Genomic DNA, 61,218 nt, shown 5'->3' on the forward strand with positions numbered 1-61,218 from the left:
TACTGATGATCAACGATCTGTTTGATCAGTTGCAAGGAGCTAAAGTGTTTTCGAAGGTCGATTTGCGATCGGGGTATCATCAGTTGAAGATATGAGAGAAGGATATACCGAAGACAGCGTTCACAACACGATATGGATTATACGAGTAGACAGTCATGTCATTTGGACTGACTAACGCCCCCGCCTATTTCATGAGCATGATGAACAAGGTGTTCATGGAGTATTTGGAGAAGTTTGTTGTGGTGTTTATTGATGATATTATAGTATACTCTAAGAACGAGGAGGAGCACAAGGAGCATTTGCGCTTAGTTCTCGAGAAACTCAGGGAACACCAGTTGTATGCTAAGTTTAGCAAATGCGAATTTTGGTTGAAGGAAGTCGGGTTCCTTGGACATGTTATATCGGGAGAAGGTATCGCAGTAGACCCTAGCAAAGTTCAGTCAGTCACTGAATGGTTGGCACCCACCTCAGTTAGCGAGATCCGCAGCTTTCTTGGACTCGCAGGATACTACCGGAGATTCATCGAGAATTTTTCCAAGATTGCAAAGCCAATGACTGAACTGTTGAAGAAGGATACTAAGTTTAAATGGACAGAAGATTGCGAGGCAAGTTTCCAGGAGTTGAAGAAACGTTCAACTACAGCGCCAGTGCTAACACTGCTAGATATACATAAGGAGTTCCAAGTGTACTGCGATGCCTCACGCTTAGGACTTGGATTTGTGCTTATGCAGGACAGGAGAGTTGTTTCATATGCCTCACGACAACTAAAACCTCATGAGTTGAACTATGCCACGCATGATTTGGAGTTAGCAGCCGTAGTGCATGCATTGAAGACCTGGAGACATTACCTTATTGGAAACCATTGTGATGTGTACACGGACCATAAGAGTTTGAAGTACATTTTCACCCAGAAGGAGCTGAACCTTCTACAGAGGAGATGGTTGGAGCTTATAAAGGATTATGACATGAAGCTACACTATCATCTAGGAAAGGCTAATGTCGTAGCAGACGCTTTGAGCCGAAAGAGTTATGCTAATATCCTTGAAAGTAAGGGACTGCCGAGGGAATTAGCAGAGGACATCATGGAACTTCGGTTGGAGATTGTTCCTAGAGGATTCATTGCAACAATGGAAGTCCAGTCGACATTGCTAGACAAGATTCAGGAAGCTCAGAAGGATGACAAAGAGATTGCCGAGATAAAGGAGAAGATGGGCAAAGGAAAGGCCAAAGGTTTTCATGAGGATGAGCATGATACCTTAGGGTTTGAGGACCGAATCTATGTGCCCAATAACCAGGAGATCAGGAAGTTAATACTTCAAGAGGCCCATGACTCACCATACTCGATACACCCCGGACACACCAAGATGTATTTGGATTTGAAGGAACATTTCTGGTGGACCGGTATGAAGAAGGATATTGCCGAGTATGTAGCCGTATGTGATGTATGTCAGCGCGTGAAGGCAGAGCATCAGAAGCCAGCAAGACTGTTACAGCCTATGCCAATACCCAAATGGAAGTGGGATAAACTGGGCATGGACTTTATCACCGGATTGCCCAGGACCAAAGTGGGATATGATTCCATATGGGTAGTAGTTGATCGCTTGACCAAAGTAGCTCACTTCATCCCAGTGAAAACCACCTATACAAGTGCAAAGTTGGACAAGATATATATGTCCAGGATCGTATGTCTGCATGGAGTTCCGAGGAGCATCGTATCAGATCGAGGAACACAGTTTACCTCAAAGTTTTGGCACCAGTTGCACCAGTCTTTGGGAACGAGATTGGAATTTAGTATAGCATTTCACCCGCAGATGGATGGACAAACAAAGAGAGTCAACCAAATTCTGGAGGACATGTTAAGATCCTGTGCACTAGATTATGGATCTAGTTGGGATGAAAATTTGCCATACGTAGAGTTTTCATACAACAATAGCTATCAAGCCAGTTTGAAGATGGCACCGTTTGAAGCCCTGTATGGACGAAGGTGCAGAACACCGTTAATGTGGGATGAGGTAGGAGACCGACAGTTGTTTGGACCAGACTTGATCAAGGAGTTTGAGGAGAAGGTTAAATTGATTCGTGACAGACTGAAGATTGCTCAGTCTAGGCAGAAGAGTTATGCAGACTCAAAATGCAAGGAGGTAACCTATGAAATTGGAGACCAAGCATATATGCAAGTATCACCCTTGCGAGGAGTGAAACGTTTTGGAGTTAAGGGAAAGTTAGCCCCGAGATTTGTAGAACCGTATCGTATTTTGGAACGGATGGGAGAAGTTGCCTACAAGTTGGAGTTACCCGAGGGATTGTCAGGAGTTCATGAAGTGTGACGGTGTCCTGGACTAGGGGGTTCTCACCATGTCATCTCTCGATCTGTTAGATTGGGTCAAGGACCCCCCGTATACTCATGGGCCAGTTCGGACAGTTGCCGCATACATGGAAGATTCCACAAGACTTGGTGATCAAGACAAGGACTCCTCCCCACCGGCGTATTCGGCTAGGACTCTTGTTATCCTAGGCCCCTGGTGCATTATATAAACCGAGGCCAGGCTACTCGATAGATCATATACAACAATCATTCCATAGGCTAGCTTCTAGGGTTTAGCCTCTACGATCTCATGGTAGATCAACTCTTGTAATACCCATATCATCAAGAATAAATCAAGCAGGACGTAGGGTTTTACCTCCATCAAGAGGGCCCGAACCTGGGTAAAATATCGTGTCCCCTGCCTCTTGTTACCATCCTCCTTAGACGCACAGTTCGGGACCCCCTCCCCGAGATCCGCCGATTTTGACACCGACATTGGTGCTTTCATTGAGAGTTCCGCTGTGTTATCGGCAAAAGGATCGATGGCTCGTCTGCAGGTCAACTGCGATGCCGGCATCTTCGTCGTCGGCTCGTCTGGTCACCTTGGCTCGACCGAGGATCATGCTCCATCTCCGATCGTCATGTTCGGACGAGGGCCTTCATCAACATCAACTCCGATCTCTATCAAGATCATGGAGGAATCATCCATGGAGCTCGGGGGCTTAACGTCAACATTGCCCTCGGGCGACCGTGCTGTTTTTCCGAACAGCAAACTTGTATCCGCTGCCACCACCTCTTAGAGCATCGCCTTGACGATCCCTTTGGTGTAATTGTGTGGAATTGAGTCTACAACAACCCTGGAAAATTTCGTCGAGTTCCGATGGAGGAATCTCCGACAATCTACGATATACCGGAGCCCTGTCAAATCTGGACGAGAATCTGGACGAGTGTAGGGCGTGGTCTCCAGAGCCCAGCTCGGAGGTCCTTTGGAAGATCCAACCATTCATCTACTGCGGAAATCGCATATCTACCACCCCTCCAAATTTCAGCTCGATCCAACAGTTCAAACTCCGGGAAACTTCCGATGAGTGGACCAATTTTCGGATCTGTTTTCTGTGCGAATACGGATCCGACCCGAATTCATGTTTCTTTATGAACGTGATATTGGACAACCTTTTTAAAAAAAATCTTTTATGGTATTGTGCGTTGTTTTTAAACACATACCCATAAAATTTTAAGCCGCCTTCGAGGTAATCTCACCATCACGCTGGTGTCAAACCAGTCCGGCGGTATTGCTCCATGGCTGCCGACCTGCGCTACACACGTCGCCGCGTTATTGAGCTAAACTCAATCCCTTCGATCATCATCTCGGCAAGCCGAACAAGAGTTTGGCATCGTGAAGGATAAATCATCACCAACACCGCCGCCCCACGGATTACACGGAGCGGGAACACAGGCATCGCCGCATGGTCACTTAATGAAACCGGCATTGTCCGCGTCACAAGTTACGACCTGCGTCGGCATGGCCGCACTGTTGCTTCTTCAAGCCGATATTCATCACGCCGAACTGCTTCAACACCTCGGCTGACACGGCAGCTGCAACGTCTCCTTACCGACCTGCTCCGTCTCCTTGGCTGGACCATCTCTTCATCAACTTACTTCGGAGACTTCGGCGTCACCAGCCGACCAGCTTCATCGCATTAGCCGAACCACGGGCTTTTCCTCGGCGAGCAAACATTTGCTAGCATCGCCAGGCCATCGCTTTATCACACATCAGGCAATGGGTGTGCGGATCGATTCCCGATTTTGGGAGTCGCTTTTCTTCGGATTGCTACAACAAATAAACCAGGTGCTATTAATCCTAGTATTTTTCGCTTGTTTGGGTTTATTTTTCCCAAGGAATTATTACTCTCGTTTGTCCATCATCTGCACACAGGTCTATCAAATGATGGCCGCATTAACGACGGTCGCATGGTGGTTCGGTCAGTTTCCGTACATAGTCCGGCGAACGCCGCATCCGGAACCCGGACCGACCTGTGAATTCAGGCTTTGCCGCGCCTTTACCGCATCACGCCGACGCCCTGCATCGACATTGACTTCGGAGCCAGGCCATATTTCTTTTATTACTCACTTTGCATAAATTATTTATTATGCAATGATTTTTTTTAATAATTATTATTACTATTATCTCCGGTTTGCATTACTTTTTGTGCATAGGAAAATGATCCGGGGACTTCGGCATCACTCTGCCGGTCTGCATTGACCGTGCTATGTCACCACTTCGGCGTGTCGAGATCTCCGCTCCGCCACCTCGGGACCGGCTTGAGGGATGGAACCTTGTCCCGCATCAAGCTCGGACTGCGTCATCAATGCCGAACACATTAACCAGCTAAGTCGCTTTCATGCTCAAAGTTTTAATTTTTAACTTGTGTTCGGTTTGACCAAGCATTATACTTTTTTTGGGAAAAAGTTGCTTGTAAAAAATTTCCTTGTCCAAACTTTGTTTGTGACACACATATTTCAAATACCCCGTTTATTTGGGGGCTTCCTTTATGAAGCTTTTCTTCTTGCATATGATTATACTTGTACGGCTTCGTTCCTTGTTTGTGTATTACGACACAATATGCACCATATTAACTTAAGCGATTTGCAAGCTGGGTTGCCTGGCTCCTGTGCTTACCCCTACGTTCCCGATTGTTCGACTAGGGAGTAATGGGAGCACATCTACGATTGTCATGACCGGGTCCTCCGAGCTCTGACCTCAGACTGGGTGAAGCCGAAAGCTAGCGCTCTTATTGTTTTCAATCATGGTCGGCACACAACGGAACTCATGAGTACAAAAAATCTATTGCACAAGTCTCATAGTATAATGAGCACCGAAGAAAGGTATCGATGGGGGTACTATTTTCTTTGAAGATGCTTCTTACACTTCGTCTGTAATATAGCATAAGTTCCCTGAGCGCGCTTTGTCTGTTGCAGCCTTATGGCCTGGTAGCCTGGTTATCGGAAACACTGTCGATATTCTCGACAGGTGGAGTACATAACACTTTTCGGTCCTTGACCGAAGAGGCAGAAGTCGACGGTCGGTTAAGACGCGTTTAAAGTTCAGTTGAACAAAGATATGATATTAGTACTTCGGTACATACAATCATTATACATAAAATTCTTACCCAAGTCACTTGGGGGCTCTTAAAATTTATATATAAGCTGTAAATGTGTTTTCTTCTTGGTCGTTGTCAAAACACAACAGAAGCACAATTTTTTTCTTTCTCTTCCAATTTTCGGATTGGCACCAAACACTTGATCTTGTTCGGACGTCAAGTTTTTACTGACGTTTTTGGTTTTCCAAGCTTATGGCACTTTTAAACTATTTGTGTGTTTCCAGCACAAGTCTCACAGTGCAATGCCGGACACCTTTAGGGATTCGACAAAAACATTCTCGGATATTGATATATATGCATCGGTGTCGAATTGTGTCTTCGGTCAATAGTTGGGTTGCCCGGCTCCTGCGCTTGCCTCCTACGTTCCGCTCTGCTCGGCTAGGTGTGCAAAGGGAGAACCACTGTGATTGTGCTTCCAGCTCACTTGGTTAAGCACCTCAGTGGAGAAAGCCAAAAACTGACTATCACAATAAACATAAACTGGTCGGCGATCCGATGACTGTGTTAAATGACGGGCCATTCATAACAATGGTCGAAGTGTTTACGGCTTGACCTCGACTATCGCCGAACACTACCGGGGGCTATTAACTGGCCTCCCAAACTAAATCCTCGATATTTTGCTCTTACATTGGAGCTGAGGTTTCATGATCATGCTTAGCATGACAATCCAAAGAAAGGAACCGATAGCGGGACTATTTTCTTTGGAAGACATTTCTTATGTTAAACAGTAATATAACATATCTCTCTGCGTACCTTTGTTTATAAAACCGTATTGCCAGATTGCCTAGTTTGTCATAAATCTTTGCCCTCATAAAGGCTTTATAAAGTAGGACAAACACTCCTCGGCTATTGGCCGAGGAGGTGGAAGCCGATGGTCGGTCAACAAAGTTTTGCACAATGTGGATCCGAGCATTAATGACGTAAAGTACTTGGATACATAGAGTCATTACACATAATTTGTGATTTTACTATGGATATTGATCCTTAATTCGGCCACCCGTGCCTGTATTAAGGCTCGGGGGCTACTGGGCTTCGGGCTTATTATTTACAAATATTAAAGGGGCACGTCGATCCCCTGATCTGGTGTTGCCACCCGACTAGTGTCTCAGGGGCTATTGCATTGCTTATCCAATGCAGAAAATTTTAAGTGCAATACAGTTTCCGAGGTTTGATCCTCAGGTTGGTCGGCCGCACCCAACCTGAGTCTCGAGGACTGAGCACGCCGCCTTTTGTGTCCCGAAGTATCCTGCCGAGCTAGGACTTGATCCTCAGGCCGATTTTACAAATCAACCTGAGTCTCAGCGGCTACTAGGATCAATGGTCTTACGTCATCCTTCAGGTGCATCTCGGGTTTTAAACCGATACACACCTTGAGGGCTACTGGCTATATATCTCGGCGGAGAATAAATTGCACCAATAAAAAATATTGACAAAAAATCGGCCCACAGTCGGGGTGGTGCACCACCTCGGAAGCAGTCCGGCATAAAGCTCGGGCGCTAGCGGCTGGCTCCATAGAGGGCATTTCTGGCATTAAGCTCGGCTAAACTCCTTCAACCTTTTTGAACCAAGCTGATTTATGATAGTCCGGCGTTGGAGCTTGGACATAGTCCGGCGTTGGAGCTCGGATACAGTCCGGCGTTGGAGCTCGGATAGATTACGGCGTTGGAGCTCGGAAAGCGGTCCAGCATTGGTGCTCGGCTGCAAAAGATACCTCGAATGCAGTCCGGCGTTGGAGCTCGGACGCAAGAGGACGCTGCCGCCCGGGAACAACTTCAAACCCGAGGTGTGGCATAAAAATAACAAGGCATTGATAAAGGCCGGAAACTTAAAGGGGCTCCTTGGATACCCGACGTGTAAACACGCCGAATGCATTTCGGCGATCCTCAAGATCGAAGATGAGAAGATTTGTTGAACCAGTTTTCAAGATCGACAACCGAAGATGAAGAACAGTTCAGAAGAATCAAGGAGCGTCCCTAACTTGAAGACCGGTTTAGGGGGCTACTGACGGTGTCCTGGACTAGGGGGTTCTCACCACGTCATCTCCCGATCTGTTAGATTGGGCCGAGGACCCCCATGGCCGTATACTCATGGGCCAGTTCGTACAGTTGTCACATACATGGAAGATTCCACAAGACTTGGTGATCAAGACAAGGACTCCTCCCCACCGGCGTATTCGGCTAGGACTCTTGTTATCCTAGGCCTCTGGTGCATTATATAAACCGAGGACAGACTACTCGATAGATCATATACAACAATCATTCCATAGGCTAGCTTCTAGGGTTTAGCCTCTACGATCCGTGGTAGATCAACTCTTGTAATACCCATATCATCAAGAATAAATCAAGCAGGATGTAGGGTTTTACCTCCATCAAGAGGGCCGAACCTGGGTAAAACATCGTGTCCCCTGCCTCCTGTTACCATCCTTCTTAGACGCACAGTTCGGGACCCCCTACCCGAGATCCGCCGGTTTTGACACCGACAACGTGTTTCACGTTTCACAACTGAAGAAGTGTCATGCAGAGATGGCAGATATACCGCTAAGAGATACAGTACCCCTGGAGGCGATTCAGTTGGACAGTGATTTGACTTATGAGGAGAAACCAATTAAGATTCTTGAGTTTGCCAGCAGAGTCACCCGCAGTAAGGTTATCAAGTTCTGCAAAGTTCAGTGGAGCCACCATACCGAGGATGAAGCCACCTGGGAACGAGCGGATGATCTCCGCAAAGACCACCCGCACCTATTTTCTAGCCAGCCCGAATCTCGAGGGCGAGATTCAACTTAAGGGGGGTAGGTTTGTAACATCCCAAATTTTCAATTTGGAATGTTATACATTAGATCATCATTGCATATCATGTTTTATTGCTTTTTCGTTCAGTAATCCTCAAAATCCTAAGCAACTCAAGGACCCTCGGAGAGAGTTGGGGATTTCCCGGTTTTCATATTTGATTCTTTTATCAAATAATGAAACGAGGATTTGATTTTAAATATTTCTCTTTGAAAAATATTTCACATTAAAAATTAAAGAGAGGAGGTAATATGACTTCTCCAAAATAAATGAAATATTGGAGGAAAAATATTAAAATCATTAAATTTATTTTTATTTTGATTTTATTCGGATTTTATTTGCATTAGAAAAAAATTGCATGTTTTCAAAATTGCATTTTAGGGCCAAGAAAATGTTCATCTTGTTCTAAATATTTTATTTAGACGGTGAAAATTTGTTTTGGCACTTTTAGATTTTTATTTATTTTTCTAGAATTTTATTTCTGTTGGCGGAATTATTATTTTTTTAAGTTTCGCGCCATACTGGGCCTAAGGCCCAACCGCCTCCTGCGCGCGCGCGCCGCCGCCGCCGCCACTTGGACCGGAGTCCGAGTTGGACACCGCCTCCACCGCGCCTTGCCCCCTCCTCCAAGTCGCCGCCCCCGCCCCCTTTATATATGCCGCCGCCCCCGCCCCCTTTATATACGCCGCCGCCCCGAGCCCCAACACCACCACCACCGCCGCCAACCCCGCCGCCGCTTGCCGCCGCCGCCGCCAAGCCCCGCCGCCCCGCACCCCGCCTTGCCGGACCTCTCGCCGGAGGTATCCGCCGGATCTGAGACGTCGGTTTTTTTTAAAAAAACCATTCGATTTTTTTTCGAAACCCTAGTTTTCATTTTTTTTAATAGATCGGTTTTTCTCCGATTTATTTATTTAGCGAGTGTTCGCTTGTTCATTCGTTTTAACGAACACGTTCTTCGTTTAGATCCAGATAACGAATGTCCATTCGTTAATCTGTTCGTCGTTTTTTTTTTTATCAGATTTATTCGCGATTTCTGATCCGATCTTAGTTTCTATTTATCTATTCGCTCGTTTATCGGAATCAGGCGATTCAAGCGCCTGGTGTTTCATCTTAAAACCCTTTTTCCGTTTACCCAACTCAAACAAGTTTTTGCTACTGTAAAATTTGACCTAGTTTCAGATTAGTAAATGAAGCTTCTTTGTTTCGCTGTTTGAGTTTCGTTGCTCCATTTGATTTGATTCTTTTTGCGAACCGGAGTTCTTAAGTTGAACTTTCTGGTCAACCTCTTTTATTTGAGTTTTGCTTGTGCATCATTGCTTGTTACTTATGTATGCTTTTGTTTGCTTGCGATAGAATTTCCGGAGTGCGAAGCGTGTTACTACGAGTCTCTAGGATTCGCGGATCGTCAGCAAGGCAAGTAACACTTTGATCATACCCCTTTATCACCCAGTTTTTATGCATTAGTTCCAATCCTCAAACATTGCATGATTAGGATGTCATTAACTTGTGGGTTGTGAAGTAGTTGATGAGGTAGAACCAATTGCCCTGTTATATTCAAACCCTTGGGAGTTACTTCTATGCTTGCTTATATTACTATGCTATGTTATGCTCGTAGACGTGGTTTGGGTTTGAGTGAAATCCATGACAAATGTGAGTTTGTTAATTAATGATTCAACTTAAGGTGGCAACTTAATCAAACATCTGGGTGGATTGAGGCACCTGGAGTACCAAGTGTTGCCTGTATTTTTGGAAATCCCGGAGTACCCGTGTGATCTTCCTATGGACCGCCACCTAGGCTCAAAGGGAACTGAGATGATTCAGGATAGAAACTTCCGTGTGCAGCCACAAGCTATTATGGGCTCTAGCATAGTTGAGTAAGTTACGTGAAGCTCTTGAAGAGGCGGATCAGCAGGTAGTGGGGTGTAGGTTTGGTATGGTCTGACCGGAGTAGAGAGTTAATGTTTTTGAAAGACTGTCTCGGTCATCCGTTTCTCAAACACCCTGTAGTGCGAGAAATCCAACGGAGGCGATCGATTCTTGTGGGGAAAAGTGCACAAACCTCTGCAGAGTGTACAATCTAATCATGGTTAGCCGTGTCCCCGGTTATGGACAATTCTTGAGTATCTAGTACTTGGGTTATCACATGTATCTCATCATGTTTAATTAATATTGTTGGGTTGTTAATCATTTTAATTGGGATTCAGTTGGAGGAACCTTCTCAATGTTGTTCAACCACAATGATAGTTAAATTAAAATCTATTCCTTTGTTGTAGGGAAAAATTGGGTTTTCGCAAAATTGTAACCATAGAGCTTTCCACCAGCCATATATGCATGTAGTGATAGCATTATTCTATTCTTGCTCTACTGTGTTATATTGCCAGCATATTCCATGTGCTGACCTGTTTTCGGGCTGCAACGTATTATGTTGCAGACTTTTCAGACGAGGAGTAAGGTTCATTAGGCCATTGCCGTGCAGCTTAGCTATGTCGTTGGAGTTGATGGACTCACTTTATCTTCCAAACCTTCCGCTGTTATCGTATTAGATGGCCTTAAGCCATATTATTGTAATAAGTTCTCTCTTGAGACGTTCGATGTAATAAGTGTGTGATTGCTACTCTATTATAAATCCTTCAAGTATTGTGTGCGTCAGCATTACCGATCCAGGGATGACACTGAAGCACAAAGACTTGACCATCTGAGGTCGGGTTTCTACAATCTCACCTTGGGTAGTTGTAACGTATCACAAACCAAAAGGAACAACATTTGATAATTACAGGTTCACTTGAATATTCGTTCATGTGGTTATATGGGTCAATATGGCTATCCACGGTTCCGCTATTGATCATTGATCTGAGAGAGTTCTAGTCATGTTTATACTTCACTAAACCTACTGAATCACAGGGTCATCTATATGCTAAATAATAGAGATGGAGTCCAAGAGAAAGTTACTGGAAAAATTTCGAAGACAACAAGAATGTTTTGGAGTGACCAAGAATGTTCCAAATATAAAATCATCATACCAAAAAACTTTCATAACGCGTCCAATATTATTTTAGGGGGTGCGGAAGTGTTTCTGGACCTTCGCGATTTTTTGCAAATTAAACGGTCGCGGAAAAATCTTTTCCCAGTATGAGGGAACAAGATCCATGATTTGTGGGATGATGCGGGCAACACTATTGCCATGTTTGATGGCTTTTTTGTGCATGTTTGGGGTGGGTGGGGCCCCATGAGGAAGCCCAAACCGTCCATGGTGTGGGGGAGGGGCACCCAAGGGGCTTCCTGCCACTTTTGCTGGCTTTGGGGTGAAAACTATCCAAGGTCTTTTTGGTATTTTCCCCTTAGCCCTATCCTTTGCTCCCACTATAAATAGAGGTGGAAGAGGGACTGTCGGAGGGAGAACATCATCGCAGTTGGGAGGTCGTAAAATCCTAGCTGCGGAAATTTGCACTGACGATCTCCATCGACTCTCCTTCCACTATGCCACGAGTCAGTAATGATCAGATCAAACCTTGTATGCATCTTCATAGTGGACCTGGGCGTGTTTGTATTACGGAAAAAATGTTTTCTGCTGCGTTACCCAACGTTTGCATGGATACGAGGGTTGACATATGAGGAGCGTGGTTGTCTTGGAAGGACAAATGAGGACCCATTCCGCTGTCTGCAGGCATACCCGGGCGAGTCCGTGGACGTATAGGGGGCGGATTTCTAACACTCTTCCTAGTCCACTAGATAATATGCATGCATTCCTTATGGACTTAGGTGGAGTAAAACCAAGCTACAACACCCTAAAAGAATCTACAACCACACGTAACAAGAGTGAGCCCAAAATGTTGGCGGACGCATTCGGTTATGTCCGTGGGAAGCGCCAGATGACCCCCATATTTCACACTGCACAACCACACTCATTTGACGATCCATATTTTCATACAGCGTCATGCAACATTCATGATCCACATACATCAAACATAATAGGATCTAGCAAACTACCAAACTAACAACTACACTACTCTCATTGGATATGTGGATGACGTTCGTGTTGCAGCAGCCAGCCTCATGGTCATTGGCGTCCGGGCAAAACGCCAACGCCTCCTCAGAGGCGAAGTCCTCCTCAAGCTAAATGTCTACCTTGTGGAAGAAGCAGCGGTTCACCTCCACCTCTACCTTAGACTGGATGTAGTCGAGGATGGCCTGCTGCTCGGCCGCCTCCTCCACTTGGGTGAGCTTCAACTTTGCGAGTCCATCCTCCATCTTGAATCCGACCTCTCGAGTGCTGGTGTGTCCTGCTCATCTGACGACGGATCCTCCTTCTCCTGCTCCGACTCTTCTATCTTTGCCGCCACCTCCTCTTGCTCTAACTTACTTGTCCGGGCTGTCAGGAGGCATCCCGGCTGCAATGTGTGCGGCGCGGGCGTGGATCACCGCCTGGTGTGCTCCAGGATCAGAAGCTTGTAGTGGGTGATATTTTGCTGCGGACCATGGCGGTGTCGGCGTCACTGGACCTCAGATTTGTAGTGGAATAGGGAAGGAGGGGGCACTGCAGCACGGGCGGGAGGGATGGGAATGGGACGGGGCTAGGGTTGCGTCCCTGCCCGACTTAAATAACCGGACTTGGTCCCTCGGACAACGCGCCAGAGCACGGGCATAAATGCGTACTCACCTAAACCAAAGGAGATGCCCGCTGAACCGATGTATTCTATGGGCCCATCTGCCAGTCTAACGTGAGGATGTGTTCGGGCATCCCTATATCCGCCCCATTGAGTATGGGGGTGCCTATCAGCCTGGATGTTCTGGCTGCGCTTGCTGGGAGCAGATACTAGAGGTACTTAATTAGAACGGAACAACTCAACACACTAGTAGAAAACAAGACTTAGGTCCAGGCCTGAAAAGCCCATTAATCTCGGTTCGCTCACGAACTGGGACCCATAGGGGCATCGGTCCCGGTTCATGAGGCCAGGGCACCGGCCGGACCTCGTGAGCGGCTTTTCGTAAGAAAACGTGGATGAATACTTACTGTTTTCTAGATTTTTGATCGGATTTTTTGGCGGCATGGCCAAGCGGTAAGGCAGGGGACTGCAAATCCTTTATCCCCGGTTCAAATCTGGGTGCCGCCTGATCAATAAAATACTTAGGTTTTTTTTATAGTGCTGATAGAATTCGATAAATTTTTACTTCGCATAAGTTCGGGCAAGAGAGTAACTGGGCCTGCCAATACTGCATTGGTCCTCCTGCCTGGGCGCCCCGCAACAGCCACATGGAGCCCTTTTGTCCCGGTTCGTAAGCGAACCGGGACTAAAGGTTTTGGGCTTTAGTCCCGGTTCCTGAACCGGGGCTAATGGGCCTCTGAAACCGGGACAAATGGGCTGTTTTCTACTAGTGGCACCTTAACCATCATATCAGATCGGATGATTACGTGATGTTATTCCTATAGCCACGGACTGGTATGATGGGAAGCAAGAGATCAGTAGTCTGATCCCTAGCGGTTTCCTTTATACAAACTCACTCATCCTCCCTACATAAGGTCGAAAATGCTTAGTTTGGTTGTTATTTGGCAGACATTTATTGAGTGTGTTAGAATCTTTACGGTGGTATGCGTAGGTTCTATAAACATGTTGAATGTGTTTGCGACGACTATGTTTTACAATCACAAGATTAGAGAATTCAAAAGAATGTGGCCTATGGTGAAGCAGGTGCTCCTAGCACTCACTATTCCTATGTTGCCTTACACTATTTTGCATGGTTGCCTATTCACATGATGTCGTCTACAAAACAGCTTGGATTAATATGCTTGCAATCTGTATGTTGGTTGAGTTGTGCTACATTATTGTCCTCCACTTCCTCTGCAGTTACTTTCTTACCCAGACGCATAAGAATATCATCTATGCAACCTCGATCATTGTGACCGGCGTTTTACTGTCGCTCTAATTTAGGATGTTTAAGCTTCGTGTAAGTAGTTATAGCTTAGTGCATTCATGCATTTATAGGGTTTTATCTGTACTAATGCAAGTGGCATCATTATTATTGTTTCAGGATCTTTGACAATGTATTTTGAAGGAGCAGAATGTCGTGGAGAAGAAGCAACAAAGAAGAAAGGTAAAAATTGTGGATCACACGGTAGTAGAATAATGTCAGCAAGTACTATATATGAGAGAGGGGATATGGTTAGTTGGGCTAGTAGTAGAATAATGGATAGGCTAATGGGGTGGGTGATCTAGTGGTAAACAAATTATCCATCAACCTCTAGTAGGGCTATTCGGCTACTGTTCATAAATGAAATAAGGGCCCGGCGCGATACAAAATAATTGTTTTTTTATATTAAACTTTTATACTTATCATAAACTAATTTTACAATATTACAATTTTAATTAATATAAGTTTTCTACTACTCGACCGCATAATAGTATTTCCAAATAATAGTTATACAATTCATTTTTATATAATTTTAATATATATCATTGAAAATTATGATTTTGTAAAATTTAAATTGTATAGTGTCCCAAAATTATCTTTCTTGTTAAAAAAATTTCTAACTAATTTTCTAATATTGCATAAATTATATAGTGTACATGTATATTTGCATTTCTTTTTGTGTGTTCATATATCTTTTAGTATTATTGAATAACATGGTAGATATTTCTAAATCATATACACTAACATATATTTTAATAGTTTTTTCTAGTGTATATTAGGTAACCATATTGATAGAAACTTCTAGGGCATAGTAAATGTGACGGCTCAAGTTAAGTTCGGTAACAGAATCATCGAAGAACAAAAAAAATGTCGTTGATTGTACATTTGCGCATGATTCAATTATCTGACATGCTCATCTAGATTCACTTGGTTTGATTTGGTGCAAATGAGATCTCATACCTGCTTCTCAAATGAACATTGTGAATTGGTTTAAACAATGCAATCTTGCTCTCATAAATTTCATATATGAACATCTAGGATTGGCATACTCAAACTTTACTTCACCAGTCGGATTGGTCTGCCTCCGCGTGGTATAAACTAGGGATAATTAATTTTACTAGACCACTCGTTGCGTCAATTGGCGCAGAGACCAACTCCAACCTGCCAGTTAAGAAAACTATATAAAACTTAAAATGAAAGTCAAGTGAACTATTTCAAGAGACCAAGAAAAGAAGCAACTAATATAACCGAAAATTTAGGTGAATTGTTTGATGGATGTTTGTCTCTACATCGCCCATGCTCGTCTCTTATGTAAAATAGATGACCCGTTGTCACAAAGATGCTTTCTCAAAGTGATTAAGTTTGTATTTCATTTGTATCCACCCTGTAAATTTACCAATAGTAGAAGCACATCTCCTTCCATCGACCAGAGAAACCCAACATCACGGTCCATAGAAGAAGCGACCACACCCCCACGACACATGACCCTAGCCAGCTGGTGGCCTATGGTGCTCATCTCCTTCTTTCGCCGGCCAGAGGAACCCAGCAACCGGGTCCATAGAAGTGCCAAGCACACCATGACACACGATTGCAGTGGTGCCCGGCCGGTTAGAGTGATCTCGGTACCTTCCAAGCTCGCGCGCGGGGCCAGACGCATTGTGCTGGTGCGAGCCAGTCTGAGAGAGCCAGACGACTAGGGTAGTTCCAGCAACAACAGTATGGGTAGTTCTCGCACTGGTGAGACTCCCATGAGGTACTATGAACAGCCAAGAACCAGAGACATACCAACCAAGAGGAACCTACAATCTGAATTCTTATGCACGGCAGACGCTCGCACTGGCGACAGCCTACAGGTCCGGGCAGTGTAGGGGCGAGGTGAACATCCCAAAGAAAGACAAATATAGGCAAGAGGATTCACGAGGACAGGATATGAGAGAGAGTCTAGAGAAGAGACGGGAGCAGGATATGAGGAGGAAACTAATGGAAAATGGCCAGCAGAGATTGAGGGACGGGCAGAGGGAGACGAATGGGGAATGGAGGGGAAAGGAAAAAGAATCTATTCCTGCAATCTACCATGCAGCGGATGCGGGTCAGAATAACCCACTGGGGGAACCCGACATGCATGGTACCCGTAACAGGAGGAAGGGCCACTACGTGAGGAGACCCAGGCATAATTATGAGGAGTGGCAGAGGACGAACTATCATGCTTGGCGTGAGGAGGAAGGCGGGAAGAGGAGACCTAAACAGATGTGGATAGCAAAGGGAGACAAGCTCAGATTGGGAGAAGATGAGGGCTTTGTCCGTGATACAAGGCAAAAGACAACTTATGTGTTTGATCGTATCCAGGAAAACAATGAAAGAGCGGTGGACCCTGGTGCCCAGGGCCGCCGAGATCAATGAATCTGCTGGCCTGGAACTGTCGAGGCTTGGGGTTGGACTTGACAGTCGGGGAATTATGAGACCTGGTACGGTCCTACAACCCAGTGGTGGTGTTTCTTAGTGAGACAAAAAAGAAGGCTAGTGCTATGGAGAGGTTGAGATGGAGTTTGGGTTTTCAGAGTGGTGTAGCAGTGGATTGCAAGGGGAGGAGTGGAGGGCTAGCTCTATGGTGGAGAGAGCACATCCAGGTTACCGTTCGACCGTGGTGCCAATATTTTCTGGATGCGGAGGTTGTTTGCGAGGGGGAAACCTGTAGGGTCACTGGATTCTATGGGGAACCCCGAAAGGAGCTTCGTTAAAAGTCATGGGATGCTATCAGGTACCTCCGGGCACAAGATGATCTCCCGTGGATTTGTGTAGGTGATTTCAACGAAGCCCTCTTCCAAACTGACCAGATTGGTGGTAACTCGAGAAGCTTTGCACAAATGGAGGATTTCTGTGATTGTCTAGCCGACTGTGGCTTGGCGGATCTGGGGTTCTCAGGATATCCTTATACATGGGACAACAAAAGGGAGGGGCAGGAAAATATACAAGTACGACTTGACCGAGCTGTTGGGGAACGTAGTAATTTCAAAAAAATTCCTACGCACACGCAGGATCATGGTGATGCATAGCAACGAGAGGGAAGAGTGTCGTCCACGTACCCTCGTAGACCGTTAAGAGGAAGCGTTATGACAACGCGGTTGATGTAGTCGTACATCTTCACGATCGACCGATCCTCAGTACCAAACGTATGGCACTCCGCGTTCAGCACACGTTCAGCTCGGTGACGTCCCGCGAACTCACGATCCAGTAGAGCTCGGGGAAGAGTTTCTTCAGCACAACAGCGTGGTGACGATGTTGATGAAGCTACCGCAGCAGGGCTTCGCCTAAACACCGCTACAGTATGACTGAGGTGGATTATGGTCGAGGGGGGCACCGCACACGGCCGGGAGAGATCTTTGTGATCAACTTGTGTGTCTAGAGGTGCCCCCTGCCCCTGTATATAAAGGAGCAAGGGGGAGGCCGGCCGGCCCTTGTTGGCACGCCTAGAGGAGGAATCCTCCTCCTAGTAGGAGTAGGATTCCTCCCTTTCCTACTCCTACTAGGAGGAGGAAAGGCCGGGAGAGAAAGAGAATGAAAGGGGGGCGCCGCCCCCCTTGTCCTAGTCCAATTCGGACAGGAGGAAGGGGCACGCTGCCTGCCCTTGGCCGGCCCCTCTCTCTTTCCCTTATGGCCCAGCAAGGCCCATTAGCCCCCGGGAGGTTCCGGTAACCCCTCCGGTACTCTGGTAAAATCCCGATTTCACCCGGAACTATTCCGATGTCCAAATGTAGGCTTCCAATATATCAATCTTTATGTCTCGACCATTTCGAGACTCCTCGTCATGTCCGTGATCTTATCTGGAACTCCGAACTACCTTCGGTACATCAAAACATATAAACTCATAAAACCGATCGTCACAGAACTTTAAGCGTGCGGACCCTACGGGTTCGAGAACTATGTAGACATGACCGAGATACATCTTCGGTCAATAACCAATAGCGGAAGCTGGATGCTCATATTGGCTCCTACATATTCTACGAAGATCTTTATCGGTCAAACCGCACAACACTATACGTTGTTCTCTTTGTCATCGGTATGTTACTTGCCCGAGATTTGATCGTCGGTATCCAATATCTAGTTCAATCTCGTTACCGGCAAGTCTCTTTACTCGTTCCGTAATACATCATCCCGTAACTAACTCATTAGTTATCATACTTGCAAGGCTTATAGTGATGTGTATTACCGAGAGGGCCCAGAGATACCTCTCCGACAATCGGAGTGACAAATCCTAATCTTGATCTATGCCAACTCAACAAGTACCATTGGAGACACCTGTAGAGCACCTTTATAATCACCCAGTTACGTTGTGACGTTTGGTAGCACACAAAGTGTTCCTCCAGTATTCAGGAGTTGCATAATCTCATAGTCATAAGAACATGTATAAGTCATGAAGAAAGCAATAGCAGTAAACAAACGATCAAGTGCTAAGCTAACGGAATGGGTCAAGTCAATCACATCATTCTCCTAATGATGTGATCCCATTGATCAAATAACAACTCATGTCTATGGTTAGGAAACATAACCATCTTTGATCAATGAGCTAGTCAAGTATAGAGGCATACTAGTGACACTATATTTGTCTATGTATTCACACATGTATTATGTTTCTGGTTAATACAATTCTAGCATGAATAATAAACATTTATTATGAAATAAGGAAATAAAAAATAACTTTATTATTGCCTCTAGGGCATATTTCTTTCAGTCTCCCACTTGCACTAGAGTCAATAATCTAGATTACACAGTAATGATTTTAATACCCATGGAGCCTTGGTGCTGATCATGTTTTGCTCGTGGAAGAGGCTTAGTCAACGGGTCTGCAACATTCAGATCCGTATGTATCTTGCAAATCTCTATGTCTCCCATCTGGACTTGATCCCGAATGGAGTTGAAGCGTCTCTTGATGTGCTTGGTTCTCTTGTGAAATCTGGATTCCTTTGCCAAGGCAATTGCACCAGTATTGTCACAAAAGATTTTTTATTGGACTCGATGCACTAGGTATGACACCTAGTTCGGATATGAACTCCTTCATCTAGACTCCTTCATTCGCTGCTTCCGAAGCAGCAATGTACTCCGCTTCACATGTAGATCCCGCCACGACGCTCTGTTTAGAACTGCTCCAACTGACAGCTCCACCATTTAATATAAACACGTATCCGGTTTGCGATTTAGAATCGTCCGGATCAGTGTCAAAGCTTGCATCAACGTAACCATTTATGATGAGCTCTTTGTCACCTCCATAAACGAGAAACATATCCTTGGTCCTTTTTAAGTACTTCAGGATGTTCTTGACCGCTGTCCAGTGATCCACTCCTGGATTACTTTGGTACCTCCCTGCTAGGCTTATAGCAAGGCACACATCAGGTCTGCTACACAACATTGCATATATGATAGAGCCTATGGCTGAAGCATAGGGAATACTTTTCATTTTCTCTCTATCTTTTGCAGTGGTCGAGCATTGAGTCTTACTCAACTTCACACCTTGTAACACAGGCAAGAACCCTTTCTTAGCTTGATCCATTTTGAACTTCTCAAAACTTTATCAAGGTATGTGCTTTGTGAAAGTCCAATTAAGCATCTTGATCTATTTCTATAGATCTTGATGCCCAATATATAAGCAGCTTCACTGAGGTCTTTCATTAAAAAACTTTTATTCAAGTATCCTTTTATGCTGTCCAGAAATTCTATATCATTTCCAATCAATAATATGTCATCCACATATAATATTAGAAATGTTACAGAGCTCCCACTCACTTTCTTGTAAATACAGGTTTCTCCAAAAGTCTTTATAAAACCACATGATTTGATCACACTATGAAAACGTTTATTCCAACTCCAAGATGCTTGCACCAGTCCATCAATGGATCGCTGGAGTTTACACACTTTGTTAGCTCCCTTTGGATCGATAAAACCTTTAGGTTGCATCATATACAACTCTTCTTCCAGAAATCCATTCAGGAATGAAGTCTTTACATCCATTTGCCAAATTACATAATCATAAAATGCGGCAATTGCGAACATGATTCGGACGGATTTAAGCATCGCTACGGGTGAGAAAGTATCATCGTAGTCAACTCCTTGAACTGGTTGAAAACCTTTTGCAACAAGTCGAGCTTTGTAGATAGTAACATTACCGTCAGCGTCTGTCTTCTTCTTGAAGATCCATTTGTTCTCGATGGCTTGTCGATCATCGGGCAAGTCAACCAAAGTCCACACTTTGTTCTCATACATGGATCCCATCTCAGACTTCATGGCCTCAAGCCATTTTGCGGAATCTGGGCTCATCATCGCTTCTTCATAGTTCGTAGGTTCGTCATGGTCAAGTAACATGATCTCCAGAACATGATTACCGTACCACTCTGGTGTGGATCTTGCTATGGTGGACCTACGAGGTTCAGTAGTAACTTGATCTAAAGTTTCATGATCATCATCATTAGCTTCCTCACTAATTGGTGTAGATGTCACAAGAACCGATTTTTGTGATGAACTACTCTCCAATAAGAGAGCAGGTATAGTTACCTTATCAAGTTCTACTTTCCTCCCACTCACTTCTTTCGAGAGAAACTCCTTCTCTAGAAAGGATCCATACTTAGAAACGAATATTTTGCCTTCAAATCTGTGATAGAAGGTGTACCCAATAGTTTCCTTTGGGTATCCTATGAAGATACATTTCTCCGATTTGGGTTCGAGCTTATCAGGTTGAAGTTTTTTCACATAAGCATCGCAGCCCCAAACTTTAAGAAACGACAACTTTGGTTTCTTGCCAAACCATAGTTCATAAGGCGTCATCTCAACGGATTTTGATGGTGCCCTATTTAACGTGAATGCAGCCATCTCTAAAGTATAACCCCAAAAACGATAGCGCTAAATCAGTAAGAGACATCATAGATCACACCATATCTAGTAAAGTACGATTACGACGTTCAGACACACCATTACGCTGTGATGTTCTGGGTGAAGTGAGTTGTGAAACTATTCCGCATTGTTTCAAATGTAGACCAAACTCGTAACTCAAATATTCTCCTCCACGATCAGATCACAGAAACTTTATTTTCTTGTTACGATGATTTTCCACTTCACTCCGAAATTCTTTGAACTTTTCAAATGTTTCAGACTTATGTTTCATTAAGTAGATATACCCATATCTGCTCAAATCATCTGTGAAGGTGAGAAAATAACGATACCCGCCGCGAGCTTCAATATTCATCGGACCATATACATCAGTATGTATGATTTTCAAAAAATCTGTTGTTCGCTCCATAATTCCGGAGAACGGCGTTTTAGTCATCTTGCCCATAAGGCATGGTTTGCAAGTACCAAGTGATTCATATTCAAGTGATTCCAAAAGTCCATTAGTATGGAGTTTCTTCATGCGCTTTATACCAATATAACCTAAACGGAGTGCCACAAATAAGTTGCACTATCATTATCAACTCTGCATCTTTTGGCTGCAACATTATGAATATGTGTATCACTACTATCCAGATTCAACAAGAATGGACCACTCTTTAAGGGTGCATGACCATAAAAGATATTACTCATATAAATAGAACAACCATATTCTCAGATTTAAATGAATAACCATCTCGCATCAAACAAGATCCAGATATAATGTTCATGCTCAATGCTGGCACCAAATAACAATTATTTAAGTCTAAAACTAATCCCAAAGGTAGATGTAGAGGTAGCGTGCCGACGACGATCACATTGACATTGGAACCATTTCCCACGTGCATCGTCACCTCGTCCTTAGCCAGTCTTCGCTTAATCCGTAGTCCCTGTTTCGAGTTGCAAATATTAGCAACAGAACCAGTATCAAATACCCAGGTGCTGCTGCGAGCTCTGGTAAGGTACACATCAATAACATGTATATCACATATACCTTTGTTTACTTTGTCATCCTTTTTATCCGCCAAATACTCGGGGCAGTTCCGCTTCCAGTGACCAGTCTGTTTGCAGTAGAAGCACTCAGTTTCAGGCTTAGGTCCAGACTTGGGTTTCTTCTCCTGAGCAACAACTTGTTTGTCGTTGTTCTTGAAGTTCCTCTTCTTCTTCCCTTTGCCCTTCTTCTTGAAACTGGTGGTCTTATTGACCATCAACACTTGATGCTCCTTCTTGATTTCTACTTCCGCAGCCTTCAGCATTGCGAAGAGCTCGGGAATAGTCTTATTCATCCCTAGCATATTATAGTTCATCACGAAGCTTTTGTAGCTTGGTGGCAGTGATTGAAGAACTCTGTCAATGACACTATCAGCAGGAAGATTAACCCCCGGTTGAGTCAAGTGATTATGATACCCAGACATTTTGAGTATATGCTCACTGGCAGAACTATTCTCCTCCATCTTGCAGCTATAGAACTTATTGGAGACTTCATATCTCTCAATTCGGACATTTGCTTGAAATATTAACTTCAACTCCTGAAACATCTCATATGCTCCATGACGTTCAAAACGTCATTGAAGTCCCGGTTCTAAGCCGTAAAGCATGGCACACTAAACTATCGAGTAGTCATCAGTTTTACTCTGCCAAACGTTCTTAACGTTGTCAGCAGCATCTGCAGCAGGCCTGACACCCAGCGGTGCTTTCAGGATGTAATTCTTCTGTGCAGCAATGAGGATAATTCTCAAGTTACGGACCCAGTCCGTGTAATTGCTACCATCATCTTTCAACTTTGCTTTCTCAAGGAACACATTAAAATTCAACGGAACAACAGCACGGGCCATCTATCTACAACAACATAGATAAGCAAAAATACTATCAGGTACTAAGTTCATGATAAATTTAAGTTCAATTAATCATATTACTTAAGAACTCCTACTCAGATAGACATCCCTCTAATCATCTAAGTGATCACGTGATCCATATCAACTAAACCATAACCGGTCATCACGTGAAATGGAGTAGTTTTCAATGGTGAACATCATTATGTTGATCATATCTACTATATGATTCACGCTCGACCTTTCGGTCTCAGTGTTCCGAGGCCATATCTGCATATGCTAGGCTCGTCAAGTTTAACCCGAGTATTCTGCGTGTGCAAAAACTGGCTTGCACCCATTGTAGATGGACGTAGAGCTTATCACACCCGATCATCACGTGGTGTCTCGGCACGACGAACTTTGGCAACGGTGCATACTCAGGGAGAACACTTTTATCTTGAAATTTAGTGAAAGATCATCTTATAATGCTACCGTCAAACAAAGCAGAATAAGATGCATAAATGATAAACATCACATGCAATCAATATAAGTGATATGATATGGCTAGGAAACATAACCATCTTTGATCAATGAGCTAGTCAAATAACATCTCCTAATGATGTGATCCCATTGATCAAATAACAACTCATGTCTATGGTTAGGAAACATAACCATCTTTGATCAATGAGCTAGTCAAATAGAGGCATACTAGTGACACTATGTTTGTCTATGTATTCACACATGTATTACGTTTCCGGTTAATACAATTCTAGCATGAATAATAAATATTTATCATGAAACAAGAAAATAAATAATAACTTTATTATTGCCTCTAGGGCATATTTCCTTCACGAGCAACAAGCAATGAGGCGTTTTTATCACTCTTCCCCAAGACGTTAGTGGAGCACATTTTATGTGAGGAATCTGACCACCAGGCCCTTGTGATTCGCACGTTGGAGACGGCTCCATCCCGCGGAAGAAGCGAGAATCGGCCATTCAGGTACGAGGAGGCATGGACGCGCCATGAGCAATACGAGGCAATGATTACATAAGCGTGGCATGGGGGCGGGTACGGGTGAGGAGGGGCTGGCTGCAGTTTGGCAGAGACTAAGCAGTATGACGGGTTCCATGCAACAATGGGCCCGAGTGGTCTTTGGCTCTATCCGACGACAAAGTAAACAGCTCAAGGCGCAGCTGCTGGAGGCAAAAAATAGAGCGGTCGCCACAGGGCTCCAGCATGAAATCCCGGGATGTGGAAGAGCAACTGAGAGAGGGAGGAAACAATGTATAGGCAGAGATTGAGAGTGGATTGGCTTAGAGCGGGCGATCGGAATACTCATTATTTTCAAAATAGGGCATCCCATCGGAAGAGGAAAAATATGGTAAGAGCGCTGTGGAGGGAGGATGGTACACGATGCATTTTTTATGTTGATATGCGTGAGATGGCAGCAACATTTTACGAACACTTATTCACCTCCCAGGGAACAACTGGGGCTGATGTGCTTCTCCAGAACATTGACACGGTGGTTACCAATCAGATAAATGAGGTACTCAAGGCGCCCATAGAGGATAAGGAAATTGAAACTGCGCTCTTCCAAATGGGATCGACGAAAGCACCGGGGCCAGATGGCCTCCCTGCACTTTTCTACCAACGACACTGGTCGTTGGTGAAAGAGGATGTGTGTCGAGCAGTGCATGATTTTTTAAACGGAGTTTCTCCTCCGGATGGTTTTAACGCTACTGTTATTGTTATGATACCGAAGGTAAACTCACCGGAGTTACTTTCTCAGTTCAGGCCGATAAGCCTCTGCAATGTATTGTACAAAATAGCCACGAAGGTGTTGGCTAACAGATTGAAGGCTATTCTTACAATTCTTATCTTGGAGGAACAGAGTGCTTTCGTTCCTGGACGGCTTATCACGGATAATGTGCTAGTAGCATATGAATGTGTACATGCCATTCGGAAAAGGAAGCGAAAGAAAGTTTTGTGTGCAGTGAAGCTCGATATGACGAAGGCTTACGGTAGGGTGGAATGGGCGTTCCTAAAGAAAATAATGGATCGTTTTGGTTTTCCTCCGGAATGGACGGAGATGATAATGAGGTGTGTGACGACGGCTAGTTTCTCTGTCAAGCTAAACGGCGGATGCTCGAGGAGTTTTTTCCCTTCCCGTGGGCTGTGATAGGGAGACCCGTTATCTCCATATCTATTTCTATTTTGCGTTGAAGGTTTTTCAGCTCTCTTGAGGAAGGCACAACGTGATGGCAAGCTCAATGGGGTAAGTTTTGGAGGCACTGGCCCCCATGTAACACACTTACTATTCGCTGATGATAGCATAGTGTTCTTAGAAGGATCAAGGGAAAACATGGAGACTTTGAAGGAAATTTTGCATATATATGAAGAGGCTTCGGGACATAAGGTAAATTTGCAGAAGTCTTCCATATTTTTTGGTAAGGGATGTCAAGAGGCCACCAAAGAGGAACTCAAATCAATTTTGGGGGTAGAATCAGAAGCTCTTAGTAAGAAGTATCTAGGACTACCAACACTGGTTGGAAGGTCAAAAGATGGCACTTTCAAAAATGTCATAGAGAGCTCAAAGGGCAAGGTGAGTGGTTGGAAAGGGTAGGGTCTCTCCAAGAAGGCTAGGGAAGTTATTATCAAGTCGGGGCTCCAAGCAGTACCTACGTTCACCATGAGTTGTTTCCACCTTGCAAAGAAGACGTGCCGGAATTTAACCTCTATCTCTTCAAAATTCTGGTGGGGTGCAAAAAATGGTGAGCGGAAGGTGCATTGGATCTCATGGCAAAAAATGTGTGCAGCTAAACGAGAAGGTGGAATGGGCTTTCGAGGCCCAGAAGCTTTCAATCAGGCACTTCTTGCTAAGCAGGCGTGGAGGATCTTACAATGCCCATCATCTTTGTGTGCAAGGGTACTCAAAGTGCGATATTTTAAGGACGATTCAATCATGTCAGCCACATGCCCGTCCTCGGCCTCGTTCACGTTCAGGAGTATATTGCATGGGAGAGATCTCTTGCGAGAGGGTACAGTGTGGCGCATTGGAGACGGATCAAAAGTCAGCATCCACCATGCAAATTGGATACCCAGAAGTGGATCTTTGAGACCTTTGGGCCAAGTTTTCATACCGGGTGTGACTAAGGTGGCCGACCTACTGCCCGATGGGTGCAGCTGGAATCATGCTTTGCTAGATGCTATGTTCTCTTCAGGTGATGCGATGGATATCAAACAAATAGCAGTGGGAGGCGCAGGAATAAAGGACTACCTGGCGTGGAACTTCACGAAGAATGGTTGTGTCACAGTCAGATCCGCCTACCACATGAAAATGAACATCTTGAAGGCAAGAAACGGAAGGCCGGAGTCATCTAGTTTAGTTAACATGCATAAGGGATACATGGCAATGTGGGACACCAATGCGCCTGGCAAGGCAAAGATCCATATGTGGAGACTACTAAGAAATGGTTTGGTTGTTGGATCGGAGCTTCACCGACGAAGGATCAAGCCAGGAGTTTTCTATGGCGTGCGTGGAAGGGAAGAGACAATTTACCACTGGTTTTGGGATTGTCAGCACTCAAGACTCTTTTGGCAGTTGTTTCAAGCAGAGAGGGGAGTGCCCGGGGCGACCCCGCCATACCCGATGAAGTCCCAGGGTGTTGCAGCTCGCTGGTTAATTGGCTGGTTTGCTGATGCTTCCGATGAGGAGAAGGAAGGAGTGGTGTAGGCTATCTATGGCCTTTGGCTGGCCAGAAACGAGGCAAGGGATGGGAAAAGAATCAAAGCCCCTCACGAAGTGGTTTCGGCTGTAACGGCTCATATGTAACAATGGAAGGAAGTTCATCTAGCAAAGGATCAAAACCCGCCTCAGAAAGAGAAACAAAAATGGGAGCCGCCGGACGAGGGGTGGATCAAAATAAATTCCGATGGAGCAGTCTCGAAAGCGGGTGATAAGGGCGGTGGAGGTGCTGTTCTTAGGGATCACAATGGGGCTTTCACGGCAGGTATGTGCCATTATTTTCCCAATATTGCTGATCCAGAGTTGACAGAACTCTTGGCATGCAAGCAAGCTCTTCGGCTGGCAAGAGAAATCAATGCGGAGGAGGTGCAAGTGGAGCTTGATTGTCAAGGGGTGGTGCAAAAGTTGAATCACTCAACAAGAGATCTGTCCACAGCTGGACCGAGGGTGCAGGAAAGAAAGTCCTTGATGCATTCTTTTTCTGAGGTAAAGGTGGTATGGGTTAGGCGTTCTGCGAATGTTGCCACGGATAAGTTTGCGAAAGTAGGTGTAGGTGATGAACTCTGTAAGAGTTGGATGGGGGCTCCTCCTGACTTTGTCCTGAATGTAATTTCAGATGAGATTCCGAACTTTGATCATTGAATAAAGCGGCAATATTAACCCTAAAAAAAGACTAGGGTAGTTCCATCCGGCCATAGACACGACGGAGAAATTCAGGCATATGGGCTCAGCCTACTCCGGCGGGCACCACTGCCATCTTATAAGGAAAAGGAGGATTTGATATCATATTATATCATAGTGCCTGAATTTTTGGCATAAAGGACCACCTGGCACTATTCCATCAGAAACCTTATCACAAAGCACGCACTGTTGCACGTTACGGGCTGATGACCGACCGACTGACAGGTGCAATGCACTTCACCAGCCTCCCCTAATCCCGCCTACAAATTCAAACATTGGAATACACATGGCAGTTGCACCATCTGTCGCAAGTTAATTAAGCCCAGCAGTCAAATCTCGAGGAAAGAGAGCCCAAAGATCTCTAAGACTATTCATAATGTGAGTAATATAGATGATAATATCATACTTATCTAGACAAAATAGATGATGTGGCATGTAATTAATAAAAAAAAGAGGCATGTGGTAACATAGCTAGTTACTATAACATCACACATATCAAGAAAAGATGAGTCTACAATGTAATAAATGAAGTGATGCATGACACAACACATATATTACTACCCATTGTAGAGGTAGTAATATAGACTAGTAACATATGCATGTTAATACTCTAAGTTACCCCAACTATGACTAGTCTAAAAAATGTATACATGTTCACGGCTAAAAGGATTGGATAAAGCATGACAACTCAATGGTGTGCATGTCCACGAGCGTCACGACATCTATATCTATCTATATCTATATCTACACTTCTATACTTATATATACTTATACTAATTAGAGAGTCCTTAAAATCACATGTTAATCAAGAATTATGTACCATTTATCTTATGGGACCGACAATTATTACGATGTAGATGAATCTATAAAATCCTCAGCAAAAGAAAAACAGTCAAAAGGCCCAAAATAGTTCAAGGAAAAAATAAAGACCATGGATTTAATTGGCCCAGATAATTATGACTCAGATCAAATAAAAGTGTGCAACTGTTCAAACACCTCTGGGGCAACATCACACATGCATGGATCCCGCCACTTGCAGGAACTGCAAAAATTCGTGTTGATGGTGCTGTGTCACGCAACACAATGGAAGGGATTTACAGCGCAGTTTGCAGGGATCCCAATGAAAAATATCTAGGCTCTTCGGCGATAAAATATCAAGGTGTGATTGACCGAACATCATTAGAGGCTTTGGCTTGTCGAGAAGCACTGTCACTTGTTCTTGACTTATCCCTTGAAGACATACAGATAGCTTCAGACTGTCAAGGTGTGATCAAAGATATCCACGAAGACATAGGTGGGCTACACTCTAGCATTATTAAGGAGATCAATCTTACATCTCAGCAGTTCTCTCGTTGTTCCTTCATCTTCGAAGGAAGATAAACTAATCTTAAGGCAGATAGCCTCGCTAAACATACTCTAGGCCTTTATTTAGGACGCCATGTGTGGCTCCTTAATCCACCAGGTCTACATTGTATTCCCATGGACTTTTATAATCAATAAAGTTGAGTGTGTTTAGACTCAAAAAAAAATCGTGCTACTCCTTTTTTACAATTAGGTAACATACAAGAGATGAACTCTCTTTCCCCACGGGTTAAAACCTGTACCCAACCTCGTGCATGTAGAAGTAGAAAAGGAAATTAACTTTAGCTCTCTTCTTCAAAATAATAATTAGCCGTGCTTATTTACTATCTTTATAAAAGCACGACAGGGGGCAGATCCAAATCATTTCAACCGCTCGGCCCGCCCGCACGCACCCGCCGCTCGGCCCAGAACCAATCCCGCTAATCGATCAACAACAAGTTCGCTAACTGATCCTCCCTGGCCTGCCTTGACGCCGCCCACAGCCACACGTGTCACCGCCTCCCCTCCCCCTGCTAGCGTCTTCGCCGCGCCTCGCCCTCCTCCCAGAGGAACGACAACCAGCGTGGTCGGCATCATTCCCTCCCTCGCTCGAGCGAAACCGCCTTCACATCACTCGCTATTGAGCGGATGCAGCGCTGTGTCAAGTGGGCGGCACTGGAAGACGCACCGTTGGGGCGCTGGACTCGGCCGGCACGGGCGCCGCCGCTCCCGCATACCAGGTTGTGGGCGAGGACGCGGGCTCGGCTGCCGCTGCCGCTGCCGCCGACGAGGGATCCACCGCCACTGGCCAATTCGAGTGTGATGCTGTTTTAATTTTTGGCTCCTAGAGATTTTACAAGCAGGTGTTTGTCCCTGCCGATTTCCATCGGATGCATGGATTTCAGAGGACCCAATGCGTGGATTTACAATCATTCCTCTTATTATGCTTCTACTTGCGGGGATCCCAATGCGTGGAAGGCGCAGTCAATGGAGTTGCGTGCGGCCACGACAACAACATGCATAGAGCTGCTCCCAGTATGGTGGTGTACAGGTTAATTATGTGTTCCCTGACTAGGTGTCTTGTGCAGTCGTAACGTAGGTTATGCTGGACACTAGCAAGTGTTCCCCGTCGTACCTAAAGAAATCAAGTTCGATGTATGAAAGGATTTGCTCTTTCAAAATAAATGTATTTGTAAATACCAAGCTTAATAAGGTTTTTAGGGATCTGACAGTACTGAAACTTCCGCCCTGTTCGGAGTCCGTCCACTCCGCCGCTTCGCTCCGGGAGTTGGCGGAGCTGTAGTTAAAAAAGATGAAGTTGTAGTTCCTTCACTTCGTAGCTCCTCGTATTTTTAGGAGTCGGCGGGTTGCCAAACAGGCCCTTCAAACTCTGTTTTTTTTTCTTTGCTTGCTTGGTAGTACAGTCTGCAGTATATAGAAAATCTTCTCATTTCTTCAGTTATAGTCACATATTTTGAGAATCTTGTTAGAGGAAGGCGATGGGCTTTAGAGAACTCGGATCACTAGATAGTGGTAAATAGAGGGATAATCGATCTTCAGTAAGGGCTGGTTTATAAAAGCTTGGTACCAAATTTACCCAATTAGAAATAATAGTTGATGGAGCTCGTATGTTAATCTGATAACCCCGGAGTTAAACGTCTTCTTCTTTTGTCCTGTATATCCACATTTACCTACGCGCGTCCATCATGACACATTCGTCACCGAGGCCCTGCTGCACCACGGCGTCGATGCGTCACATGAAATGCCGCTCCGCTGCAGATGTCGTCCACTGGTCCGTTGAGGCTATGCATACCTCCAAGAATTGACGCCCCCAAGAGGGATACGGCACAAGAACATCACCGTCATCTGACCGACCGATCTAGGGTTTCCCCAGAGGTGGTTGATAGGGGTCTAGAGCTTCTCCACCACGATGCCTTCAAAAATGGGACGACGTAGAAAACGCCGCCATCGTCGGCCTTGGCAATGAGCCAACAGTAGGGTTTTCACCCGGATCCTCTCGAGGAACCTCCATCCAGCCTCGTGTACATGCGACTGCCACCAATCACTGCCGCCGCGCATGGAGCAGGCCGCACCGGCCAAATCATATCTGACCGGACACGTACAGCCGATCCATCCACCAGGCCCTCCATGCCGCCGCCGACAATCTGAGATCCGATCGACGACGGAGCCGCCCGCCGCCGCCGTGAGGCAGTCAGGCAGCCGCGCCGCAGGACCCGACCAGCCGCACCTCCATATGTCGGGGGCCCCGCCCCACCCCAAGCCGCAGGAGAGAAGGAGAGACCCCCACCACCACCATCTGCCCCTGGGCTTAGACCGGCGTCCTCACGAGGCGGCGACGGGATGAGAGGAGGGAGTAGATCGGAGCTCGGCCGCGGCTAGGGTAGCAGCCTTCCCGAGTCGCCCGAAGCGGGAGCGACGCGGGGGGCTGTCCTGATGTCTGCTTCTATGTGTAGATATCCCTACTGTAGGAATAAAGATCTGGAAACCTGAGTTTGAGAGTGTCATCATGCCATCTATCTTCCCGGAACATGACTGTATAAGCTAAGGATCATTATCTCAGCTTTTATCAAATATTAATTTTTCAAAGATACTGATTGAAACAAAGCTGTGCTTTCTACTCCGATTTAAATCTCCATGCAATTTGCTCCATATTATAACATTCCAGATCTGAATGTCAGAAAGAATTGTTTCACGTCAATGAAACTTTCTCAAAAGGAGAATAATGTACCGATCTGAGTAAGGGGAGTGAAGCTTGAATTAACTCGCCAACAGTAGGTTAAGTCCACAACCATTTAAAATGAACATTCGATTTCTGAAATTAAGCTAGCTGAAGAAAAACACATGGTATGGAGCAGACCTGGCTAAGCGGGCCGGCCAGGCACGGCCCGCCGTGGCACGTTTAATAGCCGGGTCGTGCCGTGCCGGCCCACGGGCGCTGCCCCTTGGCCCAGGCACAGCCTATTAAACGGGCCGGCCCGTGGCACGTTTAGCACGTTGGGCCACCTATTTTTTAGCCTATCAGGTTGTATTTTTGGCCTATTGGGCTATAATTTAGGTTATATATATATATATATATATATATATATATATATATATGTGTGTGTGTGTGTGTGTGTGTGTGTGTGTGTAAAAAAATAAACAGGCCGTGTCGTGCTGGCCCACGTGCCCAATCTCTAGGCCCATGAATGGCCCATGGCGTGCCGTGTGCCGTGCCTGGCCCATTTAGCCCTGGCCGTGCCGTGCCGTTCCTGCGTGCTACCAGGCCGGCCCAGTTAGAAAGCCTGTTTAGCCCGATTGCAGGAACGGTGAAGATAATTGTGTAGACAGACATTGGCTTATACTATGCTTATTCTCATCCGGTACAACTAGATAACCAATATAGGTAGCCTTCTGATGTGGGTAGAGCAAAGGAAGGATCCTTCAGATATCTACAGGACAAAATCTGGAAGCGAGTTCAAGGGTGGATGGAGAAGTGTTTATCAATGGGAGGTAAAGAAGTGCTAATTAAATCAGTGGCTCAATCTATTCCTACATATTCGACGGCGTGCTTCAAATTACCACGCGGGCTTTGTGAACACATTAATGGCATAATTCGGAAGTTCTGATGGGGAAGTAGGAATGGACAAAGGAAAACAACTTGGGTGTCATGGAATACAATGACTAAACCAGAATTTATGGGAGGTTTAGGCTTTCGGGATGTAGAACTTTTCAACTTGGCCTTACTCGCCCGACAAGTTTGGAGATTATTAAATGAGCCTGAGACGCTGAGCGCACGGGTTCTTAGAGCCCGCTATTATCCAAATGCTAACATCCTTGATGCTACTTTGGGTCAGGCCCCCTCCCAGGTCTGGCGTTCGCTTTTGGAAGGGAGGGATATTTTGTCTCTTGGGCTGATTAAAAGAATTAGTTCAGGTTTGACTACCCGGATTTGGTCTGACAACTGGATACCAAGGGACTACAAACTACGGCTGTTCTATGCTAAAAAAGCTAACCCACCTTTGTTGGTGTCGGAACTAATTAATCCTATGACTCGCTCTTGGGATAGACAAACCCTCATGGATCATTTTATTGCCCCGGACATTGAAGTGATCCTCAACATACCCATCAGCAATTGGGTACAGGAGGACTTCTGGGCTTGGCACTATGATCGGCGTGGTGTTTTCTCAGTTCGATCAGCGTATCGAATAATTACAGCAATCAAGGCCCAGAGGGAAGATTAGCTCGAGCACCGGTCGGGACACTCCAACGTTACAGCTGACAGGAGTTCATGGACACAGTTGTGGAAAGTACAAGTGCCATCCAAAATTCGTGTGTTCGTGTGGCGGCTCACGCACACCTCGCTTCCCACAGGACTGGTCCGACACCAGAGGAAAACGGCAGACAATCCTATCTGTTCTATATATAATGCGGAGGTAGACTCATGGAGACACTCACTACTAAGTTGTCGAATGGCCAGGTGCATTTGGGCTCTGGGTGATGATGAACTACCTGAGCATGTGATATCAAACCGAAATGAAGATGCTAGGCAATGGCTATTCTGGCTTTTCGAGTCCACAAACCAACACGACCTGGCGAGCGCTCTGGTGACCATGTGGGCGATATGGTGGGCTCGACGAAAGGCTATCCATGAAAATGAATTTCAGAGTCCGTTATCAACAATGTGTTTCATAAAGTGGTACTTGGAAGATCTAAAGATCACAGCTGTTAGAACGCCAAGTCGACAGTTGGGGCGAGTGGAGCGGCCCCGTGCTAGGGCTTGGCTACCACCGTCGGGTGAGGCTGCAAAGCTGAACTGTGATGGTGTTGTTTCCACCTTGGGAGAGAGAGGAGTTGCTGCAGTGGTTTGTAGAAACAAGACGGGAAACTATCTGGGAGCCTCGGCAGTGGTGTATGAAGGCTTAATCAATCCAGCTAGCCTGGAGGCGCTAGCTTGCAGCGAGGCTCTAGCCCTCGCTCGGGACCTAAATTTGCAGGAATTGGAGATAGCTTCAGACTGTCAGGAAGTGATCTCAAACATCAAGAATGGAGGGTCGCCGGCTTATGCTCCTATTCTTAGGGAGATTCAAGTTACTAGAAACCTTTTTCCTGCTGTTATTTTCCGTTTCGAGTATAGGGAGCATAATTTCGAGGCCCACGCGCTAGCTAAAGGAGCTGCGTGTCTTGCGGTGGGTCGTCATGTGTGGCTAGGGGTTTTGCCCGACATTGCTTGTATTCCTCAGACTTTGAACTTTGAATAAAGCCCCTAGTTGCCCTAAAAAAGCTAGTTTTGCATCTTAGTTCCAACTCCTATCTTTCCCTAATAATAAAGCAAGGACTACTTCTATTCGTCCATCATTAAAATTGCCCCTGAAACTGCCGTAAATCACCCACCATGCCATTCATAAGTAAAGAAAATGATTCGTTTTTTCTTTTCAAAGTCATCGTCGTTGGAAACGGTTCTCGCGAGGCACTCAAGCAATGCAGTGGTTAGAGCCTTTGCTTCTCGCGAGGGAGACCCGTGTTCGATCCTAGGTTCTGCGCCCCCCCCCCCCCCCCCTTTTCCTCATCATTTTTCTTTCTTAACAGCAAGCGCTCCTTCTCTATCCCCCACACTTGTTCATGGGCCGGCCCACCATGCGGGGTGTGACTCCCTTTTTTTTCTTTCCTTATTTTTGTATCTGTTTTTTCTTCTTTAAATTAACTCGATATTTTTAAAAACTACAAATTTCAAAAAGTTGCGAGTTTTGGTTTTTTTTTGAGAAATCAAAAAATGTTCATAAATTCAAAAAAAATTGGAAATTTTTAGAATGTCCGGCATTTTTTAAAAAACTCTTTGCATACTATAATAAAAATCATGATTTCAAAAAAATACTCATGAAATAAAAAGTACTCATGATTTTATCGTGTATTCAAAACATATTTTGGAATTTTAAAAAAATGTTCCAAAATTCAAACAGATCCGTAAATAACAAAAAAAACCCGCTTACATAGAAGTCTTTTTTAGATCTACAGACGTTGTTCTATTATTTTATTTAGTACATCTCGTGTTTTCTAAAAAACGGTTTCTGTGTTCTGTTCAGGGTTGAGCCCCAAAAAATTGACACATCTTCCTATGTGTTAGTTTTTGTAAGTTATATGAAAATGACTAAATGTCTAATTTGCCTCCATACACATCTATATATTTTTTTGGTGGCAGACATCTATATTTATCATGATATCACAGTTTTGTTGGTCATGGTAAACATCGCGGCGTTAGGTCAAATCGTGATGGCACCATCACATTTTTAGCTTTTGAAATGACTTTCTAAAAGTTCCTTATCTCATTGTGACATGATTCGGACGTAGTTTGTTAAATCACATTTTAGAAGTCCTTATCTCATTCTGGCATATGTTTCATACTTTTTTTTATCTCTACCACATATGCATAATTTAATTATTTTTCTCCCGTTGCGAAGCACGGGCATATTTCCTAGCATATATATTAAAACAAATACCAACTCTTACCGCTGGACTGCTCTCTGCTATCTGCCTCAAGCTGTATATGTATTTTACTCCTGAAGCAGCACGCGAGGCCCAAGGCCATAAAAAGTAGGCCAAAAATGAATCACTCCCGTAAAAGTGATTATTTTTTTGGAAAACGGAAGTAAGGGTTTTTTTTTGCGGGTAACGGAAGTAAGTTCTTAGGAAGCTAGGTTGCATTACTGAATCCTTGTTAACAATGAAAATTTACAACCAGTCAACAATTAACCCATCAGAATAAAGAGATAACTGCTGGGATGATGCAAACAAACGAAATTTAGTAAAATTATTAGAAGGTCCAAGGAGAGAGTTAATTGGCTAACCTTAAGAAACTTAATTGCCTTGAGTTCCAGCCAGCATACTCGGTCAAAACAATACCAATATGATAAATTTTGCCAAAGACACACAAGCACACATTGGAAGGTGGTACCTTGCCTAAATCCTAATAATAACAAATTTTGTCCGGCGTGTCCGATGTGCTCTTCCGTGGTTGCTTGGTTGTATTGGAGTCGAAACCGCGGTGGATTGTGTCCAAGTGGTGACGATGACAGGCACTCGGCGGTCATTCGCGGAGGACTCGGTCGGCGCAAGCCCTGCATATTTCCCTCGCAAAGATTGTCGTCAAAGTCGAAGCTGTCGTTCGTTGGCGCGTATGGCCATCTGTTGGCATGTGGCCAGGTTGGCCGGTGGTGTCCATTTTCTGGGCTGAGTTGTATCGGTTTTAGCCCGGTTTTCCGCAAATTAACCTGGCAATTCTTACTCTCTCTTAATCAATGAAATGGCAAGTCTTTTGCCTCGTTTAAAAATAATAATAATAACAAATTTTATCAAAAAAGGGAGACCTGCAGAACCAATCAAAATAAGTTCATCCATCACAAGTCAGCGACCACTAACTGAGCAAGTCTAAATCGGTTCAGTCTGTTACTTTATCTTACTACAAATGCATAGTCTGTGGTGTAGTAGAAATCTTATTAACATATTCAGTGGTATGTTCATCACAATGACTGATTACTTCGGACCCATGCTAGTATTGGTGTCAAAAATTCAGAGCATATTTTCCCTCAAATCTAAATCAAAAAACAGGGACGTACAAAGGTGATCTAAATTCATTAATCACTGGTTCGTTCAGAATGGTTCAAATTGCTTGTGTGTTCATACAAACTTATATAAATAAATCATCGAAATTACTACGCAACAAAAGGAGATCATTGTCCTACAGATGAACAACGAATTTCCAGTAAAACCAAGTTGATGCTGCACAGTCGCCTCGAAGTTTATGTATAAATGACACTTCACTACCAGTACTATTTTTTGTCAGACCATGCAGCAAATTTGCAAACAGAAGTACCTGCACAACCTGTATGTTGTTCAGTATTGCTCAAACTGTAAAAGTGACACCCTATCAGTCCTGGACCTAATGGGCGACACAAACAAAATGTAATTTCCCAGCCTGACATGAAATCTATATTTTCCATGCAGGGGAGAAATGCAAACAAAATACACTGAGCATGCAAGTGGACCTAGCCAGGCACATTTACTTGTTTTCATATCCCAAAATTATAACTCAATTCCATGTCATAGCAACTGCCAAGCTAAAGAAAGCACTCCAAGGACCACAACAGAAAAAGCATACACAAACCCAACCTGATATGTAAACTGTTACTGTTTTTGTCTTTCTTTCTGAATATAAACAACCTGCTATATATGTATGGCTATCTATATGCCCTTGATGAAAAATGCCAAAATAATAAATTTGCGGGGTGACCACAATAGCGGTCTCCTCCCTCTCTTGGTCATGCACCACAATAGTCGCAGCACGCAAGCCCCCGGTGCGCATGCGACGCAGCTGGCCAAGAGAGCAAGCAGGAAGCCGCCGTCATGTGCTCTGCTCACAGAGGTGGAGCGATAGGGAGTTCGGGCGCGTGCCGACTTCAGTGCTAGGCTAGCCGAAGCGATAAAGTTAAATTTGGCGAGATTTTTCCCAAAAAGGAAAATGTGTAGCAGTGTCTGGGCGTGTGGAGAGATCAAATTAGCGTGTGTTGCAATGCATACTGGACAGCTTAATTAGGACGCGTGCTTCATTGGAACCACATTGCCTGTCCACACACTGGCTAGAGACGGCTCTACACTTTTCTGTCAGAAACCTCATCACAACGCACGCAGCATTGCACGTTGCGTGCTGACTAACCCCAAATCACTTCACCAGGATCCCAGCTTTTCCAGAGCCTACAAATTCAGACATTGGAACACATCAGTCCTCTTGCACCATCTGTCGCAAGCTAATTAAGCCAAGCAGTCAAATCTCCAGGAAAGAGAGCCCAAAGACATCTCAAAAAATGTATACAGGTTCACAACCAACCAAAAAGATTGGAGAAAGCAGGGCAACTCAATGGTGTACTTTTCCAGGAGTGTCCTAATTAGAGAACTGGAGTAGAGTTTTTCTCTTCTGGATCATTCTGAACTGAGTCCAAATACTTGTGTGTGAGAAACCCAACTACAACGGGCATTCAAATCGTTATGCATGCATTTTATACGGAACCCAACACGCATAAGATACATCTGCCTGCTTCGGCATGGAAATGTGATATATCTGCCACTTTTCAGAGGACACAAAGGTGGCTTCAGTCTTCACAACAAGTTTGCTTCATGTATGTACTACTGTACCCAAGAGGTACCATGCATGTGATGTGAGTTGCCGGAGATCAAACAGATCATGTGCTAGGCCGACCACGAGCTTTCTGACTAAATCTTCACAAAGAACAGACTGATCGATATGGGTGCATGAACGACTCACATCACAGCTTCAGGTAATTAACTGTCACCACAAGCGCCTAGCTAGCTAGAGTGGAACCAATCGGTGCCCACCGAAATTGTTCAATCCCTCAAGTTGGAACCGATCGCTGTCCCCCCGACTCCTTGCACATTGCCAATAGCCACGTTCTCGACACGCCTCTTGTTCGCTATGCGGTACGGTATGGCCACGATGATAAGAAAGCAGACCAATGCCTACCGGTTATGACAATAGGCTCCGGCATACGCAAATCATTTGATCCCATGGCCTTGTCCAAACTAATCATATGCTGCAGCACTGCATGTGCTGATCCCATGGCCTTGTGCCTTGCCAACCTTTCTCAATGATAGCTCCACTTCACCATCACAATGTCCTTCCCCTCGCCACCTTGCCTATAAATTCAGTAAGCTGCCGGCTCAGTATCACACTTCATCAGCTCATCCACCAACTAAGAATTTCAACATCCATAGCTCACTCCTTGAAATTCTCACAAGGACCAAGAACCAACCATGGCTGGTGCCAAGAGACTTGCTCAACTGGCAAAGAAGTGGCAGAGGGTGGAAGCACTTGGGAGGAAGAGGCTCACGGTATCAGCCAAAGAAGATCACGACTGCTGCAGTTCTGTGCCAGCCAAGGGCCACTGTGTCATGTACACGGCCGAGGGGAGGCGTTTCGAGGTACCCTTGGAGTACCTCAGCACGACGGTCTTCGGCGAGCTCCTGAGGATGTCTCAGGAGGAGTTTGGCTTTGCAAGCGATGGAAAAATCACACTGCCTTGCGATGCGGCAGTGATGGAGTATGTCATGTGCTTGCTCAGGAGAAACGCCTCCGCCGAGGTCGAGAGTGCGTTGCTGAGATCCATGGTGACGCCTTGCCACTACACTGGCTGTGCAATGCCTACTGTTGGAGCCAGCCAACAGATTTGCTGTTTGTAGCTTCTGAAGAGGCCCTGATGATGTCTTTTTTCTTGTGTAGTTTGCCTGGACAGTGTAAGATAGTAAGATAACAGGCAATAGGAGCAGGAAAATTGTATGTATAGCAATCTGATCATTAAAGAAACAAAGCAGTACTCTGGGGCATTCTTCTCTTAAATTTTAGTTTCATACAACTCCACAATGGACCAACAATGGTTGTGACTACTTTTAGATGTCGATAGTTTAATCCTGCTGCACAGAGAATACGCCACAATTCTCCATGCAATCTATCATCTAGTCCAGTGGAAAATAAATACAACACCATCAACAAAATAAGCAATGAAGTAGGTAAAAATCACAAAATGGAACGGGAACCAGGGTTCACTCCACAAGTATTTAGGGGGCAGATTCATTTTTGGGGGTAAAACAAATTGATAGTTTACTGTTACTGAAAAATTGAATGTCCTACCCACAAAACTTTACAGAAGGTAGTGTCGGTGCAAGATATAGTCGATGCCTGTTATTCAGTTCACACATGCAGCTAACTGAAGGCCCAAAGGAAAGTGCGGAGAAGAAGCAAAGGGATGGCTTCCACATGCAATGCTACAAATCAGGTAGGCCATCAACAGGACTGAGTTATGATAGTGTTCAGAGAGTTGTGTGTGTTACGTCAACTAATACTATCCCTTCCACACCTAATCAAAATGTTAAGAACACGCTAAATTACTAATCCAACTAAGCCAGTTTCTCATCTGCTAAACTAAAGGAAGACTATTGGCAACTGAACATGCTGGCTAGATTTCCCCGTCGCAACCAGAAGTCTTGTCTGCCAATATATTATTGCAAGAAACTGACGCTCATGCGTTGAACCCAGTTTGCATGGGGTCCTCGTGCTGCTAATCCACTAAACATGTCAGTGGCGGTGCCTGGTGATGTACCCGGCACGCACCAAATAGTTGGCTCAAATCAATATCCAATCTCAATAACATTGCCCTGATCTGCTTGCGACATTGCACGTACCAGACTCATGGCGTTGTCCCCTTACCAAATATCAATGACACTTGACAGTGTCCTACTTCCCTTCCGGCTCTAGCTACAAAATCTTGGTTCAGTGACCTCCAAACAGCATTGCTTCACCACAAACAAAGCATTGCAACTCAAGTTGAGTCTCCGGTTTCCACCTTTCAGAAGGACCGAACATGGTCAGTGCCAAGAGAATTGCTCAACTAGCAAAGAAGTGGCAAAGGGTAGCATACCTCAGCAGGAAGCAGCTTACCATGACGGCGAAAAAAGAAGCCGAAGGGTGGTCAATGGCAGTGGCAGGCAAGGACCACTGTGTCATGTACACAACTGACAAGAGGCGGTTCGAGGTGCCATTGGCATACCTCGGCACAATGATCTTCAGAGAGCTCCTCCTTATGTCTCTGGAGGAGTTTAGTGTCATCACTTGCAATGGTAGGATCACCTTGCCATGCGATGCCACAGAGATAAAATACATGATGTACTTGCTTGGAAGAAATGCTTCAGTGGAGGTCGAGAAGGCATTCTTGAGCTCCATAGTGATGCCATGCCACTATGCAATCTGTGTGGCACCATCTCTGGCTGTTGTGGCTGTTCGCAGCTCCTAGTGTTTATCTGTGTGGTATTAGTTAGCAAAGTAGTTTTCACATGGATAGAAGGAAAACTAAAACTGTGCATTTTCTTAATGTTGATGAAATCATTAGCATTCTTCTTGCTGCCACTTGTAAAGCCTTTCCAGTCTTGCAAGCCGTAACGAATGTAGCAGAAACCTGTTAACCCAGCACCTTCAGTCAATTTTGCATACAAAAATAATGAACAGATGCCCTCTTTTATATGCCAGTAAAAATCATGTGATTGCACAATACATTCATCTTCAGTGTGTATCTACTACTCCATATTTGGGTAATGCATACAAGACAGAAGATAAAAAGCAGAGTATCACAATATGTATGATATCCTGATTTCTTCAGGAAGGTGAACACTTTATATCCAAATGAAACCTGAATTATTTGCTTTCTTGAATTACATAAAGCAGACCAACTTGCTCATCTTTCCTGTAACTAAAGATCTAACCTAACCAAATTTGATTACTTTGGTACCGATTGGAGAGATTAATCCAGTCTGGAATTCTCACCGGAGTATGGAGGAGGTGCTCAAGCAAGCAAGACGCCACCGAGCACACGCACGCAGACGCTAGCTGCGCATCGGACATCACACGCCAGCGGTGGTGGAAGCATCCATCTCCGAGGCAGTAGAGGCAGGTCTACATGGAGCGCGTTCTCTGCAAAATCTTATAAACGGGCTCACAGTCAAGTTCTCAATCCGATAGTCCTTGCTAGAGGTAGGGAAGGCAGTTCGTTCATCGTTCATCTCTCCCCTTCGCCGGCATTGTTGCCGAGTTCCATCATTCACATCCCCTGCTTTTAGCAGCTGCACCCACAATTCACCCTCACGAACTTTGAGCAGAATGTTAAAGGATGTGTCAAATAATCAAATTTCTCCCAGAAAGTCGAGAAACTTTTGTATCATTTCCGGTGATAATCGATCTTACATAGAACTATATAAAGCATTTCTCAGTCCTAACCAACACACTATTTCAGAAGCTAAGCTAGTAGCTAAGTACAAAGGGCAAATTGATGGCTGATTCCCATTGATGGAGCCATGCAGCTAGCATTGTAGCTGTGGCAGTGCCCAGCAATAGAGCCCAAGAAAGCCTTCTCCACCTCCTCAGAGGCCTCTCTCCTGACCAGGCACAAGACATACTCCATCACAGCGGCATCGCAGGGCAGCATGATCCTGCCTCCGTCACTGCCATTCGCGAAGCCAAACTCCTCCTCGGACATCCTCAGGAGCTCAGAGAAGACCGTCGTCCTGAGGTACGCCAGAGGGACCTCGAACCGGGTTCCGTCGGCAGTGTACACCACACAATGGCCCTCATCAGCAACCACAGATGATACTGTGCTGCAGCACTCGTCAGCGGCTGTGTCTGAGGCATGCCGACGGCGGGCACTGGTTCTGGCCGCCAACATCCGCTGGCACTTCTTGGCCAGCTGAGCAAGCTTCTTTGGATGGATCATGGTTTTAGTCTGATGTGTTCCTGGCTGGCTAAATTTCACTTTGGCTCTGAAAGTCTGAAGGTGTGTTGTAGACTGTGATGTTGCTTGCAGATGAGATGAAGTCTGTGTTCAGTAGGCCATGGATTTATAGTAGAATGAACAACGAAGGGAGGGCTCGGGGCAGTGCATATGCGTGTAGGTTGTGTGTAACTATCAGCGGGAGCGTTGGGCAGGGGACAATGCTACAAGTGCTCTGTGTGCAATGTTGGTGGAAGTAGCTGTAGAAAATGTGATGAATGACTTTGATTAGATTTCCAAGCGCCATGCCACCATCCATGTCTGAAATATGTTTGTGGCTAGAGAGCCCCATGGGGTCCTCGTGCTCGTGCCATTTCTCTAGCAAACCGATCAGCATGGATGTCCAGGCGAGACGTCCATCGCAAGCTCTGGCAAGTGGCAAACACTTGGCCCCAGGGAGACCTGATCTAGATCACATCACGGCACCTCCAAAACTGCAGCAGCGCACCAACCATCACACACTACACCATATGTGGGTGCTCCTTCACCATTGAGCTATAAATCCATGGCTAGTGACACCCAACACCATCAGTTCATCCACAGACAAAGGCATTCCAACCTCCCACTAGCAGAAGAATTTCTCCAGTTCCAGAAACACAAGAAACTACCATGATGAGTGCCAAGACACTTGCTCGGCTGGCCAAGAAGTGGCAGAGGGTGGCGGCTATGGGGAGGAAGAGGCTCACCTGGTCGCCATCAACGTCCAAAGAAGAAGCCGGAGAGTCGTGCAGCACGCCGTGCTCGACAGTGGCCAGCAAGGGCCACTGTGTCGTGTACACTGCCGATGGTGTAAGGTTCGAGGTGCCTCTTGCGTTCCTCGGAACGACCGTCTTCGGCGAGCTCTTGAGGATATCCCAAGAGGAGTTCGGCTTCTCAGGCATTGACGGTGGCAGAATCACGCTGCCCTGTGACGCATCGGTGATGGAGTATGCCATGTGCTTGCTAAGGAGAAGCGCCTCCGCAGAGATGGAGGCCGCGTTCCTCAACACCATGGTGATGCCATGCCACTATCATGTGGCGCCACATCTGGGAGTTGGCCAGCGATTCAGTGTATGCAGCTCCTGATTACCATCTGCAGAGATACAGGAAAATAGAACAAGGAAAACAGTTTATGTGTAGCATTTTGATCTTGCTAGCAAAGAAGCAATCAAGGAAGATGGACCTAGTTAGAGATATTGTTCTTTCAATGTATGCATATACTTTGTTCCGAAGATAAATGATTGATCACAGTTTTTTTAGGACCTAAGCAGTAACTGTCGACAAATTTCTTCTTTGCAATTAAATGGCCTCAAACAGAAATTATTACAAAGAAAGATTAGGTTGGGCAGGAAAGTCATTGCAGATGGATTAGGGAGGTTGACCTTTTGGATAAAGGCTACTGCAAGTTGTTCAACCGATGACAAATTCGTCGAAAATTATACTCAAGTCAGGACCAGCAAACCTACAAGCGTTCAGAAATCGGGTCTGTCATGCAGAATAAGCTCACCAAGGTTTGTACTTGGCAAATAAATTTTCATGCTATGTTTGTGTCATGGATGTCCAAGTAAATCATCAGGTAAGGCTGGGTTCATTATCTAAAATAAAGTAACAAATATGCAACTCGCATCACACGATGCTCACTTCCCCAAAAGAAATTTTCAAGGCTGTGACCTAGAAACCCTCAACTGCCCAGCTAAATGCAAGGAAGATAGCAAAAGATGGTGGACACATGCTATGCTAGAAACTATGCAGACCATGGGTGGACAATGAGATATGGAACTTGCCAGATTTGAAGCAATCAAAGAACTGTTAAACCAACAAACGCCTAACATGCAGCTGCAGCTGTAAGTGCAAAGTACACACCCAAAAGCAGTGAAGTGAAATCTGCATCTGCCTATGAAAGGTTCCTGGACCATCATGTGCCATGTCCCCTATGATGCTAGCTTTTCACAGAAATGTGGTGAGCTGACGAGAATCCGCACAGCCAACGCATTGCAGTGACATGGTGGAAGACGTTGTTACTACCTCTAACCAGAACCTATGAACTGCTCAACGTACCTCCATCTGGGACACGCAGTCTCAATCCGACGTTTCTAGTTGGAGGTAGGAACATCCTTCTTTTTTTTAGTAAAGGAACAACAGTTTGTTCACTGTCCATCTAATCCTCTCATTCCCATGCCCTTCGCAGCGCCATCACCGACTTCAGCAACCTGACCACAAACTTTAAGTCCACGGTTTCTTTCTTACTTCCTTCACTAGTATATATGAACTATGTTCAAGGATGTGTCAAATAATCCAATTTCTCCCAGAAAATTTGTCTCAAAAAAATCATTTTCTGTGATCATTGAATCTTACATGAGGCTCTATAGAGCTCCTCTCAGTCCTAACTAAAAATATTTCAGAAGCTAAGCAAGTAGTAGCTAGCTAAGTACAAAGAGCGAACTGATGGCCAAGTCCCATTGCTGGTGCCACGCAGCTAGCATGGTAATTGTGGCAGTGCCCAACAATGGAGCTCAAGAACGCCCTCTCAACCTCCTCAGAGGCCTCTCTCCTGACCAGGCACAAGACATATTCCATCACAGTGGCATCACAGGGCAGCATAATCCTGCCTCCGTCACTGCCGCTCGCGAAGCCAAACTCCTCCTCAGACATTCTTAAGATCTCGGCGAAGACCGTCGTCCCAAGGTACGCCAGAGGGACCTCGAACCGGGTTCCATCGGCGGTGTACATCACGCAGTGGCCCTCATCGGCAACCACAGATGACACTGTGCTGCAGCACTCATCGTCGGCCGTGTCTGAAGCATGCGGACGGCGGGCACCGGCTCTGGCCGACAACATCAGCTGGCACTTCTTGGCCAGCTGAGAAAGCTTCTTCGGATGGATCATGGTTGAGTCGGATATATGTGTTTCTGGCTGGCTAAATTTCACTTTGGCTCTGGAGTGTGTTGTAGATTGTGATGCTGCTTGTGATGAGATGAAGTTTGTGCTGAGCAGGCCATGGATTTATAGTAGAAGGAAGAAAGGACTCAGGGCAGTGCATCTACGTGTGGTTAGTGTGTAGATATCAGCGAAAGAGTTGGGCAGGGGGCAATGCCATGAGTGCTCTGCGTGCGATGTTGTTGCAACTAGCTGCAGACACCAAACGTGATGACTGATTTTGATGAGATTTCCAAGCACCATGCCACCATCGATGTCTGAAATGTGCTTGTGGCTATAGCCCCATGGGGTCCTCTTGCTCGTGCCATTTCCCTAGCAAACAGATCACCATGGCTGTGCAGGCGAGATGTCCAAGCTCCGGCAAGTGGCAAACACTTGGCCCCAGCAGACCTGATCTAGATCACATCACGGCACCTCCAAAACTGCAGCACCGCACGTACCATACACATGGCATTGTCTCCTGCCCAACCATCACATACTACAGCATATGTGGGTGTTCCTTCACCCTTGAGCTATAAATCCATGGCTAGTGACACCCAACACCACCAGTTCATCTACAGACAAAGGCATTCCAACCTCCCACTAGCAGAAGAATTTCTCCAGTTCCAGAAACACAAGAAACTACCATGACGAGTGCCAAGACACTTGCTCGGCTGGCCAAGAAGTGGCAGAGGGTGGCGGCTATGGGAAGGAAGAGGCTCACCTGGTCGCCATCAACGTCCAAAGAAGAAGCCGGAGAGTCGTGCAGCACGCCGTGCTCGACAGCGGCCGGCAAGGGCCACTGCGTCGTGTACACTGCCGATGGTGTAAGGTTCGAGGTGCCTCTTACGTTCCTCGGAACGACCGTCTTCAGCGAGCTCTTGAGGATATCCCAAGAGGAGTTTGGCTTCACAGGTGTTGACGGTGGCAGAATCACTCTGCCCTGCGACGCATCGGTGATGGAGTATGCCATGTGCTTGCTCAGGAGAAGCGCCTCCACAGAGATGGAGGCCGCGTTTCTCAACACCATGGTGATGCCATGCCACTATCATGTGGCGCCACATCTGGGAGTTGGCCAGCGATTCGGTGTATGCAGCTCCTGATTACCATCTGCAGAGATACAGGAAAATAGAACAAGGAAAACAGTTTATGTGTAGCATTTTGATCTTGCTAGCAAAGAAGCAATCAAGGAAGATGGACCTAGTAAGAGATATTGTTCTTTCAATGTATGCATATACTTTGTTCCGAAGATAAATGATCGATCACAGTTTTTTAGGACCTAAGCAGTAAACGTCGACAAATTTCTTCTTTGCAATTAAATGGCCTCAAACACAAATTATTACAAACAAAGATTAGGTTGGGCAGGAAAGTCATTGCAGATGGATTAGGGAGGTTGACCTTTCGGACACAGGCTACTGCAAGTTGTTCAACCGATGACAAATTCGTCGAAAATTATACTCAAGTCAGGATCAGCAAATCTACTAGCGTTCAGAAATCGGGTCTGTCATGCAGAATAAGCTCATCAAGATTTGTACTTGGCAAATATATTTTCATGCTATGTTTGCGTCATGGATGTCCAAGTAAATCATCAGGTAAGGCTGGGTTCATTATTAAAATAAAGTAAAAAAAATATGCAACTCGCATCACAGGATGCTCACTTCCCCAAAAGAAATATTCAAGGCTGTGACCTAGAAACCCTCAACTGCCCAGCTAAATGCAAGGAAGATACCTGGAAGATGGCTGACACATGCTATGCTAGAAACTATGCACACCATGGGTGGACAATGAGATATGGAACTTGCCAGATCTGAAGCAATCAAAGCACTGTTAAACCAACAAACACCTAACATGCAGCTGCAGCTGTAAGTGCAAAGTACACACCCAAAAGCAGTGAAGTGAACTCTGCATCTACCTATGAAAGGTTCCTGGACCATCATGTGCCATGTCCACTATGATGCTAGCTTTTCACCGAAGTGTGGTGAGCTGACGAAAATCCGCCCAGCCCACGCATAGCTTTTCACCCAAGTGTGGTGAGATGACGAGAATCCGCCCAGCTCACACATGGCACTCCAACACATGAGGAACGAAGATCCAGAATTGGCCACTTCCGGCAGTGACATGGTGGTAGCCGCTGTTACTAGCTACCTCTAACCAGAAACTATGAACTGCTCAAGCTACCTCCATCTGGGACACGCAATCTCAATCCGACGTTTCTAGTTCAAGGTAGGAACAACAGTTCTTTTTTTAGTAAAGGGACAGCAATTTGTTAATTGTCCATCTAATCCTCTCACCCCAACCACTTCGCAGCGCCAGATGACCATAAATTTTTAAATCCATGGTTTAAAGTCCATGGTTTCTTTCTTACTTCCTTCACTAGTATATATGAACTATTTTCAAGGATGTGTCAAATAATCCAATTTCTCCCGGAAAATTTGTCTCTTTGTATCATTTCCTGTGATCATTGATCTTACATGAGGCTCTACAGAGCTCCTCTCAATCCTAACTAAAAATATTTCAGAAGCTAAGCTAGTAGCTAAGTACAAAGAGCAAAATGATGGCCGAGTTCCATTGATGGTGCCTTGCAGCTAGCATTGTAGTTGTGGCAGTGCCCAACAATGGAGCTCAAGAACGCCCTCTCAACCTCCTCAGAGGCCTCTCTCCTGACCAGGCACAAGACATATTCCATCACAGTGGCATCACACGGCAGCATGATCCTGCCTCCGTCACTGCCGCTCGTGAAGCCAAACTCCTCCTCGGACATCCTCAGGAGCTCGATGAAGACCGACGTCCCGAGGTACGCCAGAGGGACCTCGAACCGGGTTCCGTCGTTGGTGTACATCACGCAGTGGCCCTCATCGGCAACCACAGATGACACTGTGCTGCAGCACTCGTCATCGGCCATGTCCGAGGCATGCCGACGACGAGCACCGGCTCCAGCCACCAACATCCGCTGGCACTTCTTGGCCAGCTGAGCAAGCTTCTTTGGGTGGATCATGGTTGAGTCGGATGTGTTCTGGTCGGCTGGCTAAATTTCACTTTGGCTCTGGAAGTCTGAAGGTGTGTTGTAGATTGTGATGTTGCTTGAGATGAGATGAAGTTTGTGCTGAGCAGGCCATGGATTTATAGAAGGAAGAAAGGACTCAGGGCAGTGCATATGGAAGTGTGTAGCTATCAGCGAGAGAGTTGGGCAGGGGACAATGCCATGAGTGCTCTTCGTGCAATGTTGTTGATGAGATTTCCAAGAACTATCCATGTCTGAAATGTGTCTGTGGCTAGAGAACCACATGGGGTCCTCGTGCTCATGCCATTTCTCTAGCAAACCTATCACCACGGATGTGCCGGCAGGACGTCCAGCGCAAGCTCTGTCAAGTGCCAAACACTTGGCCCCAACAGACCTGAGCCAGATCACATCACAGCACCTCCAAAATTGCAGCACCGCACGTACCATTCCTATGGCATTGTCTCCTGCCTAACCATCACACACTCCACCATATGTGGGCGCCCGCTTTATCCCCGGGCTATATATATGGCTAAATGCCTTCCTAACACACTTCATCCACAGACAAACGCATTCCAACCTTCAACTAGTAGAAGAATTTCTCCAGTTCCCAGAAACACAATAAACTACCATGATGAGTGCCAAGAACCTCTCTCGGATTGCCAAGAAATGGCAGAGGGTGGCGGCTATCGGGAGGAAGAGGCTCACCTGGTCGTTATCAACGTCCACAGAAGAAGCCGGAGGGTCATGCGGCATGTCATGCGAAGAGGCTCACCTGGTCGTTATCAACGTCCACAGAAGAAACCGGAGGGTCATGCGGCATGTCATGCTCGTCGGTGGCCAGTAAGGGCCACTGCATCATGTACACTGCCGACGGCGTGAGGTTCGAAGTGCCGCTTGCGTTCCTTGGCACAACCGTCTTCAGTGAGCTCTTAAGGATATCCCAAGAGGAGTTCGGCTTCGCAGGCGTTGATGGTGACAGAATCACGCTTCCCTGCGATGCATCGGTGATGGAGTACGCCATGTGGTTGCTCAGGAGAAGCGCCTCCGCAGAGACGGAGGCCGCGTTCCTCAATACCATGGCGATGCCATGCCATTATCATGTGGTGCCACATCTGGAAGTTAGCCAGCATTTCGGTGTCTGCAGCTCCTGATTACTATCTGCAGAGATATAGGAATCTCACACCAAGGAAAATGGACAGTAGTTGGAGACAATGTTATTTCAATGTATACATATACTTTGTTGCAAAGATAAATGGATGATCGCAGTTTTTAGAACCTAAGCAGTATGTGTCGACAAATTTCTTCTATGCAGTTATATCTTATATGGCCTTGATCAGACACAAAATATTATGAAGAAAGTTGTTCAACTGACAACTGATGATAAAATATTTGCAGATGGAGATGGAATGTGACCTTTTGGACAAAGGCTACTGCAAGTTGTTCATACTCGAGTCAAGACCAGCAAACCTGCAAACATTCAGAAATCTGGTATGTCACGCAGAATAAGCTCATCAAGATTCGTGCTTGGCAAAACAAAAAATTCATGCTATGTTTGTGTCATGGATGTACAAGTAAATCATCAGGCAAGGTTGGATTCATTATCTAAGATAAAGTAACAAATATGCAACTCGCATCACAGGAACTAATAGCAAGCCCTTGCACAGATTCAAGGCTGTGAACTAGAAACCCTCAACTGCCCAGCTAAATGCAAAGATACCGGAAAATAGCTGACACGTGCTATGCTAGAAACCATGCAGACCATGGGTGGACAATGAGATATGGAACTTCCCCGCAACCTGCCAGATCTGAAGCAATCAAAGCACTGTTAAACCAACAAACACCTAACATGCAACTGCATCTGTATCTGTAAGTGCAAAGTACACACCCAAAAGCAGTGAAGTGAACTCCACATCTGCCTATGAAAGGCTCCTGGACCATATGCCATGTCCCCTATTACGCTAGATCTGCACGTCACCTAAAGCTTTGTTCGGTTACACCTCTTCCCACAGGGATTGGAGGGGATTTGGAAGGGATTTGACTTGTAGGAGATCTAATCCCCCCTCAATCCCTGCCAAACCTCTTCAATTCCCTGTGAACCGAACGCAGCCTAATTGAGATAACGCGGTTGTGACAATGGCACGGATATAGGTCAGCAGATCATTAAAGTGATTGCTTTTGAATCAGCATATTTTCCAATCTCTTGATGCAGAATGCTGAACAGAAAAGAGCACATCCACAAATCCTGGACCCCAGATGGTTGCAAAATGCATATACCCAGTTTAGCATCAAGGACTATGCTACTGTAGTATGCATCTGAGTGCCTAGCCAGTAGTCCACTATCTTTGCCTCTACAGAAAGCCATGGCCCAGAAAATCTGATCTGAATCTGGCTACATCCCTTTACAGCCACCATTGCATGCGCCAAGCTCATGGCCTTGTCTCCTGCCAAATACAAATTAGTCATATGGTTGTGCATATATAATTATATATTCATGGGCTAGCTAGTAGTACACCACTACTTCATCAAACTCACAGATCAAGAATTTCTGAGCTACATACCTCAGAACCAAGAACACACAAGCATGGCCATGATACATCCCAAGAGACTTGCTCAGTTGGTGAGGAAGTGGCAAAAGATCAACAACCCCTCCAGTGATGACGAAGCATGCTGCACAACATCACCGATCACAGATAAAGGCCACTGCGCCATGTACACGGCCGATGGGAGGCGGTTCGACGTCCCCTTGACGTACCTCGACATGACAGTCGTCGGAGAGCTGCTAAGGATGTCCTAGGAGGAATATGGGTTTACATTAGACAGCAGGATCACACTGCCCTTCGATGCAGCGGTGGAGTATGCCATCTGCTTGATCAGAAGAAATGCTTCAGAGGAAGTAGAGAGAGCGTTCCTGAACTCTGTAGTGATGTCTTGCCAATATCCAAGCTGTACGGTGCCACATGTAGCGCCGCACCAGCAGCCTGCAGTTTGTAGCTGCTGAATATAATGCTTTCCCTCATTGTTCTCCATTTTGCTTCTGAAAATAGTTCAACACCGAAGAATGGAAATTAAATATTATCATACCAACTTGTTGCATTATATGAAGTGTTATTAACTACAACTATATAGCATTAGGCCATAGGGTGCCACGAAGCGATTTACTTTAACCTCAGGATTCAGAGTGCAAATGTCTAGCTCCTATTCTATGATAGTAAATCACAAAATTATATTTAGTAATGAAGTAATTATTTCAAGGAAATAACAGCCGCCCAAACTCTTACGTTGTTTCATGATTTATCATATACGCTTCTCTCATTAATAGATATAAATGCAGAAGCAATTTGTTGTAAGTTTACTAGTCAGACAAGATATATTAGCAGAAGTTTCATGAACGACTTCAATGATGAACCCTCAGGGTAAAACTCTGGAAGGGCTGGTGTGTAAAAAAAATGTTGTAACGTTGCATGCAAGAATGAAGGATGCTTTCTGAGGTAGCGGCAAATTGGCAAGTTACCATATATCGAGGTAGCATTCTCATGCCAAAGAACCTTTCAATGTAGTAACAGGGTTTATCTAGATTTGGGGTAATGTCTGTTAGGAATAAGCAACTTGTATTCTCATGAGGTCATAGGCCGATATATATATACATGTACAAGTATGGAACATATGCAGGAAACCCCTCATACAACGGGATAAATACAAAGGGGTACATGACTTATATTATAACTCTAACACCCCCCCTCAAACTCATGGTGGATGAACAACACTGAGTTTGGAGAGATAAAAGCCATGTTGTGCTCTAGTCTGAGCCTTCGTCAGGAAATCCGCCAACTGTAACTCGGAAGGCACATACTGAAGAGCAATAACCTGATCCTGCACAGCAGCCCGCACATAGAAAGCATCAACACCAATATGCTTGGTGAGCTCATGCTTCACAGGATCGCGTGCAATGCTGATAGCACCTGTACTGTCAGATAAAAGTAGAGTCGGTGTAGTGACAGAAACACCAAAATCCTGAAGTAACCACCGTAACCAAGTCACCTCTGCCGTCAAAAGAGCCATTGCTCGCAACTCAACCTCGGCACTCGAACGGGAAACTGCAAGCTGTTTCTTCGTCTTCCAGGCAATGAGAGAACCACCAAGAAAAACACAGTAAGCAGAAAGTGAACGGCGATCAGAAGGATCACTAGCTCACGTAGCATCTGAATAGGCCTGGAGCTGGAAAGAACTGGAGCGAGGAAAGAATAGACGGTGAGAGATCGTGCCTCGAAGATATCGAAGAACACGAAGGAGATGACTATAATGAACTGAGGTGGGGGCAGAGACAAACTGACTCAGTATATGAACCGGATAAGAGATGTCCGGACGAGTGACAGCTAGATAGACAAGACTGCCAACAAGATGACGATAACGCGTCGGGTCAGGGAGAGGATCACCATCAGTAGCACGGAGGTGAACATTGAGCTCCATAGGAGTCTCAACAACGCGCTCATCAGTAAGAGCAGCACGAGCAAGAAGATCATGGATATACTTTTCCTGGGATATAAAAAAAGTCATCAGAGGTAGAAGAGACTTCAATCCCAAGAAAATAGCGAAGAGGTCCAAGATCAGACATAAGAAACTGCTCACTAAGACGGGCCTTTACAAAGGCAATATACTCGGGGTCATCCCCCGTGATGATCATGTCATCAACATAAAGAAGAAGAAGAGTCCGACCACGAGGAGAAAGGTGAATAAACAATGCTGGATCATGAGCACTTGCTAAAAAACCAGCAGCAGTGATCACAGAGGCAAAGCGCTCAAACCAGGCGCGGGGGGCTTGCTTAAGGCCATAGAGAGAGCGACGAAGACGACATACCATGCCATCAGGAACAGAATACCCAGGTGGTGGCTGCATGTACACCTCCTCACGCAGCTCACCATTAAGAAAGACATTCTTAACATCAAGCTGAGATATAGACCAGTGGCGTGCAGAGGCAACGGCAAGAAGTGTACGAACAGTGGTCATATGAGCCACAGGAGCAAAAGTCTCGTCATAATCATGACCATGCTCCTGCTGAAAACCACGAGCCACAAGACGAGCTTTGTGACGCTCAAGAAAACCATCGGAGCGAGTCTTAACCTTGTAGACCCACTTACAAGTGATCGGACGGACTCTGGGAGGAAGAGAAACAAGATCCCAGGTACCAGTGCGTTCAAGAGCAGCAATCTCCTCTGCCATCGCAAACTGCCATTCAGGATGAACAACAGCCTGACGATAAGAAGTCGGCTCAAGAACAGCAGCACCAGCGGTGGGAAAGCCAAAGCGATCAACAGGCGGACGAGGACGAGAACGCAAGCCATAAGTAGGCTGAGAGGAAGATGACGACCCATCCACAGAGGCATCAACTGGTCGTGGACGACGAGTGTAATGCTGAGGAAAAGATGGAATAATAGAAGGAGGAATCGGCAAGGTAGAATCAGGGGGTGGCGACGAAGAAGTCACCGGAGACGAAGTTGTAGAATCCGGTGACATGCTAGGCGAGGAGACCGGGGAGGATGGTGGCTGCAAATCAACTAGATGTGGAGAAGGAGAGGAAGTGGAACGGAGAGGTACAGTCTCGGCGGGGGTGATAGGTGAGTCAGGAAAAGTGAGGAAAGAGATATCCTGCACTGAAAAAGTCGAGGAAGATGGGCGTTGGTAGAAGGGACGAGACTCTTCAAAAGTCACATCTCGAGAGATACGCATCCGACAACCAATAGGATCCCAACAACGATAGCTCTTATGCTCATCACTGTAGCCTAAGAAGACACACTCAACAGACTGAGCGGTCAGTTTGGTGCATTCACGAGGGGCAAGAAGAACATAGCAAACACAACCAAACGAGCGAAGCATCGAATAATGATGGGGTTATGTACCTAGGGTAGGGTCATGGACCTGATCCAAGTAACTTACCCCAGGACATCCTTAGAAGAGGTCGCCTTCCAGTCGACCAACGAGGATTCACTCGACTGGTCTGAAGGACTCGACCACGAAGACTCACTCGACCACCAGGAGGTCAAGAGGCACTCTGCACTGCAACGGCCTGTAATCAAGTAGACTTTATGATAGTAAAGGCCTTTATGTGGGGCGTTACCAGTAACGCCCCAGACTTAACTCACCTTAAACCCTCTCCTACGTGGGCTGGCTGGGGTCCTGGCGCACTCTATATAAGCCACCCCCCTCCACAGGCAGAGGGGTTCGGCACCTTGTAATTCACACATTCATAATCCACTCGACCGCCTCCGGGCTCCGAGACGTAGGGCTGTTACTTCTTCCGAGAAGGGCCTGAACTCGTACATCCTTTGTGCTTACAACCTCTCCATAGCTAGGACCTTGCCTCTCCATACCTACCCCCCACTCTACTGTCAGGCTTAGAACCACGACAGTTGGCGCCCACCGTGGGGCAGGTGTTTTAGCGATTCTGTGGAGAAGTTGCGATTCTTCCGAGTACTCTCATCATGGTGTCTGCTGGAGTTTTGGTCAAGGGTCAAGAGATCCGTCTCGGCACCCTCACCTTCATCGCCGACGACTCCGCATGGCTCCAGGAGGCTCCACTCGACGTAGACGCGCTCCCCGTCCGCGGTGCGACGCATTTTCGCGCATGTGTCCGCGGCGTTCTGCTACGGCAACCGTCGACCCAGTATCGGTCGGCTCCTCCATCGTCCACCCTCCCGGTCTCCCGCCAGCGCAAGTGCTCGGGCCGGTCGAGCTTCAGCGATGGGTGAGTCACGCGGTGGCTCGCCAATCGGCCACTACACAAGTTGCGGCAATCGAGCCCAACGAATCTCTCTACGGCTTGTTCGATCAGTCGACTGGCTCCGAAGAGACTGCATCCGAGTGCGGAAGCAGTGATCCAGCGGCGGAAATCTTGATGGTCGACGGGCCCCACAGCCCTCCTGGCTTCGCCCGTGGTGGTGGAGCAGGTGACGGCGGCGACCCTGCACGAGACTACGAAGAGTACCAGCCCGAGCCACTCGACTCTCTGCAAAGAGAAGAGCTTCGCCGCAGGAACGAGGATCCCCTGCGTATTCCCATCGCAGGAGAAACCCCCGAGGCTCGTGCCTTGGAGGAGGCGCGTCTGGCCAATTTGGCCGAGCGCACTCGACTGGAGAACCTTCAGCGAGCACTCGACGAGCGCGCGCGGCAACGAGTTCCCGACACCAGTCGACGTCAACTCTTCCCGCCGACTCAGGTATATCGAACCCCAATTCAGAATTTAGCAGCTGCGACCCGTATAGCAGAGTCCATTCAGCCTTCGCAGTCGGAAGCTGGCAGAGGTTTGCTGCAGATCAGGGATCTGCTCCGGGCAGCAGGAGATCAGAATTCAGCCGTGTCTCAGTCGCGCAACAGAATTCACAGTCGATCTGTCACTGTGAATACGGTTCAGTCGGCTCACAGCCCCAGATCGCCTCCGCGGCGCGAAGGGCGTGAGAATCGGCGAGATCAATATGGCGACAGACTCGACCGAGATGATAGGCGTCGAGTGCCCTATTCCCCTCCGAGGGGTGGGTCTTACGCTCCTCGGCAGCCAGATGATAGGCGTCAGTACAGTACAGGGCGTAGGGTTCCAGTTGACCCCAGAGAGCCAGGCTTCGACGCGCGATCCATTATCGTGCAAGGGTTGGTCGACCGGAACAGAGCCCATCGAGGCGCACTCGACAGAGATGTACCCACGAGCAGTCGAGTACATGTTTCTGGTCCTGAATGTTTCAGCAGAGCTATCAGAGCCGCAGTTATCCCCCCCAATTTCAGGTTGGCAACAGGAGTCAGCAAGTTCACTGGTGAGTCTAAGCCTGAAACTTGGCTTGAAGACTACCGAGTGGCAGTTCAGATCGGTGGTGGGAACGACGAGGTGGCCATGAAGCATTTGCCCCTCATGTTGGAAGGTTCTGCCAGGGCATGGTTGACTCAATTACCTCCTAGCAGCATTTACACTTGGGAAGATCTGTCCCGAGTGTTCGTCAGAACGTTTGAAGGGACTTGCAAGCGACCAGCGGGATTGACAGAGTTGCAAGTCTGCGTGCAGAAAACTAATGAGACTCTCAGAGAGTATATTCAGAGGTGGATCACTTTGCACCACACTGTGGAAAATGTCTCTGATCATCAGGCAGTATGCGCCTTCAAAGACGGCGTCAAGAACAGAGAACTGAGTTTGAAATTTGGTCGAACCGGTGACATGACCTTGAGTCGGATGATGGAGATTGCTACCAAGTACGCCAACGGCGAAGAAGAAGACCGACTCCGAAGCGGCAAGCACAAGCCGAGTCAGTCGGAAAAAGGAAACACCAGTCGGAAACAGAAGCGGAAGGCTGAACCGGCAGCTCCTGGAGAGGCTCTGGCCGTGACTCAAGGAAAGTTTAAGGGGAAACCAAAAGGATCCTGGAACCCCAAGAAGGTAAAGGATAAAGAAGGGAACGACGTGATGGATATGCCGTGTCACATTCACACGAAGAAAGATGAAGAGGGGAATATCATTTACCCAAAGCACACCACTCGCCAATGTCGACTCCTGATCCAGCAGTTTCAGGGAAAACAGTCTAAGGACAAGGAGAAGGAGTCGGACAAGGCCGAAGACAAAGAGGACAGTGAGGGAGGATATCCGCATATCAACTCCACTCTGATGATCTTTGCAGATGTGGAAAGCAGAAGTCGACTGAAAGTGATTAACCGAGAGGTGAACATGGTTGCCCCAGCAAAGGCAAATTATCTGAAGTGGTCTCAAACACCCATCACATTCGACCAATCTGATCACCCGACTCATATTGCCACCCCCGGGAGGCAAGCTTTGGTGGTCGATCCAGTTGTCGAAGGCACTCGACTGACAAAGGTGCTGATGGATGGTGGAAGTGGGCTGAACTTATTATATGCAGACACATTGAAAGGTATGGGCATTCCGATGTCCCGACTGAGCACTAGTAACATGAGCTTCCATGGAGTTATACCAGGGAAGAAGGCCGAGTCACTCGGCCAGATAGCTTTGGACGTAGTGTTTGGTGATTCGAAGCATTTTCGCAAAGAAAAGTTGACGTTTGAGGTCGTGGATTTTCAAAGTGCATATCATGCCATTTTGGGGAGACCAGCCTATGCACGGTTCATGGCTCGACCATGTTACGTGTACCTCAAATTGAAGATGCCCGGTCCCAAAGGTGTGATCACTGTCACCGGTGATAGGAAAAAGGCAGAGGAGTGCTTTCAGAAGGGCTCCAAGATTGCCGATTCCCAAGTGACAGCGGTCGAGTTCGAAGAATACAAGCAAAACGCAGATCCGAGTGACTTGCTGCGATCCAAGAAGCCCGCCACAGAGTCTGCATTCCAGTCGTCCGGTGAGACGAAGCCTGTTCACATTCACCCGACCGACCCCGAAGCAGCTCCGACCCGCATCTCCACAACACTCGACCCAAAATAGGAAGAAGCGCTCATCCAGTTCCTCCGTGAGAACTGGGACATTTTTGCATGGAAGCCCGCTGACATGCCAGGTGTTCCCAGGGGACTGGCTGAGCATCGCCTAAGAGTCGACTCGTCTGCAAAACCAGTCAAAGAGCATCTTCGGCGGTCCGCCGTCCAGAAGAGAAAGGCCATCGGTGAAGAAGTGGCTCGACTGTTGGCGGCAGGATTTATCCGAGAGATATACCACTCCGAGTGGCTCGCTAATGTCGTCATGGTTCCTAAGAAGGACAAGTCGCTCCGAATGTGCATTGATTTCAAGCACATCAACCGGGCCTGCCCGAAAGATCACTTTCCTCTCCCTCGCATAGATCAAATTGTTGACTCGACCGCGGGATGCGAGAGGTTGTCTTTTTTAGATGCTTACTCCGGGTACCACCAGATCCGTCTGTACGGGCCCGATGAGGTAAAAACAGCTTTCATCACTCCATTCGGGTGCTTCTGCTATATCACCATGCCATTCGGCCTCAAGAATGCCGGAGCCACATTTATGCGAATGATTCAGAAGTGTCTACTCACCCAAATCAGTCGGAATGTGGAAGCTTATATGGATGATATTGTTGTCAAGTCACGAAAAGGTTCCGACCTGCTCGCTGACCTCGCCGAAACATTTGCCAACCTCAGAAGGTATGATATCAAGCTCAATCCATCAAAGTGCACATTTGGAGTTCCTGGTGGCAAGTTACTCGGTTTTCTCGTTTCCGAACGGGGAATCGACGCTAACCCAGAGAAGATTGGCACTATTCTCCGAATGAAACGCCCTGTGCGAGTGCACGATGTCCAGAAGCTTACTGGATGCTTGGCCGCATTAAGTCGATTCATCTCACGACTCGGTGAAAAGGCACTGCCTCTTTACCGACTGATGAAGAAGGCTGACAAGTTCGAGTGGACTCCAGAAGCTGATGCAGCGTTTGCCGAGCTAAAAGCTCTGCTCTCCACCCAGCCGGTGCTTGCTGCTCCAATCAGCAAAGAGCCTCTGTTGCTCTACATCGCAGCCACAGGACAAGTCGTCAGTACTGTGCTAACGGTCGAGCGGGAAGAAGAAGGAAAAGCTCTCAAAGTTCAGCGCCCAGTGTATTATTTGTCTGAAGTCTTGACTCCATCCAAGCAGAGATATCCTCATTATCAGAAGCTTGTGTATGGAATATACATGACCACAAAGAAGGTTGCTCATTATTTCTCTGACCATTCCATCACAGTCGTCAGCGACGCTCCACTATCAGAGATTTTGCACAACAGAGATGCAACTGGTCGAGTGGCCAAATGGGCGATTGAACTTCTTCCCCTTGATATCAAGTTTGAGGCAAAGAAAGCCATTAAGTCCCAGGCGATAGCAGATTTCCTCGCCGAGTGGATTGAACAACAGCAGCCGACTGAAGTTCACTCGGAGCATTGGACCATGTTTTTCGATGGCTCTAAGATGTTGAATGGTTCCGGTGCTGGGGTTGTCCTGGTTTCCCCCAGAGGAGATAAGCTCAGATATGTGCTCCAGATTCACTTTGATTCCTCCAACAATGAGGCAGAATATGAGGCCCTCCTATATGGGTTGCGCATGGCCATTTCACTCGGCGTCCGTCGCCTAATGGTCTATGGCGACTCGGATTTAGTGGTCAATCAGGTGATGAAAGAGTGGGACGTGAGAAGCCCAGCCATGACTGGATACTGCAGTGCAGTGAGGAAGCTGGAGAAGAAGTTCGAGGGGTTGGAGCTCCATCATATACCCCGACTGAAAAATCAAGCAGCTGATGATCTAGCAAAGATAGGTTCCAAGAGAGAAGCCATTCCGAGTGGTGTGTTCTTGGAGCATATACACACTCCGTCAGTCAAAGAAGATCCTTTCACCGAAGAAACTCCGCAGCCCAAGAGCGCCACAGATCCGACTGAAGTTGAAGTCCCAGCGGTGGTCGACTTGATCATGGAGGTTTTGGTGGTCATTCCCGACTGGACGATTCCGTATGTCGCATATATCTTGAGGAAAGAGCTTCCGGAGGATGAGGAAGAGGCTCGACAGATCGTCCGTCGATCTAAGGCCTTTACCGTAATCAAAGGACAATTATACAGAGAAAGCGCGACTGGAGTCGGTCAGAAGTGCATAACACCAGAAGAAGGTCGACTCATCCTCAATGATATTCACTCGGGGACCTGTGGTCATCATGCGTCCTCTCGGACCATCGTGGCCAAAGCATACCGAGCCGGATTTTACTGGCCCAAGGCGAATGAGATGGCAAAAGAGATAGTAGATAAGTGCGAGGGATGTCAGTTCTACTCGAATATGTCGCACAAGCCTGCGTCAGCTTTGAAGACCATCCCACTCGTCTGGCCTTTTGCAGTTTGGGGGCTGGACATGATCGGTCCTTTGAGAACAGGACGAAGTGGCTTCACGCATGTACTGGTGGCAGTCGACAAGTTCACCAAGTGGATCGAGGCTAAACCAATCAAGAGCCTTGACACCGGTACTGCTGTTAGCTTCATCAGGGAACTAATATTCAGATATGGAGTCCCGCACAGCATCATTACGGATAATGGGTCGAACTTTGACTCAGAGGAATTCAGAGCTTTCTGCGACTCCCAGGGCACACGGGTCGACTACGCATCAGTCGCCCATCCGCAGTCGAATGGACAAGCAGAGCGAGCTAATGGACTGATTCTCAAGGGACTGAAGCCTCGACTGATGCGTGATCTCAAACACGCGGCTGGAGCTTGGGTCGACGAACTTCCATCTGTACTCTGGGGACTGCGGACCACGCCTAATCGGTCGACCGGAAGAACTCCATTCTTCTTGGTCTATGGAGCTGAAGCAGTCTTGCCGAGTGATCTTCTCCACAATGCTCCTCGAGTTGAAATCTACAACGAAGCAGAAGCTGAACAAGCGCGGCAGGACGCAGTCGACCTTTTAGAGGAAGAAAGGGAGATGGCTCTGATCCGGTCGACCATCTACCAACAAGATCTGCGGCGTTTCCACGCCCGAAATGTGAGAGGTCGAGCCTTCCAGGAAGGGGATTTGGTTCTCCGAGTGGATCAGCACAAACCACACAAGCTTGCTCCTTCTTGGGAAGGCCCCTTCATCGTCACCAAGGTTCTCCACAACGGGGCGTACCGTCTTTACAACGTCAAGCATAATATCGACGAGCCCCGAGCTTGGAACGCGGAGCTACTCCGCCCATTTTACACTTAAGCTTTATCACTCGGATGAGTTGCAATAAAATACTTCTGTAGTTCATGGACCTCAAAATAATAAGCGTCATAGTTCCTCCATAATATCTGTCACTTTTTATTTTTTGTCCAATGAAATTCCCCTCAGTGGGTGACTTAGCTGCGAATCCGTTTCGCCTAAGTTTGTAAAAATCCTACCGAGTGGTGAGCCAGACTCCCACTCGGAGGCTTAGCCGCGAATCCGTTTCGCCTAAGTTATCAAAATCCTACCGAGTGGTGAGCCAGACTCCCACTCGGAGGCTTAGCTGCGAATCCGTTTCGCCTAAGTTATAAAAATCCTACCGAGTGAAGAGCAACCCTCTCACTCGGGGGCTTAGCTGCAGTCCAAGCACTCGCCTAAGTTGTGAAAATCCTACCGAGTGGTAAGCCAGCCTTCCACTCGGAGGCTTAGCTGCAGCCTCGTGCTCGCCTAAGTTATAAAAATCCTACCGAGTGAAGAGCAACCCTCTCACTCGGGGGCTTAGCTGCAGTCCAAGCACTCGCCTAAGTTGTGAAAATCCTACCGAGTGGTAAGCCAGCCTTCCACTCGGAGGCTTAGCTGCAGCCTCGTGCTCGCCTAAGTTATAAAAATCCTACCGAGTGAAGAGCAACCCTCTCACTCGGGGGCTTAGCTGCAG

At 46.3% G+C, this 61,218-nt stretch overlaps 7 protein-coding genes and 1 non-coding gene across 8 annotated transcripts; 5 read left to right on the plus strand and 3 right to left on the minus strand.

Annotated features, from left to right (window-relative positions):
- The first annotated feature begins 13,292 nt into the window (after window positions 1-13,292).
- On the plus strand, window positions 13,293-13,363 carry TRNAC-GCA (transfer RNA cysteine (anticodon GCA)). The gene has a single exon. It is a non-coding gene; the product is annotated as a tRNA-Cys (tRNA).
- Window positions 13,364-38,407: 25,044 nt separating this feature from the next.
- Window positions 38,408-39,031, plus strand: LOC123107622 (auxin-responsive protein SAUR36-like). The gene has a single exon (XM_044529587.1). It carries the CDS (start codon window positions 38,470-38,472, stop codon window positions 38,893-38,895), a length of 426 nt encoding a protein of 141 aa, XP_044385522.1. The 5' UTR covers window positions 38,408-38,469; the 3' UTR covers window positions 38,896-39,031.
- Window positions 39,032-41,276: 2,245 nt separating this feature from the next.
- LOC123107623 (auxin-responsive protein SAUR36) lies at window positions 41,277-42,484 on the minus strand. The gene has a single exon (XM_044529588.1). The coding sequence runs from the start codon at window positions 41,970-41,972 to the stop codon at window positions 41,511-41,513; it is 462 nt and encodes a 153-aa protein (XP_044385523.1). The 5' UTR covers window positions 41,973-42,484; the 3' UTR covers window positions 41,277-41,510.
- A 4-nt stretch (window positions 42,485-42,488) lies between these two features.
- On the plus strand, window positions 42,489-43,258 carry LOC123107624 (auxin-responsive protein SAUR36-like). The gene has a single exon (XM_044529589.1). It carries the CDS (start codon window positions 42,639-42,641, stop codon window positions 43,092-43,094), a length of 456 nt encoding a protein of 151 aa, XP_044385524.1. The 5' UTR covers window positions 42,489-42,638; the 3' UTR covers window positions 43,095-43,258.
- A 1,077-nt stretch (window positions 43,259-44,335) lies between these two features.
- On the minus strand, window positions 44,336-45,072 carry LOC123107625 (auxin-responsive protein SAUR36-like). Its single transcript, XM_044529590.1, has one exon. It carries the CDS (start codon window positions 44,892-44,894, stop codon window positions 44,433-44,435), a length of 462 nt encoding a protein of 153 aa, XP_044385525.1. The 5' UTR covers window positions 44,895-45,072; the 3' UTR covers window positions 44,336-44,432.
- Window positions 45,073-45,473: 401 nt separating this feature from the next.
- Window positions 45,474-46,204, plus strand: LOC123107626 (auxin-responsive protein SAUR36-like). The gene has a single exon (XM_044529591.1). The coding sequence runs from the start codon at window positions 45,572-45,574 to the stop codon at window positions 46,025-46,027; it is 456 nt and encodes a 151-aa protein (XP_044385526.1). The 5' UTR covers window positions 45,474-45,571; the 3' UTR covers window positions 46,028-46,204.
- Window positions 46,205-47,341: 1,137 nt separating this feature from the next.
- Window positions 47,342-48,384, minus strand: LOC123107627 (auxin-responsive protein SAUR36-like). Its single transcript, XM_044529592.1, has one exon. The coding sequence runs from the start codon at window positions 47,917-47,919 to the stop codon at window positions 47,458-47,460; it is 462 nt and encodes a 153-aa protein (XP_044385527.1). The 5' UTR covers window positions 47,920-48,384; the 3' UTR covers window positions 47,342-47,457.
- Window positions 48,385-48,553: 169 nt separating this feature from the next.
- On the plus strand, window positions 48,554-49,200 carry LOC123107628 (auxin-responsive protein SAUR36-like). Its single transcript, XM_044529593.1, has 2 exons — window positions 48,554-48,624; window positions 48,692-49,200. Exons 1-2 carry the CDS (start codon window positions 48,554-48,556, stop codon window positions 49,074-49,076), a joined length of 456 nt encoding a protein of 151 aa, XP_044385528.1. The 3' UTR covers window positions 49,077-49,200.
- The last annotated feature ends 12,018 nt before the right edge of the window (window positions 49,201-61,218 follow it).

Source organism: Triticum aestivum, chromosome 5A, assembly GCF_018294505.1.
Source record: "Triticum aestivum cultivar Chinese Spring chromosome 5A, IWGSC CS RefSeq v2.1, whole genome shotgun sequence".
NCBI classification, from domain to species: Eukaryota; Viridiplantae; Streptophyta; class Magnoliopsida; order Poales; family Poaceae; genus Triticum; species Triticum aestivum.

Excerpts from the sequence above, each read along its gene's own strand:
- LOC123107622 (XM_044529587.1), top strand. The coding sequence starts at position 38,470 with ATGGCTGGTGCCAAGAGACTTGCTCAACTGGCAAAGAAGTGGCAGAGG.
- LOC123107623 (XM_044529588.1), bottom strand. The coding sequence starts at position 41,972 with ATGATCCATCCAAAGAAGCTTGCTCAGCTGGCCAAGAAGTGCCAGCGG.
- LOC123107624 (XM_044529589.1), top strand. The coding sequence starts at position 42,639 with ATGATGAGTGCCAAGACACTTGCTCGGCTGGCCAAGAAGTGGCAGAGG.
- LOC123107625 (XM_044529590.1), bottom strand. The coding sequence starts at position 44,894 with ATGATCCATCCGAAGAAGCTTTCTCAGCTGGCCAAGAAGTGCCAGCTG.
- LOC123107626 (XM_044529591.1), top strand. The coding sequence starts at position 45,572 with ATGACGAGTGCCAAGACACTTGCTCGGCTGGCCAAGAAGTGGCAGAGG.
- LOC123107627 (XM_044529592.1), bottom strand. The coding sequence starts at position 47,919 with ATGATCCACCCAAAGAAGCTTGCTCAGCTGGCCAAGAAGTGCCAGCGG.
- LOC123107628 (XM_044529593.1), top strand. The coding sequence starts at position 48,554 with ATGATGAGTGCCAAGAACCTCTCTCGGATTGCCAAGAAATGGCAGAGG. Across the intron at positions 48,625-48,691 it reads GCGGCTATCGGGAGGAAGAG|GCTCACCTGGTCGTTATCAA; the intron begins GCTCACCTGGTC and ends TCATGCGAAGAG.